At 40.8% G+C, this 72,089-nt stretch overlaps 2 protein-coding genes across 2 annotated transcripts; one reads left to right on the top strand and one right to left on the bottom strand.

The window, feature by feature from the left end:
- Window positions 1-31,768: 31,768 nt before the first annotated feature.
- LOC147437526 (uncharacterized) lies at window positions 31,769-33,204 on the bottom strand. The gene has a single exon (XM_086485959.1). The coding sequence runs from the start codon at window positions 32,660-32,662 to the stop codon at window positions 32,336-32,338; it is 327 nt and encodes a 108-aa protein (XP_086342085.1). The 5' UTR covers window positions 32,663-33,204; the 3' UTR covers window positions 31,769-32,335.
- A 4,300-nt stretch (window positions 33,205-37,504) lies between these two features.
- Window positions 37,505-44,113, top strand: ZDS (zeta-carotene desaturase). The gene is made up of 13 exons (XM_086487046.1): window positions 37,505-37,838; window positions 38,196-38,320; window positions 38,978-39,112; window positions 39,200-39,272; window positions 39,344-39,417; window positions 39,494-39,598; window positions 41,868-42,112; window positions 42,184-42,271; window positions 42,598-42,640; window positions 42,731-43,016; window positions 43,107-43,179; window positions 43,272-43,436; window positions 43,626-44,113. The coding sequence occupies exons 1-13, from the start codon at window positions 37,637-37,639 to the stop codon at window positions 43,785-43,787; spliced, it is 1,776 nt and encodes a 591-aa protein (XP_086343172.1). The 5' UTR covers window positions 37,505-37,636; the 3' UTR covers window positions 43,788-44,113.
- The last annotated feature ends 27,976 nt before the right edge of the window (window positions 44,114-72,089 follow it).

Here is a 72,089-nt window from a genome sequence, read left to right as displayed (position 1 = left end):
AACCTTTAGTAAAAGTCTTATTGTTTAGATTTAAGGATGAGAAATGGATGAGGACATACTAATTGAGGTGGATAAGATTAAGAAGAATAAATTGAAGGTCCAAAAATTAGTGGAGGAGCTTAAGTGGGAAAATGTTCACACCACCAAGTGACAACAGCATGAGTGTATCATTCTTGAATGATACCTTTATAAAGGGGTTCCAAAAGGAAAAAATCACTAACCCAACAAAGACTCTTAAAGAGTTAGTGAAGATAGCGATCAGATTAGAGGCAAAGCTCAAAATCTCAAATTACTCTCATACAGGTGAGTCTAAGGTAAAAGCTAAAAGCAAAGGAAAGATAAGGGACGTGTTAAACATCTCAGTAGCTGCTGATATGAAGGAGGAGCTAAAGAAGCTCATGTCACTATTACAAGTACTATTGGGGATAAGAGATGGTGCAGTAGGTAACAACAAATGGTATGTACATTGCGGACGACTGCCATAACGAAGTGCAAGAAAAGTGATTACTGTGAGTAGAGGATGTATCTATGGGAGAACTATCCCATGAGACCTATTCTATAAGGAAAATGCCCAGAATCCAAGTGGCAACATATGAAGCTGGAAATTCATGCCAAGCTATTAGCTATAGCAATAAGGAGCAAGGGTACATACTAGGTTTTAGGTGGGAGAACTCTTATACTTGCAGCAAGCAATGCCATTTTTCACGGGCCCTAAAGGTGCACATCCGCCACGACAAGCCTAGCCAGCTTTGCATCCAATCGTGCCCCCCGGAACCACCAATTTTCCAAATTGTGAGCGCAACAATAGCTTTGATTACTAGGTCTCAAGCCAAAGTTCAAGCTTAGAGCACAAGTTCGAGCTCAAACGTAGCCACTATCATTCAAAAAGCTTGAGCTTTGAGTCCGGCAATGTATGGAATAAGCAGAGTAAATTGGCCTAGAAAATAGCTAGATATGAAGCCCAGATCAAGAGGAAATTAAGCTTTGGGCTTTCACCAATGGGTGCAAGCCTTGGCATGAGATGTGTAAAGAGGTAGCCTAGGGAACCAAGGAATTGGCTGAGAAACAAGAGTTAGCAATAGCTAGAGGTAAAGAGCTAGAGAAACTCTAGGAGAAACTTCATTAGATTGAGTTAGACAAGCCTTGGATAGCCTACAGAAAGGTTAGATCGACCAGACAATGCCCAAATAGCTAGTAGGAGCAAGCCTTGGCATGACACGTGTAAAGAAATTTCCCAAGGAACCAAGGAGTTGGCTAAGCAGTAGGAGTTAGTGACGGCTAGAGATAAAGAGCTAGAGCAGCTCTAGGAGAAAATTCATCAAATGGAATTAGACAAGGCATAGAATGAGGCAGACATTCAGTCGAACATGAGAGTCAAGAAAGTTCAAAATTGAGCTGCTAATCAAGAGTGAGAGAATATACCTCAAGAGAACGTCAAGAAGCAATAGGTGGTCAATCCAAAGATGACGGTCTCTGAGAGTGCACAAATGAGGGAGAAATCATGTGAATTAATATGGAGCTACCAAAGGAGCACCAAAGGCTAAACATGAACGAACAATAACTAGACTTCATGGGATGACTTCCTTATAGTCATATCTAGGTTGGCTAAGGAAAAGGGTAAGAAAGTGATGGGCAAGGAATTGAAGGAAGATTGAAATCCCAAGCTACAAATCAATACAAAGAGAGTGCTAATGAATTTGGAGGAGGAGACTAGCTCATCAAAGCCTCCAATTGAGGTACCGTTTACTAAGATTGCTAGGAGAGTCAATAAATGAAGTGTAGAATGAAGAAAAATGGCTCAAGCATTACCTCATGTAAAGAATGTGTTGGCCAAGAAAGGCTGCCAACCACTATGTTTGAAATAAATCATATGCGAATTAGGGATGACCATGCTCCCATCCTTTATGTAGAATGCAAGGACACAAAGCATTAGAAAATTATTGATGTTATTGTAGATGCAGGGGCCAAAGTCAATCTCATGTTAGAAGCAACTAGAGTGAAGCTAGGTCTAAGCATGGTAGCTGCACCATTCACTCTGAGAATGGTTGATCACACCGTGGCCCAACCTAGAAGGATGGTGGATCCAATACCTATGAAGGTTGGCATGGAGATTTTGGCCTCTTTCCTAGTGTTGGATGTGGGCAATGCGTCTAGCATATTACTAGGGCAAACCATGGCTCATAGCAGTGAAATCCTTACATGACTATTAGATAAATGACCTTACACATCAAATGAGAAAGAAGGGTGTAGTGGTGTTTTTTTAACACAAATAATGCAATCTATGCATTAATCTTGTTGGATACTATATCAAAAATTTGCAAAAATACACATCGTTGAAATAGTTTAGTGGCTTGAAGAGTAGATACATGATCAAGTGCAAATATATGATCTCTCTCTCTCTCTCTCTCTCTCTCTCTCTCTCTCTCTCTCTCTCTCTCTCTCTCTCTCTCTCTCTCTCTCTCTCTCTCTCTCTCTCACACACACACACACACACACACAGTACTGGTACTGGTAGTGGTACTGATACTGGTAGTACTCGTACTGGTACTACTACTACTACTACTGATGCTGATACTGCTATACTAATATACTAGACTGGTAGTACTACTGTTGTACTAGTACTTTATATACTGGTACGGGTACTGGTACTTACTGATACCAATAGACTATAATGCGACTGATACTGGTGTTGTACCGGTACTGATACTGGTACTTAGACACACACACACACACACACACAGGGTACTGGTACTAGTACTACTACTGATATTGATACTGCTATACTAGACTGGTAGTAATGGTGTTGTACTGGAACTGGATATACTGGTATTGGTACTACTAGACTATATTGGTACTGATGCTAACACTATACACTACTAGTACTGATACTGCTATACTACTATATTGCTATACTAGTACTCGTAATATTGGAGTTGTACTGGTACTGGTACTGGTACTGATACTTACTGGTAATGGTACTGGTATGTGTTACCATCTACATGTGGTAGTGATGTGTCTGAACACACTAGGACCGCCGGGGCATTTTTTCCCTCTTTAGGAGGTTTTTTCCCCCGTGCACGCCCATCACTCTAGGGCTATCTATCTTTCCATTGCACACTAAGTAACACACTCTCTATTGTGTGCCTTGAGCTTCCTTCGTCTTCTCCAAGCTGTGTGCGTTTCTCTGCAACCCTAATTCCAACAATTGGTATCAGAGCAGGTCACGTCCTCCCGGGCTTAGTCGCCAGCTGCTCCAGCACACGCCTGCTCACTTTCTCCGATTTCAGTGAGCTTTGGCAAGCGTTCACAGGTAGAGCTTGGTCTGCTCAGATTTTGGATTTGGGCTCATTTCGGCCTTTGTTTCCACTACATGCAGTGCTGCACAAGCTATTTTGTCATTTTGTGCAGAGTTTCTGTCAGTGCCGTTATCTGCATAACAGGTGCCTTATAGTCTTCTACGGTTTGTGCTATATAGCACAGGTTGTTCCCGCTCCATTTCTCCTATTTTCGGGCAGTTTTCACATCAGGTGCAGCATTTACCATGGCTGACAACAACAACACACATGTGTTCAAGATGTTTGCTACTGAGGACAAGTTGGATGGAGACAACTACCCTATGTGGTCTTATATGATGCAACATGTTCTTGTGTCAAAGGGTGTCTCGAACATTGTGCAGGGCATTGATGTACGTCCTGGTTCTGAGGATGTAGGCGATGTTGAGGATGTTGCAGGTCTTGTTGTAAGGATTGCAGCTGTTAGAGTTGTTTTGCCTACGACAGAACAAGCTCGTTGGGATGTTAAGGATGTGCAGGCTCATGCATTGATTGCGTTGTCTGTGAAGTGCACCATTGTTCCTCACATCTGTTCAGCAAAATCTGCAAAACAGGCTTGGGATATTCTAGCAGGTCTTTATACAAGCCGCAATGAGGCTAAAATTGCTTTGCTGCGTAAAGAGCTGGAGTCGAAGATTATGCATGAGGAAGATGATATGGACACTTTTCTTGTTGGTGTCAAGGATATCAATGAACAACTTATTTCTGCAGGTGAAGTCATTTCAGACAATTCCCTTGTGCAGACTGTTCCAGATTCTTACCAGAGTTTTGCTAGTACTTGGAGACTAATGACCCAAGGAAATCCTGAAGTTGTCAAGTTTGATGCATTATGCACATTGCTGTTGGAAGAGTCACTTTCTAGAAAAAACAGGACTAGGCAGCGTGCAGTTGAACAGCCTTTTATTGCTTCTCAAAGAAAGGGTGGTAACAGTAATGCAGCCACTTCTTATGGTTCTGCTGTGAGTGGCAAAATTTTTGTTCCTAATGCTTCTGCTGGCAACAATTCGTCTGGAAATTCTGGTGATAAGGGCAAAAAGAAGATGCGTTGCCATTATTGTAAAGCCAATGATCACTTGATCAAGTCGTGTCCTAAGTTGAAGGCCAAAGAGGATAAGAAGAAAGAGGGTGGTTCCACTGCAAATGTTGGTTCCACTACAAATGCAACCATTGTTGAGTCTTCTGTGAAAGGAGACTGTGTTGCTGATGTTGATGCAGAATGGGCTTTTAGCGCAGAGTGCACTTACAATCCTGCTGTCCATGATGCATGCTTGTCAGTTGCTGCAGATTCACATGTGTGGTATTTTGACAGTGGTGCTACAAAGCACATTACCTCACATCGTGAATTGTTTACCTCTCTCAAGTCTGTCCCTCATGGGAATTCAGTCACTTGTGCCAACAACGCCTCTTATCCAGTTCAGGGAGTTGGAAAGATTGTGCTCACTACTGCTAATGGCAGTTCCTTCACACTTTCTGATGCACTTTATGTACCTAGGATCAAGAAGAATCTCTTGTCTGTATCCGCACTTGCTAGATTTGGACTTGTAGTCAAATTTGTGGATAACAGATGTACAATTCATGATCTCGGTTTTGGTGATGAAATTGTTGCATCTGGGCTTTTGTGTCGTGGGCTGTATAAGCTCGCTTTGTATGATAAGTGTGGACAAAATTTTGCAAATGTTGTTGCAGATTCAAGGGCTATTTCAGATGCAAAACTTTGGCATGCATGTTTTGGTCATCTGAATTTTGCCAGTTTGCTGCGTTTGCAGAAATCTGATATGGTTGCTTCTTTGCCGCCTCTATGTGCATTTGCAGCTCATTTTGGTTGGGATGTACATCAATCAGACATTGTTACTGCTTTCTTAAATGGTGACATATTTGAGGAAGTTTATGTAACGCAGCCTTGCGGTTTTGTCATAAAAGGACAAGAGGACAAAGTGTGCAAATGTAACAAGGCTTTGTATGGGTTGAAGCAATCTCCTCGTGCTTGGTATGAGAAAGCTGACACTCATTTGGTTAAACGAGGCTTTCGTAACATTCCAACAAAAAGCACATTGTATGTAAAGCGTGAGGGTGATGTACTTCTCATCGTGGTTCTTTGTGTTGATGATTTGCTGATCACTGGACCAAATGAGAGACATATTGCTGGATTTAAGGCTGATTTGAATGCTACTTTCAAGATGAAAGATTTGGGGCTGTTGCATCATTACTTGGGTATACAGTTTAAGCAGTGTGATGGTGGTATTGCCTTGTGTCAGAAAAGTTACATAGAGACATTGCTATGTAAGTTTGGACTTGAGGAATGCAAACCTATTGCCACTCCCATGGAAATAGGTTTGAAGTTGAGTCTACATGATGCTGGCGATCATGCTGATGTCACTCTTTACCAAACTGTTGTTGGCTGCCTCATTTATGTATGCAACACAAGGCCAAATATTCAGTTTGCAGTCTCACAGGTCAGCAAATTCATGCATAGCCCAGGGTCTAAGCATTGGCAGGTTGTCAAGAGGATTTTCCGCTATCTTAGTGGCACTTTACATCTTGGCTTGTTCTATCCCAAGGGGGGATCATTGCCACCAGACTTACATGCTTTTTCAGACTCATAGTGGGCTGGTTGTTTTGACACGCGAGTGTCCACAAGTGGTTTTTGTTTCATGCTTGGCAATTCATGTATATCATGGTTGAGCAAGAAGCAACCTACTGTGGCCACTTCGAGTTGTGAGGCTGAGTACAGAGTAGTCTTCACAACTACGGTTGAGTGTGTATGGCTCAGACGCCTTATGGCTGATTTGGGTGTTGGACAGAACACTGCCAACACTATCTACACTGATAGTCAGAGCGCATTGGCAGTTGCGAGGAACCCAGTTTTTCATGCTCGCACAAAGCACATTGAGGTGCATTACCACTATGTCAGGGAGAGGCTCTCAGCAGGAGATCAGCTTGGCCTATGTGCCAACACAGGACAACCTTGCAGATCTTTTCACAAAGGCGTTGTCTCGTGAGAAGCTTGAAGCTTTCCGCAAAGCTTTGGGCTTACTCCCCTTTATGGACTGATCCTGTCCTCAGGGCATGGCACTTCCCTTTACTCATGTGCCAACTCTCCTTCACCGCATCACTCCAGGGGGGATTTGTTACCATATACATGTGGTAGTGATGTGTGTGAACACACTAGGACCGCCGGGGCATTTTTTCCCTCTTTAGGAGGTTTTTTCCCCCGTGCATTATATATATGACCATCACTCTAGGGCTATCTATCTTTACATTGCACACTAAGTAACACACTCTCTATTGTGTGCCTTGAGCTTCCTTCATCTTCTCCAAGCTATGTGCGTTTCTCTGCAACCCTAATTCCAACAGTATGCACACACACACATGGTTGTTTATAGCGTGTTGCGATTTCACTAGCATATTTCTACTGGGAGTGTTGGCCTGGGGTACCTTAGTGAATAACTCGCTTGAATTCACTATGTAATTTTTCTAAGGTAGTACCTTATTGGTACCTAACCCTTAGATACTAAATGGGCTATGGACGGGTTACCCAGCTCTAAAAATGATGTCGCCTTCTGCTTAATAGTGAGGTGGCTCCCTCCTGACAGGTCTACGATATTGTGCTCCTAAGTTATCTCTCTCTCTCTCTCTCTCTCTCTCTCTCTCTCTCTCTCTCTCTCTCCCCACACCCCCCTCTTTTTCTCTCTCTGTACATGGTGGCGCTGTTACACCATCCCCCTCTTGAAGCTGGACCCACCATATGGCTAAGAAGGAAGGTGGCCACTTGCTCCAAACCCTATAAAAAGGTGAGCTTTACATGCTCACTTAGCATTGGTGGTGTGTGTATTTGGGAGAAGTGTCTGCACATTAGGACTGTGAGGACTTTACCTTCAAAGGGGTAGTGTTAAGTTTCGGATCTATGGCAAACGACAAGGAGAAGCAGGAAATTGTGAAGTTGACTGCTCCAACTCAATCTCAGGTGACTTTTGGCATTGAAATGGACTATTGTCCAAACTGTTTGATGGTTGTGAGTATTCCTCATACATATGCCGGTGGAGGCACCTGAATAGCTTCTTCTGTTGAACTTTATCTCATGAGAGCTTGTAAAGCACAAGGGGCTTCATATGTTTTTTATCCCTTGTAAATGATTTCCTCTTTAAATATATGATTAATTTGACCTTTTTTATTATTTATCATTGAAAGCATTCTAGTTGGGTGACATCTATAACATGTGGGATACCCATGCATCACCTGCATACAATACCAATGCTAGCTAAATGTTGTGTTGTCTCCATGGGTGCAGGTGAGGGTTACCTTCTCAACTATGGTTTTCAAAGTACCTTGGCTTGAAGATGCGGACTATTATATCTTATGGTTCTTGATTTCAGCACTGGTGTATAAAAATTGTTCTGTACTATGAATGGGAATTATACCTCCTTTTCATTTGACATAGTTTCTAGTGTCTGTTGTGATCAAAAAGGATTTTTTGGTGTATATGTTATATTGTTATTGAAACACACACACACCTAACACCAAGAATAGTAGTGATACTATTCAAAGACCTAGTTACTATATTTTAATCCCTCAATGTATGTCCTAGATAATTTTACATTAGATTGATCCTTGAGCGATAGGGCTCTCTTCACACGACCCTTATAGGTTCGCTTGGTCGGTTGAAGACTGAAGAGTTTACCAGTTCTTACCTCTGGTAATATATTTCTCTAAATAAATTTTTATGGACTTTGCAGAACTTAGCACTATCTCAAGGGATAGAGCTTTCTACAGTGCCTCTTTCTAAAGCATCACTTCAGGTACTTAGATGCATTCATGACCCTATGGCATTTGAACTGATAGTAGGGGCTTCAGATGATCTAGCCAACTCTTTGGTTCAAACCATGTCGTTTGATAAATGTGTCCATACCTTTGCCCACCTTGTCAACAACTCTAAGAAAGGGGTGGCAGAGTTATCTGAAGTCATTGAAAACATTCCCGCCCTGACACTTGCTCACAAAGGGGAGTTTGCCAAGTCTCTTCTGATGATTTCAGAATAGGTTACTTTTAAACAAACTACACATATGAGGATTCCTCTAGGATCAGGAGCAAACACATAAAATATATCGTTGTTAGACTATGAATGACAACCATACTTTTTTCAAATTGGCTGCCAAAGCCTTAAAACTCCTACAGGAGTAATGTCTTCCTTGAAGACAATATCAGATACTGTGTTGATAAGACGGATTTAACCCTCTTCAAGGACATTTTGACTTGGCACAACTATGCGAATGCTTCATACTCGACTTTTGTTACTCTCATCTGCTTCACAAGGCAGTAGGCCCATACACAATGGGCCTACTGCCAACCCATTGTTCATGGCGTCTAGGATAGGGCGGGTACACACACACACACATACAAGCACTCAAAGTACCGGTACTGGTACTGGTACTACTACTACTACTACTACTACTACTACTACTACTACTACTACTACTACTACTACTACTACTACTACTACTACTACTACTACTACTACTACTACTAGTACTGATACTACTATACTAATATACTAGACTGGTACTACTGGTGTTGTACTGATACTATATATATTGGTATGGGTACTGGTACTTATTGATAGCAATAGACTATACTAGGACTAATATTGGTGTTGTATTCATACTGATACTGATACTAGTACTAGTACTGAGACACACACACACACAGGGTACTGGTACTGGTACTGGTACTACTACTACTATTGATATTGATATTGCTATACTGTTATACTAGACTGGTAGTACTGGTGTTGTACTGGTACTGGATATACTGGTATTGGTACTTACTGGTACTCCTAGACTATACTGGTATTGATACTACTATACTACTCTACTGCTATACTAGTACTGGTAATACTAGAGTTGTACTGGTACTGTATATACTGGTATTGGTACTGGTACACGCGAACACACACACATGGTTGTTTATAGCGTGTTGCTATTTCCCTAGTATATTTCTATTGGGACTATTGCCTGGGTACCTTAGTGAATAACTCACTTAAATTCACTATGTAATTTTTTTGTAAGGTAGTACATTAATGGTACCTAACTCTTAAATACTAAATGGGTTATGGGCGGGTTGCCCAACTCTGTAAATGATGTTGCCTTCTGCTTAATAGCGAGGTGGCTCCCTCCTGGCAGGTCTGTGATACTGCGCTCTTAAGTTCTCTCTCTCTCTCTCTCTCTCTCTCTCTCTCTCTCTCTCTCTCTCTCTCTCTCTCTCTCTCTCTCTCTCTCTCTCTTCCTTCCTCTTTTTCTCTTTCTGCACATGGAGACGTTGTTACACCATCCCCCTCTTGAAGCCGGACCCGCCATATGGCTAAGAAGGAAGGTGGCCACTTGCTCCAAACCCTATAAAAAGGTGAGCTTTACATGCTCACTTAGCATTGTTGGTGTGTGTATTTGGGAGAAGTGTATGTACATTAGGACTGTGAGGACTTTACCTTCAAAGGGGTAGTGTTAAGTGTCGGATCTATGGCAAATGGCAAGGATAAGCAGGTTATTGTGGAGTTGACTGCTCCAACTCAATCTCATGTGACTTTTGGCATTGAAATGGATTGTTGTCCAAACTGTTTGATGGTTGTGAGTCTTCCTCATACATATGCTGGTGGAGGCACCTAAATAGCTTCTTTCGTTGAACTTTATCTCATGAGAGCTTGTAAAGCACAAGGGGCTTCATATGTTTTTTCCCCTTGTAAATGATTTCATCTCTAAATATATGATACGTTTGACCTTTTGTATTATTTATCTTTGGAAGCATTCTAGTTGGGTGACATCTATAACATGTGGGATACCCATCGATCACCTGCATACGGTACCAATGCTAACTAAATGTTGTGTTGTTTCCATGGGTGCAGGTGAGGGTTACCTTCTCAACTATGGTTTTCAAAGTTCCTTGGCTTGAAGATGCAGATTATTATATCTTTTGGCTCTTGACTTTAGCGCTGGTGTATAAAGACTATTCTGTACTATGAATGGGAATTATACCTCCTTTTCATTTGACATAGTTTCTAGTGTCTTTTGTGGTTTGAAAGGATTCTTTGGTGTATATTTTATAGTGTTATTGAAACACACACACGCACGCACGCACACGCACACGCACACACACACAATTGAAAACACACACACACACACACACACACACACACACACACACACACACACACACACACACACACACACACACACAATTGATCTCATGTTGAAGCATGGAAGCATTGATGCTTGGCCAATGGTGGTACGCTAGTTACTTGCGAGCCTACAAAGTAGGAAAAGAGAGGTTTCATCTAGCTTTGTGGCTTAGGTTTAGATGCATGTACAGATTTTTGAAAGATGTATGTTCACTTGTAAAGACATATTCTCTTTGATGTATGAGGATTCCTCTTTGTGGGTTACTTATGAGTTTGCACATTGTTTCTTCAAACATGAACACTTTGCATCTGACTAAGTCTAGTGGACCATGCAAGATGATGATGCATCATATTTTGCATACTTGGGTATCGGTGTGTAGAAACTTTTACATTGGCAAGCTAAGATAGGAGGTTTTGCCATACACAGCTAGCAAGTTGTGATTGTGGCAAAGGTTGAGTGCAAAGAAGCGACCATTTCACTCAAGTGTTGACATACATTAGCAAGTTCCCATCTTCTTCTTTCTTTTGGAAATGCATTTTGACCAATTGCTTCATGAAGATCATTGGTCCCAACTTCAAGCAGCCTCACTTGCCTTTAGGGGTGGATGCATCTATGTTGGATGTGCAAGAAGATGAGGTTGATAATTTACACAATGATTATGTCTTCCTTGACACAAGAGATTTTAATACGCTTCTTAGTTGCACTTAATATATGGAAACCAATTTAATTTGCTCAATACAACTTTGAGTAAAATTATTGATTTTGCCAATAAGTTTCATATTGGAGTTAGGTGCAGATTGGGAAAATCTTACAGCAACTATTGGTAATGTAGGTTCCTCTATCATCCAAGCCTCCTCCAATTCAGGTTAGTACAGTAAATGATAATCAAAAGAGTTCATCATGGATGAAAGATCTTAAAGCCACCGGTTTACAAAGGTGAACAATGAGAATGTAATAAGGATGTCATCAATATTTTTCTTCATAAGTGGATGGGCGTACATCATCTTTGAACTAGATTAGAATCTTTTTGGTGTACAAAGACTAGTCTAGCCCTAGAAAGCGAGGCCTAAAAGTGGTGGATGTTTCTTCTATGGACACAAAAACCCAAGATGTGGGCACAACTTAAGATTGCATTCCAGAAGAAAATTTTACCTTAGTAATGAGGTGGAGAAGAATTGGAAGGCTTGGGACAATATTGTTACCACAGCTTTGAACAAGCTAAGAGAGAGAATTTGTGTTTTTGTGGCTTATCAAATTCACTCATAGAGCAAGATTGCATGTTGCTCACGGCCGTAGAGAGATCACAACAGGAGCACATTTCATCTACCTAAGTCTTCATAGTTATATGATGCTTGCCATGTTTTGGAAATATTTTGACTCACTTAGCCTAATTGTTACCAAACACAAATTAAATAGATGCTATTTATTTATGCTTTTTGTACTGAAGTTACTTCAATAATGTATTGGTTAAGATTGAAGTTTTACACTACAAGTCTCCAATTTGGGTTCGCTCGATCATACAATCACATTTTTCTTTCAAAAATACAAAGTATTGTACAACAGTTGGGCATTGATTCTTTTAGTGTAAATATGTTGGTCCATTAGATGGTGTAGTTAGAATTTTACGAATCTCATCACATTCAGTTCAATATAGTCACCCCACACAAGGCTCTTTTTCTTTTCAAGAGAATAACACTAGTTTAGGGGGTTACTCCTCATGTGGAGAGTAAATGTGAGCATGACTTAGATAGAGGGCCCCAAACTTTTTATGCATCACAAGAAAGTCCAACGATCGATCATTTGCTTGATTGATTTGCACTAGTATGTAAGAGTGCTCCCCCATCCACTGGGTAGAGGGCATGCTCAAAGAGAAGGTGCCCCCCATAGAGCCATGGGTAATCATAAACTATGGCACGTCAACTCGTGCACCAAACTGGTTGTCACCCATCAAAAGGCATTATTTCAATCTAGGGGGGGTGATTGAAGAACCCCCTGGGGTGGTTGAAGCACCCCCCTGTCAAAGTTGCCACAGGAATTACCAAAAGAGGTAGATGCAACTCGCAATAGGCTATGGGGCTCTTTCAATCACTTTTGAGGACCCTCTATAAGCACCTCTAGTAGGCCTAAGGGGGAGCCCTCTAAGCAGTCCATGGTTTCTGATCCAAATGTTTCAGAAGTAGAAGCAATAAGTTTTGTTCCATTAGGCACCTTGATTGAGGTAGTCTCTACTGTTAGTTGAGATGAGGCTGAGATCCCTTTTGCCCAAAGGGAGAGTCTCTTTAGAGTTTTTAGTTAACAATCTGATTGTGATCCAAACAATTTTACAATGTTCAATCTTTCTTATGTGCAGATAGCTAGACCACATGCTAGTTTCATAGAAAGTCATTGGTGCTTTTAGGATAAGATTTTTCACTCATGTTTTCACCCAAAAAAAAACTCTTTTTCAAGGGGGGAGTAATTTCAAGACAAGAGTCCTATGGAACAAGATCCTAGGCTAGAGATAAGGCCAAAGCTAAAATGATGTTAGAGTTAAGGGTAGAGATAGAGGCCAAGTGCTTCTATGAAGGGAGATCATTGGGTGGGTAGTAGCCTTCTGTCTCATCATGCTAGCACCAAGACCGTTCACCACTATTAAGGCTAAGGTCTACCACAAACTCCCCTTGGTTGACATCTTTGTAATAACCAAGGGAATTCGTTTTTGTTGATGTGCTTCTCTGACCAAGGTGACCTATTTACCACCTTCACTTTTCTCAATATCCCAAACCAAGCAAGTGCCTGATTGAACAACTCTCAAATTCCCTCTTAGGTTTCAAACAATAGACACAAAAACTTTTTTGGTCAGTAATTACTCAAATGTCAATGACTCTTCTTTGTAAACTTATAGCTGCAAGTAGACGCTTTCGTGGAAACACATTAAAAATGCCATTTTTCAGCTTTGGGCCATCCTATTTTTATTCCTCAAGGTTTTTCACACAACTTTTGCATCTTGGCCTCATTGATAAAGCTTTCACAAAGCTATGGAGGAATCTTCTACAACTCTAATTGCACATGGAGATTGAGTTCCTTCCTAGATTGAATCTTTTGATCACTAAGTTCACATCAAAGGAGGTCCGGCTCATTTTCAAATGGTGGAATCATGTTTTGGATTTAAAGAAAAGGTATTGAGCTAAAGAAATTCTATAAAAAATTATTAACCTATATGTTCACAATTTTGAATAACTTACACTTTTGAGGACACAATCTTCATCAAACACGAGGTCATGTACTGATGATGGCCTACATGAAGATGCTCCAAACATCTAAAGATTTTTCATATAAGGAAGAAAATTAAAATTCTAAACCTCGTGGGATTTACAAATAAACATGGAGCTAGAATCCTCAACATCAATAACATATTTAAATTTATAAAGGCATATAATAATCCATCTCATTTTTGTAAAAGGCTTATGCATTAACTCTATGATGAGTTAAGCCCCCCTTCACTACACAACATAATCACTTATCAATAGATTTTTGATCCACTTCTATAGCGTAATCTCTCAATATCTAGTAAAGTCTTCATAGAAGGATAATCCAAGAATATAGAGACATCGCTTTAACTAGGGACAATTCTTAGTTTCCACATTTTGAATAATCTACAACTTAGCCACAATTCGTGGAAGCCAAGTGGATATGAGACCGCTAAAGCAAGAGTGGATAACACTTGATAACGGAGATGGGGATTGTTGGATAGATCAAGTGCATCCACTAGCTATGGGACTTAGCCCTCAAGGCATGCTAAATAAAGGCCACTAAAATAATAGAAGGTAGCCTACAAAGTAGGCCATGCAAGCACGAGTAGGTAAAGAAGTGTTTATTGAATCCAGATAGATTTATTTCAAAATGTTGACCCATTCTTCTCTCTCACTCTTCTAGGTTATCAACAAGCTTGTGAGCTAGCCTGTACCTTGCTTCAGTTTCTAATGTTCTACATTTGTCTATATCTATCGTAGCATTGTTTTGTGCTAAGTTGTATAGATCCTATGTAGAGTTCCCCAATTATTTGGATTCTGGAATCATCTTTGAGGTGCAGGTCCCTGATACCTCCTGTTAGGACCCTGAGGATCTATGAGACCCCTTGACATGCATGAGTAATTTAGGGCCTTGATCTCCTTTATCCTACCATAGGCCCGAGTAATACTTGTGCCAACTCATTTAAAATACTCAAGCGAGTTATAAACTATAAATTGAGTCCACACACTATTTTATTTGACTTCTTTTGGATATAACCCATTTACAAAAATGCTTGCAAAGGGACAACAATGTAGACAATCAAGATGTTCCTGTTGGTTTCTTTGAACCTCCTATTGCACGATATGAAGGTGCACGTATTCTTGACAACAATGTAGACAATCAAGATGTTTTTGTTGGCTTCATTGAATTTCCTATTGAACCGTATGAACCTGCACATATTCTTCACTATCATGTATCGATCAAGTAGACAGCTGAACTCGAGGGAGGTGCCACTGTGGAAAACATTAGTGTTATTCAAGAAAAAATTTCCACTTTTGTTACACTTATCCAAGGGGGGAGTTATGTTAGGCCTATGGTAGGATCATGGAGGGCAAGACCCTAAAGTACTCATGCATGTTAAGGGTCTCCTGTAGGAGGGCCAAGGGCCTATAAAATAAGTACGGTTGGGTGGAGATGAGCATGCATTAGGACCCTAGACCTTTCACTAAGAGTTTTTCAAGTAATAGAGATCATCTCCTTCTTGTTCACACACACACACACACACACACACACACACACACACTTTTTCACTTGCCTTTATGTTTTTCAACATAGTAGGAATGTTATACTAAGCCCTAAAAAGTTGTCTTTGTCGATATATTTATCCACTGTAGCCCTACACTACTCCTAAGTTGATGTCCACCGTGTGTTAGAACCCCTATAAGGGTTATAATGGTTGCAAGGGCAACAAAAAAACACGGCAAAAATGTTTTGGGCATTACTTACCCTACCCTGAGGCGTAATGATTAGCTCTATTCTACTGTGGCGGGCTGCATCAAGGACGGCTACTCAGTTTCGGTTACAGAGAGGGAGCGTGCTCTACTGAGTGCGATTTGCATGCTACATGCTTTGAGTGGTGGTCCTCCTTCTTCTATTTAAAGAGGTGAGGGTGCATTCTGCCCCTCACTTAGGTGGTGTGTTTTACTTGCACTAAGTAATAGGATTATGTGTTTGTTTGCTCTTTGCTACACCAAACATGGAACTTGCTACTCAACCAACAGAGGTTGGCCACTAAGATTGTTATTAAGGTTTTCTTGTTTGTCTTTAACTGGCTAGGGTAATCACTGTCGTTTAATGCCTGGTAAGGCCCATTGATTGGGTTGGCAATACATCAGATGGTTTAAATTACACATGTATGGTCTCACTACTAGGTTTCAATTCAGATTGACCCGGCATATTACAGCTCTGTGAATTTTTGGCTTTTCTGCATTTTACTGTTCATATAGTATTGGGGTATGTTGTTATCGCATGGCCTGGCATTATAGGGCCCTGTTGTTGATAGCATGACGTGTTGTTGATGCAGATAAATCTGTGGGATAGGCAGATTATCCTATGTATTTACTGGTTTTTTTTACTGTTAGATGTTGCAGGTCGCGCAATATTACAATTTGATTAATGGGGTTTTGCCCTAAATGCGTACTGTTATTGGGGTTTTTAGCAATGGTTGGGGATTTTTTGTGGATACCCCTACTGCTTAAACACCATAATCATTCAAAGGAACCTCTATTGAGGGTGGGTATACACCGTGTGTCTTCTCTTTTTAGACTCGGTACTGATTACAGTGCGCGCACTATTCTAGCTTATGGTAAATTGGGGGGCTTGGCCTTGCTGCATACAGATATTGGATTGTTTTTTAGTTATTTGGTTTCGGGGTTTTGGCCCAAATGCTTACAGATACTAGGCTTATTTTGTTGCTGGTTGTCTTGTTAAGGTATTACAGTACTTTTGCATTCACAAGGACAGGTAAAGTTGGAAACTAAAACCATAATGGCACTTACTCCTTTAACTTCATGGTTTGACTTGAGGTCTAGCTTGATACCGCAAGGGCTCCTTGCCACTTGGTATGCTAGGAGATGTATAAGGTAAGTGATATACAAACTGGGGGAAGATTTGGATTTTATGTACCATGATGGGCATAAACTGTATCTGACCTAAACAAACATAAACAAGATTGATACTTTTTGAACTATAAATGGAATTTTCTAAAGCTTCTTTTATAGCTTCATATGGTGGAGTTGCATTAATCTAGAAAGATAACTTTAAAAAATTGATAAAGATGTTGATGGGTTTCTATGACACTTGGATTAGAAGGGGTGATGGCCTTCTAATTAGAATAAATATTTTTTTGCTAGAAACTTTGAGGGTTTTTTTATAAAATAATTAAGAACATTTTTTTACACATAAATATTTTGGACTAAGCTTGTAAGTCTAAAAAAAAATTTGTAAGATGGACATGGATAACAACTGGTATAGTCCATTGATACCTGTAAAACACATAACATATCTATTGTCTTGTTTGTATGGATGCAGGTAAGGACTCTATCTTATCTTGGAAAGTTTTTTTGGCTTATAGCGGTTGTCCACACTTGATTACACATACACCTACTGCAGGGGAAGTACTTCTGATATATGTATACTAGAATGAGGCTTCATTCTTATGAACATTGTGATAATTCTCAGACTGAGTTGTTTTTGTACTTATCTTTTCCCTTTCTCTGGAGCCAGCTGTCTTTTGAATGTAAAAGTTCAAGTATGTCTTATTATTTATGTTAAAACAGCTACACACGCATCCTAAACATAAGGTTTTTTCCATTCTTATGCGGAAATCGGGACATTGGCTCTAGAAACTAGTTGTGAAATTTAGTTCTAAGTTGGACCCACAATCTGTAATCCATTGACTGGTTGGATGGTGTTACGTGGTCCTTCATAGACTATTTTTCTGGTCTCCTGCTCACGGCTATCATAGTCTCTGACTTTGCCGGTTACAGGATTGCAGGCCCAATCCACAAGACTAATCATATTTATGTTTACATATTTCCTTTCAGGATCACAAACACTTTAGAATGATAGCCTGCATGAAAGTAAAACACAACCCGAAGAATCATACATAGATTCTGGAGCAAATTAAGTTTTACCTAAAAGACCATACTCAAAAAAATGCCCTAGCAGTGAGAACCCGACCTTTCCTGGAAAGAAAGGCCAAATATTGTGTTTCTTACTACGATAAGTATTCTTAGCCTTACTGAATTTTTTGTATATTGCAGACCCTTGCTCTCTCGCAAGGCTTGGAATTATCCTATGAGCCCCTCTATGTGGCAACATCTCTTGTCCTCATATGTATTAGGAGCTTGGATGCTTCTCAACTAGTCTATGACTCGACTCTTACCTCCGACAAGAAGATGTCTATCTCGTCCATGTTGTCTTTTAATGATTGGGTGAAGATTTTTGGCTACCTTGGACACTGGGATTCTAAAGATGGTGTTAATTTGATTTCCCAGTACATAACCTAGCTTCCTATACTCTCTTTATAATATCAGCATCATGAGATTGCCCTATTCTCATCTTCTGGGGCTGATCTGTCTAACTTTCTGAAAAAACTTTGCGGCTTCAATCCTTATTTTATCAGTACCTCGGCTACTCCTACTATCCCTCAAATAGGTGGTATCTTTTGTAGAGATAGTGCGACTTTGGAATCCGTCAAAATATTTCAGAGTAATCTTTGCTCCCTAAATGACTCTAACCTCTTAGAAATGGTACCAAAAATCTGCAAAGTCTTTCCTTTCCTACCTGTTAGGCAGATTGAGATTGAATCTTTTGGGGTGGACCATCAGCTCTGGGTCTTACCTAACAAAGCCTTTCTAGCACCAATTCTTAGTGAAACCTGGGTTTACCTTACTAATCTCCCTACCTCTATTGTTGAAGACTGCATACTCAAAATTTTGAAAGGTGGACAGTTCTATGACAAAGGGAAACTCATAAAAGCCCTTTTTAATCTCAACCTCATTGATCATTATAAATGCCCTTCCAACACAGGCCTCTACATTCGTACAAAGGGGAACATGGAGTTTGCCAAAAGTAACCCAGATTTCTACATAGAATCCATTTCGAATGTTTTTTGACCTTATGTCAAATGCGCTGCAAATTTTTTGAACCTAAAGCTTCATGCAAATCCAACATCATGTGGTTTGATCATTCCATTTGGTTTATTCTCAACCATCTAGACCTAATCTTCCCTAAAAAACCGGTGGACTTTCATCTCTCCCTTATTTGTTCTTGGTTAGGTGGCCAAGCTAAACAGATAGTAATTTTCCAAATTGCTTTTAACATCTTTCGTGGGCTTATGTTGGATATCTTAAAGGAACTAAAGTTTGATGAACTTGGGATTTATCTCACCACTTATGCTAATTACAAAGGAGTTAAGATCATCACTAACCTCCACAAGCCTTGTATTGATGAAGATGACTCCCCTTCATTGAAAAGACCCAATTCTCTTACTACTCTCAACTCTTTTACTTGTTTTCTAGCACATAGCTCTTCCTCTAATCGAAGGAAATCTTGTAGCTATGCTAGAGGAAGAGACACAAAACACCCCACTCAGGAACTTTCTTGAGTTATGATCATTGATGAACTTGTAGGTTGCTGTGAGCCCGTGTGGATGAAGGTTTGTCAACAAAAAAGCTCCAGGCCAAGACTTTATTTACATACATTGTCTCTTTTAGAATGAGATTGGGTACACCCCAAAACACTTTTTTGTGAGTGCTTTGACCTACTTTTTGGGAACCACAACTACTTGACAATGTACTTATTGTCTAGAGATATCAACGACCTATTAAAAATTTGGTCTACAGTAATGATTTTCTTTGACATAACTCAATTTTAGAATGTATCTGTAATCAGTTTATCACATTTTGCAAAGACTTTGATTCATATAGTATGCATGTTTGTACTTGTGATCTTAGCATCATTGAAAATAGCAAAATCCGGAAAATCCTGGCTAATGGGCTTACTATCACATTCCTAACTTTCCCAAAAACCCGTATCTCCGTTTATCAGCTTTACCTAGCTGCTTAACTGACCTTGTCAGTTCTCTCCGACTGGAGAACACAATCTACTGGACTTAACCAAAGTGGTAGAAGAATGGTTTTTCCAAAAAAATCTCTCGAATACCTAGAAAATGGTTATCTACAGATAACTCTTCGTGGCTAACACCACAACTTGCTCATGAATTTCAAAGTCTATCAAAAAATTGGTTCATAGTTGGTCTGGATAAAATCTCTAATTATCCTACTCTTATTTGTAAAAACTTAGCTTGGAAAGCAGCACATTCTCGGGTATCTGGGAAGGAATTCACAAAATTAAACACATCCCTACAGACTACTACCAATAACATCTTGAGACACTTAGAGGATCTGGGTTAGTCTCTTTAGGACACAAAACTACAAGTACTTTTTCCCACCTATAAGATTCATAAACATAAATTCAGATGGATATTTGATGCCTTGAATGGCAATATCTTTTCGGATGTCACCACAGATATCACTCTTTGTCTTGACATTATATAGCAGTTTGAACTTGTTTGTGCCTCTAAACAAAAAATCTGCCATAACTTTCTACAAGTGCAATACAACCCCTTCTGGATAACAAAAAACTTTACAGAGGTTTCTCTCAACCTCCTTGAATAGATTTTTCATCTTTTTACAGCAGATATCACTCAGTGTTATGAGAATGTTCCTATAGAAGGTGCTCTTGGGCTTAAAGATGTACTATCATAGGTTATCAAACTTGCTTTTCTTAATGCTAAGAAGAATGGTTTCTTCTACATTTCCCTTTCTAGAAAACCTAGATGGATTAAAAAGACGCACTCATCCCACCCCTTACACTTCAATGAAGAAAAGCTTTGTCTATTCATAACTTGGTTACTTGATAACTGCACCATTGTCTCTAGAGGACACTGTTTTAACCAAAGCCTAGGCATCCCCATGGGCTTCTCCTGCTCCCTGATTATGTGTAATATATACCTCGCCTTCTTCAAGTACAAATGGTTTCGCAGAGCCATGGGAGATAAAAGTGATAAGCTTTCACTATTTAGACACACTTACAGATATATGGATGACTTACTAAGCATCAACAATACGTATTCTTCAGAAGAGATCTGTCATATATATCCTAACTGTTTAAAATTTGAACCTGCTTCTTTACAAGGTTTCAATACTCCCATTGGTTTTTTCTGCACTTCATTACAATTCCTTAACCCTTCTATTTCTCTTCATATACCTTGTGTTGGAAAACATGACCAATAATTTGTATGGAAAAGAGATCTCCTAAACCTTCCACCTTTTGAGTTCATAAAAAGGAATAGTAATAGACCCCATAAATCGGCTCTTAGCTCTTGTATTAGCGTGCTTTACATAATTATCTACTCCTCCTCCAACTACCCCCTTGCTTGGGAAGACATTAAGTTACTTATAAAAAAGTATTGCCTTAATAGCTTCAGTAGATGTGACATAGTAGATAAAATTCTACTATCACTTACTCAGCATGATTGGCATGGGTTACACTTCAACCACCATATTCTCATCTCTCTAATAAGGTAGTAGGCCCATTGACAAAGGGCCTACTATCGACCCATTGTGTTTGGTGCCTGGGACATGACGGGTACACTCACTCACTCACACACACACACACACACTGTTATACTCTTATAGTTATATAAAACAAACCACCCCCAGACACCTCTAGACCTACCAAAAACCCTAACCCCTCCCCCCCCCCCCACCCCACCACTTAGATCTAGCCCGTATCTTATTGGGTCACTTAAGTGATATAACTCAAAATAGGACATTATCTTGTTAAAATCATGGGGCCTAGCCCTTGAATAATAAAATATAATGTAAAAACCCCCCTGGATAGCCGAGCGTGAGTAATGGCTTCTTTCCTCATTACGCTATTAAGGCGGCCTCTCCTCTCTGGCTTAGGATCTCCCCATTCATGGGTATCTGTGTGATGTTCTGTGCTACCACACACTCATAAGGGAGTGCGGCCCGAATCACTCATCACTCCAACTCACAGGACGTGCAGATCATCCTCCTTCTGCTATTTAAATAGGTGAGGGCGCATCTCTGCCCCTCACTTAGCCAATGTTGTTCTGTTGTGTTTTTTTTAGAAGTCTTACTGCCTGCTTCACAAAAAGGAGCTATGGAGCTCACCACTCAGGTGTCTCGGGTTTTTTCCTACCCTAGCTTACCTCGTACTGGTTTTATTGGAATTTTGTACAGTATGCTTTCTTCTGCTATTTGTTGACAATGTAAGGTAAAACATTATATGTTGTGATATGATGGCAGGTGTTTTCACCTTAGACATTTTTTGCCTGCGTTTATGATAGAACTTACAGCTGTCGGGGTCTATCGGTTTTCATACTGTGTACGAATGGTGTTTTTATTGCTCTGGAAGGATAGGTTTTATCAATTTTACTCAAGCATGGAAATTATAGGTAAGGATTGGTAGGGATAATTTGGCATACATTGGAAAAGGAAAAAATGGGGTTTTTTCTTTGCTTGCTTAAAACTGGAATTCACTTACTGTTTTTTGGGGGGGGGAAAGGGTTTTTCTTTCCTTGGGTGCTAACCAGTACTGTTTTAAAAAAAGGGGGGGGATATGCTTTGGGATTGGATTGATAAGCATGGGTAAAGGTTCAGTGGTTATTTGGTGGTATTCCAAGCTTATAAAACTCATCGTTTTGGTTTTTTAAGGAGTACTGTAACAGGGTTTTTTTCGGGTGCTAAACAGTACTATATGAGTTCTCTTGCTTTAATGAGGTAATTGCTTAGAGAAGTTATGGTTAGGGATTGGATTGATAAGCATGGATAACAGTTCACTGGTCATTTGGTAATGATACAAGCTGGTAAAACTCATCGTATTGGCTTTATACTCACTGTGTGCAGGGTTGATTGGGTAGGCTGCATACATTTGCTATATAAAATCTGGAATTAGGTTGTCTATTACCTCTGTCGCATTTGCTGGACAGTTATACAATTTTGTATATAAGTACTCCTTAACCTGTCGCACCCGATGCTTTGTAACATACCCCGTTTTATCTTACGTAAGAACCTTGACCTAGTTAAGGTAAGTATACACTATGGGATTATTTTTTCTACATATCATGTACCCCTTGGTTTGGCATGAGGAGGATATGGTACCGGATATCTTCTTGTGTAATAACTGATGCCTGCTCTATGGTTTTCAGAGACTTGGCCTGCTGGCTGCATATGGATTTTGAATTACTTGGTTACTTCAAGGGCTCCTTGCCACTTAAATGAGCTGAGAGATGTATCTGATAAAATTCATACACGCCATAGGATGTTTTAAATTCCATGTACCATGATGAACATTTAACTTAATTGATCTAAAAACAAAACATAAACTAGCGTATTATTTTTTGGACTATAATAGAAGTCTTTTTTGAGCTTCGGATAAAATTCATTAAAACTTGAAGGAATTATTGATAGGGGACTATGACACTTGGATTAGAAGGGGTGGTGGCCTTGTAATTAGAATGATGTTTTTTTTAGCTAATAACTTGGAGAAAAAAAAAGAACATTTTTATGTCACTAAGCTTGTTAAAATGAAAAAAGTTTATAAGATGGACATGGATAACAAATCGTATGGTCCATTGATACTTGTAAAACACATCCAAGGATAACTGAATTGTTGTCTTGTTTGGATGGATGCAGGTAAGGACTCTATCTTATCTTGGAAGTTTTTTTACTTTGGCAAGCTATCTTACTCCGGATGGAACACTCACTGATGACTTGGGAGGTTCATTTACTTTCTGCTTACTGAAAGGGGATCTCTTTCTTACAAACATTGTAATTAAATGATTCTAATACTGAGTTGTTTCTGTACTTATCTAGTCCTTGTTCCATTGCCAACTGTCTTTTGAATGTAAAAATTCAATCATGTCTTATTATCTAAGATTTAACAGCTACACACACATCCTATACATAAGGTTTTTCTTTCAAGAGAAACAGGGATGCTGGCTTTGGAAATTTTCTTCAAAATTGAGTTCTAAGTTGGACCCACAATCTATAATCCCTTGATTGGTTGACTGGTGTTAGGTGGTCCCTTTTAGACTCTTTTTCTGGTCCCCTGCACACGGCTACTATAGTCTTTGACTTTGCCGGTTTAAGGTTTGCAGGCCCAAAAACTCACATTTACTGTTTCTACTGTTATTTATGTTTACACTGTTCCCTTTTTCAGGACTACTTACCCTATAGAAAGACAGCTCACATGAGCACTAATCACAACCCTGAGAATCATGCAAAGATTCTCAAACAGATTAAGCTTTACCTTAAGGGCCGTAAACCAAAGAATGCCTTGGCTGTTAGAACTAGACCCTTCCTCTCTAGGAAGGCCAAAGATTGTATTACCTACTATGAGAAAATAAAGTAAACCTCTCCTCATTTTTTTGCAGACTCTTGCTCTCTCACAAGGATTGGAACTAGCCTCGGAACCCCTCTCAGTAGCCACCTCTCTTATTCTCAGATGTATTAACAGCTTGGATGCCTCTCAGCTAATTTATGATTCGGCTCTGACCTCTGACAAGAAACTATCTGTCTTCCATGATTTGGTCAAGATTTTAGCTACTTTGGATAAAGACTCCTTGGAAGGCGTAAATTTAATCTCCCAATACATTGCCCAACTTCCTCTTTTATCCTCGTAGTATCAGCAAGAGCTTGCTCTTTTTTCCTCCTCTGGTGCTAATTTATCTAACTTTGTTAGGAAATTATGTGGGCTTAATCCCTCTTTTGTCTGTACACCTGTCGCTCCATCTATTCCTCAAACTGGTGGAATTTTCTGTCGTGATAGTGCAGCCCTTGAAGCAGTTAATGAATTTCAGAGTAATCTTTGCTCCCTCAATGACTCTAACCTCCTGGAGATGGTGCCTAAAATTTCTAAAGTTTTTCCAGTTTTGCCTGTGAGACAAATTGAAATTGAATCCCTCGGGGTTGACCATCAGCTTTGGATCCTGCCTAACAAAGCTTTCTTAGCACCTATTTTGAGTGAAACCTGGGTCTACCTTGCCAACCTCCTTGCCTCTACGATGGAAGATTGTAGACTCAAGATTCTTAAAGGAGGACAGTTTTTGGACAATTGTGAGCTCATCAAGGCACCCTTCAATCTCAATCTCATTGGCCACTCCAAGTGCCCCAATACAGGCTTGTACATCCGTACCAAAGGAAACATGGAATTTGCCAAGAGTAACCCTAATTTTTACACTAAATCCATCTGGAATGTCTTTCGTCCTTATGTAAAATGCGCTTGCAGGTTTCTTGACCCTAAAGCCTCTTGTGAATCCAGCATCATGTGGTTCGATTATGCCATTTGGTTTATTCTTAACCATCTGGACCTACTTTTTCCGGAAAAATCGGTGGATTTTCATCTCTCCCTCATTTGCTCTTGGCTTGATGGCCACGCTAAGAAAATTGTAATTGCACAGATTGCTTTCAACATTTTCCGAGGACTAATTCTCGATATCTTGAAGGAGCTGAAATCTAATGAACCTCGCATTTACTTAACTACTTATGCTAGCTATAAAGGTGTTAAACTCATCACTTGTCTTCTTAAACCTTGTATTGATGAGGATGACTCCCCTGCTCTCAAAAGAGATAACTCTTTAATCACCCCCAACTCCTTCACTTCCTTCCTAACACCTAGTTCTTCCTCTAACAGAGGAAGAGTTCACAGCTTTACAAGAGGGAGAGGCAGGTCTCCTCCCATCAGGAACTTCTCGGAATTTTAAACTATTGCTTATATTGCAAGTTGCTACAAGCCCTTGTGGAAGAAGAACTCTAAGCAAATTGGATCCGGATAGTGGTTTAATCTACATACACTGTTTCTTTCACAATGTACTCCTCGATTGGATTCAACCAAAAAATCTTTTTTGTGAGTGCTTTGATCTATTTTTTGGTAATCACAAATTACTCGACAACATACTCATAGGATGGAAATATCATCATCCCATAAAGAGGTTGATCTATAATAACTTAGACAGGATGTTGTTCCTCATTGTACATGTTTTCGATTTAACACCTTTTGCAGAGATTTTGAGGCTTTTGGTAAGCATGTTTGCACTTGTGATCTTAGCATTATTCAAAATACTAAAATACGTAGAATTTTGGCCAAAGGGCTCTATCATATACCTAACTCTCCCAAAAACCCAAACCATGCTCTATCAGCAATACTAAGTTGTCTCACTGACCTTGTCAAATCTCTCCGACTGGAGATGACAGTCCTACCGGACTTAAGTGAAGTTGTGAAGGAATGCTTCCTTCATAAAATTTCACAACTTCCTAGTAAATGGTTATCATCTGATGATTCTTGGCTTACTTCTTAGCTAGCTCTTGATTTTCAAAAGATCTTTGAGAAATGGTTTGTTGTCGGGCTTGACAAAAGCTCTAACTGTCCCAGTATTGTTTGCAAAACCTGGCTTGGAAGGCCTCTCGTGATCGAGTATCTGGTAAGGAATACTGTCATATTGAATCTACACTTCAAACTGTTACCAGTAAAATTGCTAAACACTTAGGGCTTCAAGGCTACTCTGTGATGAACACTAAGTTACCGGTACTATTTCCACCTATAAAATTCAGAAGCATAAGTTCAGGTGGATATCCGATGCCTCCAATTGTATATTTTCTGATATCGCGAAGGATATTACTTGTTGCCTTGACCTTATACTATTTGAATTAGAGCTTATCTGTGCCACTAAACAGAAAATCTGCTAGGACTTCTTGCATGTTCAATATAATCCCTTTTGGCTTATTAAAAACTCGACAAAGGTCTCGCTTAACCTTCCTCGGTAGATCTTCCACATTTTTACTGTTGACATTACACAATGTTACCAAAACATTCCACTTAATGGGGATCTTGGCCTTAAGGCTGTTCTTGCCAAGGTAATTAAATTGGCTTTCTCCAGTGCTAGAAAGAAGAAGCTTTTTTACATCTCTCTTTCAAAAAACCCCAGATGGATTCACTTATCTCACTCCGAACACTCTTTACACGTTAATGAAACTAAGCTTTACTCCTATATCTCCTGGCTGCTGAGTAACTGCACTATAGTTTCAGGTGGTCTTTGCTTTAACCAATTCCTTGGCATCCCCATGGGATTCTCTTGCTCTCCACTTATGTGTAACATTTACCTTGCTTTCTTTGAATACAAGTGGTGTCTCAAGAACATGGAAACTTACAAGAATAAGCTTTCACAGTTTGGACATACTTAAAGATACATGGATGATTTACTTAGCATCAACAATAGTGACTTCCCCAATGAAATCTATCTGATGTACCCTAGCTGCCTTAAAATTGAACCTACTTCTCTCCATGAGACATTCACACCCAATGGGTCTTTTTGCACATCTGTCCAGTTTCTTAACCTCTCTATCTCCCTTCATGTCCCGTCTGTTGGAGGGTATGATCTTAAGTTTGTACAGAAGAGGGATCTCCTGAAACTACCACTTATTGCTATTAGCTCTTGTATCAACCTGCTACACTTAATTTGCTATTCTTCATCTAACCCTTTTCTTGCTTGGGAGGAGGTTTGGTTACTTATCAAAAAGTATTGCCTTAATGGGTTTGATAGAAATCAGATATGAACACTATTATACATGCTCTCACCCAACATAACTGGCCTGGGTTACACTTTAAACAAGAGAATCTCATTTCTCTAATTAGGTAGTAGGCCCATACACAATGGGCCTACTACCAACCCATTGTGTATGGCGCCTGGGATAGGGCGGGTACACACACACACACTGTTATACTCTTATGGTTATATAAAACAAACCACCCCCACACACCTCCAGACCTACCTAAAACCCTAACCCCCCCCCCCCCCCCCCCACTTGGATCTAGCTCGGATCTTATTGGGTCACTTAAGTGATATAACTCAAAATAGGACATTATCCTATTAAAATCATGGGGCCTAGCCCTTTAATAATAATAAAATATAATGTAAAAACCCCCCTCGGTAGTCGAGCGTGAGTAATGGCTTCTTTCCTCATTACGCCGTGAAGGCGGTCTCTCCTCCCTGGCTTAGGATCTCCCCATTCATGGGTATCTGCGTGACGTTCTATGCTACCACACACTCATAAGGGAGTGCGGCCTGAATCACTCATCACTCCAACTCAGAGGACATGCAGATCATCCTCCTCCTACTATTTAAACAGGTGAGGGTGCATCTCTGCCCTTCACTTAGCCAGTGTTGTTTTGTTGTGTTTTTCTGAGAAGTTTTACTGTCTGCTTCACAAAAGGAGCTATGGAGCTCACCACTCAGGTGTCTCAGGTTTTTTCCTACCCTAGCTTACCTCGTTACTGGTTTTACTGGAATTTTGTACAGTATGCTTTCTTCTACAATTTGTTGACAATGTAAGGTAAAACATTATATGTTGTGATATGATGGCAGGTGTTTTCACCTTAGACATTTTCTACCTGCATTTATGATAGGACTTTACCTTAGACATTTTCTACCTGCATTTATGATAGGACTTACAATTGTCGGGGTCTGTCGGTTTTCATACTGTGTACAGCTGGTGTTTTTATTGCTTTGGAAGGATAGGTACTCAAGCATGGAAATTATGGGTAAGGATTGGTAGGGATAATTTGGCATACATTGGAAAAGGAAAAAATGGGGTTTTTTCTTGGCTTGCTTAAAACTGGAATTCACTTACTCTTTTTTGGGGCAAAAAAAGGGGTTTTCTTTCCTCTGGTGCTAACCAGTACTGTTTTAAAAAAAGGGGGGGGATATAGTTTAGGATTGGATTGATAAGCATGGGTAAAGGTTCACTGGTTATTTGGTGGTATTACAAGCTTATAAAACTCATCGTTTTGGTATTTTAAGGAGTACTGTATAACAGGGTTTTTTTCGGGTGCTAAACAGTACTATATGAGTTCTCTTGCTTTATTGAGGTAACTGCTTAGAGAAGGTATGGTTAGGGATTGGATTGATAAGCATGGATAACAGTTCACTGGTCATTTGGTAATGATACAAGCTGGTAAAACTCATCGTTTGGATCTTTATATAAGGAGTACATGATTGGCTTTATACGCACTATGTGCAGGGTTGATTGGGTAGGCTGCATACGTTTGCTGTATAAAATCTGGAATTAGGTTGTCTATTACCTCTGTCGCATTCGCTGGACAGTTATACAATTTTGTATATAAGTACTCCTTAACCTGTCGCACCCGATGCTTTGCAACATACCCAGTTTTATCTTACTTAAGAGCCTTGACCTAGTTAAGGTAAGTATACACTATGGGATTATTTTTTCTGCATATCATGTACCCCTTGGTTTAGCATGAGGAGGATATGGTACCGGATATCTTCTTGTGTAATAACTGATGCGAGCTCTATGGTTTTCGGAGACTTGGCCTGTTGGCTGCATATGGATTTTGAATTACTTGGTTACTTCAAGGGCTCCTTGCCACTTAAATGAGCTGAGAGATGTATCTGATAAAAGTCATACACGCCATAGGATGTTTTAAGTTCCATATAAATTGATTTAAAAAAAAAACATAAACTAGCGTATTATTTTTTGGACTATAATAGAAGTCTTTTTTGAGCTTCGGATAAAATTCATTAAAACTTGAAGGAATTATTGATAGGGGACTATGACACTTGGATTAGAAGGGGTGGTGGACTTCTAATCAGAATGATGTTTTTTTTAAGCTAATAACTTGGAAAAAAAAAACATTTTTATGTCACTCAACTTGTTAAAATGAAAAAAGTTTATAAGATGGACATGGATAACAACTGGTATGGTCCATTGATACCTGTAAAACACATCCAAAGCTAAGTGAATTGTTGTCTTGTTTGGATGGATGCAAGTAAGGACTCTATCTTATCTTGGAAGTTTTTTTACTTTGGCAAGCTATCTTACTCCGGATGGAACACTCACTGATGACTTGGGAAGTTCATTTACTTTTTGCTTACTGAAAGGGGATCTCTTTCCTACAAACATTGTACTTAAATGATTCTAATACTAAGTTGTTTTTGTACTTATCTAGTCCTTGTTCCATTGCCAGCTGTCTTTTGAATGTAAAAATTAAATTATGTCTTATTATCTAAGATTTAACAACTCTACACACACACACACACACTTTGTCACTTGCCTTTATGTTTTTCAACATAATAGGAATGCTATACTAAACCCTAAAAAGTTTTCTTTCTCGATATATTTATCCAATGTAACCCTACACTACTCCTAAGTTGGTGTCCACCGTGTGTTAGAACCCTTATAAGGGTTGCAAGGGCAACAAAAAAATTTGGTAAAAATGTTTTGGGCATTACTTACCTTGCTGTGAGGCACAACGATTAGCTTTGTTGTACTATGGCGGGTTGCATCAAGGGCGACTACTCAGTTCGGTTCCCCAGAGGGAGCGTGCTCTACTAAGTGCGATCTGCGTGCTACATGCTTTGAGTGGTGGTGGTCCTACTTCTTCTATTTAAAGAGGTGAGGGCGCATTTTGCCTCTCACTTAGCCTAGTGTGTTTTACTTGCAATAAGTAATAGGACTGTGCGTTTGTTTACTCTTTGCTACACCAAACATGGAACTTGCTACCCAACCAACAGAGGTTGGCCACTAAGCTTGTTATTAAGGTTTTCCTTTTTGTCTTTAACTGGCTAGTGTAACCATTGTTGTTTAATGCCTGGTAAGGTCCATTGATTGGGTTGGCAATACATCGAATGGTTTAAATTACACATGTATGGTCTCACTGGGTTTCTATTCAGATTGACCCTGTGTATTATATAGCTCTGTGATTTTTTGGCTTTTCTGCGTTTTACTGCTCATATAGTATTGGGGTATGTTGTTACCGTATGGCCTCGCATTATAGGGCCCTGTTGTTGAAAGCATGGTGTACTATTGATGCAGCCAAATCTGCGGGACGGGCATATTATCCTTCCTATTTATTGGTTTTTTTTATTGTTAGATATTGCATGTTGCACAATATTGCAATTTGATTAATGGGGTTTTGCCCTAAATGCGTACTGTTATTGGGTTTTTTAACAATAGTTGGGGTGTTTTATGTGGATACCCCTACTGCTTAAACACCATAATCATTCAAAGGAACCTCTATTGAGGGTGGGTATATACCGGGTGTCTTCTGGTTTTAGACCCAGTACTGGTTACAATGCGTGCACTGTTCTGGCTTATGGTAAATTGGGGGGCTTGGCCCGGCTACATACGGATATTGGATTGTTTTTTAGTTATTTGGTTTCGGGGTTTTGGCCCAATGCTTATAGATACTGGGCTTATTTTGTTATTGGTTGTCTTGTTAAGGTATTACAGTACTTTTGCATTCACAAGGACAGGTAAAGTTGGAAACTAAAACCATAATGGCACTTATTCCTTTAACTTCATGGCTTGACTTGAGGTCTGGCTTGATACCGCAAGGGCTCCTTGCCACTTGGTATGCTAAGAGATGTATAAGGTAAGTGATATACAAACTGAGGGAAGATTTGGATTCCATGTACCATGATGGGCATAAAATGTATCTGACCTAAACAAACAGAAACAAGCTTGATACTTTTTGAACTATAAATGGAATCTTCTAAAGCTTCTTTTATAGCTTCATATGGTGGAGTTTCATTAATTTAGAAAGATAACTTAAAAAAACTGATAAAGATGTTGATGGGGGATTATGACACTTGGATAAGAAGGGGTGATAGCCTTTTAACTAAAATAAATATTTTTTTGCTAGAAACTTTGAGGCTTTTTTTAATAAAATAAAAACATTTTTTACAAATAAATACTAAGCTTGTAAGTCGAAAAAAAAGTTTGTAAGATGGACATGGATAACAACTAGTATAGTCCATTGATACTTGTAAAACACATCCAAAGCTAACATATCTTTTGTTTTGTTTGGATGGATATAAGTAAGGACTCTATCTTATTTTGGAATTTTTTTTTGGCTTATAACGGTTGTCCACACTTGACTACACATACACCTAATGCAGGGGAAGTACTTTTGATATCTGTATATTGGAATGAGGCTTCATTCTTATAAACATTGTACAAAGATAATTCTAAAACTGAATTGTTTTTGTACTTATCTTTTCCCTTTCTCTGTAGCCAGTTGTCTTTTGAATGTTAAAGTTCAATTATGATTATTATTTATGTTAAAACAGCTACACACACACACACAAGAGAGAGGGGGGAGAGGGGATTAGTAGAGATAGATAGATAGATTGCATTATCGTCCAACAGAGGTCAAATATGACCTATGGGACCAGAAACAAAACCATACAACGGGTCTACTAAGTGGAACATATATACATCTCAGCTAAGGACCGAGGGTCCAACAAAAAAGACAACCTAAGAAGGGACAGATGAGAGGGAAGCCGGTTTGGGAGTTCAAAACTCTTGGATGATGGCTTTACCTTCTCGATAAACCGCCCATTTTCTTTTTGCTCGTACGTCACGCATGTTTTGAAGTTATGTCTTCTTTTGTTTGAGTTGAGTGGGTGTAAGATCTTCTACAAGCCAAAGCTTAGTGTCTCTGAGAAGCCTCGATTGTTGTAGGAGTTTGATTCGATGCTCTCTAGTCTTGAGAGTGAGGATGGCATGGTTGGTTCGATGCTCGTGTGTAATAGTGGTGATTGCCTCTTCATCCCATTGTACCATGGGAACTGCCGCTTGAATTTGAGGAAGGGCCTTCTTGAATTTGATGTTTCCGTCCCCTTTCCAATCAATTGGGAGACCGAACATTGAGAGCAATGTCCTCTTATCGTCGTTAGCGTAACGTGAATGTTACACAATCATTGATCTTGTGAGAAATAGCTTCTTGCACTTGAGCCTTGACCTCCTTTGTGAGAGTGATTTCCACCTCCGCTTTGGTTTTAGTGAGCATGGCTTCTATATTATCTGTTTTTTCATCTTTGCGTTTCTCCACTGTGACGAGACGGACCTCGATTGCTGCGAGCTTTTGTTTCAGGTCTTGATTCTCCTTGCAGAGTCTCTCAACCTCATGCTGAAGACGGGTGTGGTTGTCGAGCATCGGGGGTGTTGCCACAACCCCTGTGAAAGTAAGCTTGCCTCGAGAGGAGGCTTGAGTAGTCATGGCTCGCAAGAACAGCCTCTGACTGTCCTTTGTAGACTTGAGAAGCCGAACAAGCAGCCTTGATCGAGGGGCTTATGACCACCTTAACTTCCACAGGTGGTGCTTATGAACTACCCCTAACTTCCAATAACCCTAACTTCCACTGGTGGAGACTCGTCAAATGCTCAGTGGGTTCGAGACAGCGCAAGCAGTAGATCACGGGTAGACTTCTCAGTTGCGATTGTGGTCGCAGAGCAGGTCGCAGGCAGCAGGGTGCGGGTAGACTTCGCAGAACAGTTCCCAGTTGTTGGTGTGTTTGCAGAGCAGGTCGCAGGCAGCAGGGGGTTAGCTCGCGACGACAGGGCTGGCATGGGGGAGGACGGGGCTGAGGCTAACCGCCCAGCCAGGCGCCGCCCTGCACCTGGCGCGGCGTTGATGTCCTCTAGGGTTAGGGTTTCTTGGCAAGTAAGCTGGTTCGACGCGCGAGAGAGAGAGAGAGAGAGAGAGAGAGAGGAGGAGGAGGACAGGGTGAGCAGTACTCAAGATAGGAGAGATGAGAGACAACCAAACAATCCAAGGAAAGCATTTAAGATAAATCTTTTGGAATTTGCTCGTCAAATTCCAAAATACACTCATTAGAAAATGCTCGTCAAAACAATTCCCTTTGCTTAGTTGCATAAACATCTTTCTACTCTATTGTGGAGAAGAATATTTAGGCGAGTCAACATGGCAGTTGTGCAAGAAATTGAGACACGAGGACTGCCCAAAGCTCGGTCTGGAGCTTGGAGAGAGATGGTGCACAGTTTGGATGGGAAGGGGAACAAGCACGGAGTGGAGGGAAGGCAAACAGGCAAGAACGTAGGGTCTAAGCGGTAGCCAAACAGGTAAGAGAGAGAGAGAGAGAGAGAGCTCAGCTTGCCCGAGCAGCCCGAGAAGTTACCAAGATGATGACAAAAATGTTGCTAGATAGTACCTCCCCCCCGTGTGCGTGTGTGTGTGTTGTGGATGACAAACCTAAACTTCTCTCTCTCTCTCTCTCTCTCTCTCTCTCTCTCTCTCTATGTGTGTGTGTGTTCTTGGTAGGTGGCAATATAGCGACAACATGCCGATGACAAACCTAGACTTGTCTCTCAAAGCTATACTGATGCTGATCGAGGATGATGGCATCTCTCTCTCTCTCTCTCTCTCTCTCTCTCTCTCTCTCTCTCTCTCTCTCTCAGGTGGTGTGGGCAACTAGTCCCCAACCCGTTTGCAACATGTCGGTGAAAAACATGCACCTAGTCTTTCAAGGCGCTTAAACTGGCTCTCACAAAGCTATGGTGTGCTACCATCGCAACATGATATGCTAGCAACGATGAGGATGATGCTCTCTCTCTCTCTCTCTCTCTCTCTCTCTCTCTCTCTCTCACACACACACACACACACACACACACACACACACAACATGGTGCCCATGAATAGCTGAAAGCCAAGGCATTGAGCTAGACAAACAAGTGCTCTCATTGTGCCACACCATCAGGGAGGCCTTTCATTAATCTAGGTGCAATTATGCAAATTGCGATGCTACAACTCGCATGAAGTCAAAGACGTGGTCACAACAAGGAACAGAGTGCAATCGGGCCCAACTTATGCAACATCAAATGCTCGCCGAGTTCCTTGGGTGCATAAGCAGTGAACAATAGCCTTGTAAGTGGCGGTCATGACACTTTTTGCAACCGGTTGCCAAGATGTTCAGCTTTTTCCATGAGACGATGACCAACAGCGGCAAGTTGAGAGCGTAGGCCAAAGTAGCACTGCTAATAAACCTCGAGGAGGTCACCTAGTAAAAATGTAACCTATCACGTGAGTTCAACAGAAGGGTATTTAAAGTTCTTGAAACTTACAAAAATATATATACAGAAGGACATGATTTTTTCAAATTTGAAAAAAACTTACAGATTTTTAAAGAAAAGGGTACATTATATTCCTAATAAAATTCACAGATAAGGGGTTTTACAAACATGTCTTGAATGCACGTGATATGGTAGTTTTACACATAGTGAACCCCCCGAGTAATAAACATTGCTATGAGAGTTTTAAAGTTGAGTGTGAGATAGGTCTTTGCATGGGAATGCTACAAAAACGGGGGTTGACCCCACCCATGCAAAACCTGTGTGTGTGTTTGCTCCCCCCCCCCCCCCCCCCCCTCTTCCCTTACATTATGTTTGCTTTGATGTTCCCAATTAAGAAATTGTAGGACCAAGGACCAATTATCAGCCAATAGACTCAATAGCTGAGTATTGGATGATGGCAACGCGAGAACACAAATTGTGTGAATGAGTAGCGGCTAGATGCTACCATCTTCTGAGGGAAAAGGTGATGCAATGAGGTACATAGCTCCAAACATGAATCATAAAGTAGAAACGAAAATTTGGAGTATTGACTATTAATGCGACAAGTAGAAGCTAATGGGGTACATAAACATCGCTCAATGTTTCTACGTTTTTTTCCATAGCTCTGTCCGCTAGGTGCATTGGAATCAATAACATCAAGTTTTATGAGAAGGTCTCCACTTCAACTCTCGTTTCCATCAAGGCACACCTGAAAACTTTAATTATAGAGGGAGATCAAATGAGTTTAATTTGGCACTCACCTATCTATAGCATATATTATGGAGAATGAAATTTAGGCATGCCACTTGGCTCTACAAGAGAATTCCAAGATCTCCTTCTCTCTCTAGCTTTTGAACCAAACGAAGCTGAAGCGGCTTTGATATGTGCTAGACGAGGCAGAGAGAGAGAGAGAGAGAGAGAGAGAGAGAGAGAGAGAGAGAGAGAGAGAGAGAGAGAGAGAGAGTGTGTGTGTGTGTGTGAGAGAGAGAGAGAGAGAGGCAAGCCTTGATTCAAGCAGGCCCACGTGGAGTGGTCGAGGATGGTGAGCCAAGAAGTTGATGTGGGACGTGAGCCAGGAGGCCAAACGTGCACGGCTATGGAAGGCAAAGGGACAGTTGCACAGGTGGTCGAGGGAGATGAAGAGTTAAGAAAGAGAACGTCGACGAGTAGTACTATGGTGGAGAGAGAGAGAGAGAGAGAGAGAGAGAGAGAGAGAGAGAGAGAGAGAGAGAGAGCGCTACTCCTTGACATGGCCACCTGAGGAAGGGCCATCCTGCAACATCAATGAGAAGAAGGGTGCTTTTAAAAAATGAACATGTATATAATACATCATAGTGTAGATGTATATGTTTAAATATCTTAGGATGTGTGTATGCACACGCCTCTCCCTCTATTTCTTTAATCATAAACTGGCAATGGAAGGCAGCGAGGTGCGATGGATCTTATTAGTTGAGCTCATTGCAAACAAGGTATTGTATCAAAAATGCCAAAAGCAAGCATTGCTTTGTCATCAAAGGCTATCTTGATCAATAATCAAATCAATGGTTGAAAGATAGAGCTAGACAACATCATTGATAACCTCTCTCTCTCTCTCTCTCAATTAAAAAGCAATTGGATTTTGGCTTACATGTGAAACTTTCATTGTGGCTTTTGGCAACAAATAGAGAGAACTTATTCCAAGTTTTCTATTTTTGTGACATAAAGAGAGAAAGAGATAGAAGTCTCTTCAATGTGAAAGAAAGAGATGCCAACTAGCAAGATTTTGTAGAGTAGATAATGTTGTGAACTAAAATTTAAATTCAACTCCCTAAAACTTTGTAGAGTAGATAATGTTGTGAAAGAAAATTTACACTCAAGTCCCTATGGTTTATCAATCAAAGTGAGACAAATGTGTGGTTGTGAGAGGGATTAAGAAGGAGAAATTTAACGTCATAAAAAGCAATCCCTATAGAACTTCAAGGTCTATCTGATGTGTGTGTGTGTGTGTGTGTGTGTGTGTGTGTGTGTGTGTGTGTGTGTGTGAGAGAGAGAGAGAGAGAGAGAGAGAGAGAGAGAGATATTATGAGTATCTCAAGGCTACTCTTATTAAACTTTCTTTCTTTTTGTTTGTATCAAGCATTGTCTTCTCCCAACCCACATGACCAACATAGGAAATGTCTAAAAGTATTACAAATGAAGGATGAATACATACACACTTAGGTGCGTACACTGATAGATACATACTTACATGCATACATAGATAGATAGAGACATTCAAAAGCGAAAATAGGGACATGAGAGAGATATAGTGTGAGTGTTTCTAAGTGTGCTCATGAAAAAGCTTGAGAAGATGTATAAGATTGGCCCGTTGGTAAGAGCGAGAGAAACCTGTCTCATAGGCGGGTCATGCGAGCTCATCCAATATAAGAAGCACCAAAATATTTTCTAAAATTTTAAAATCCAAAATATCTTCAGAGAAATTTCATGTACATAGCGGTGAGAAATGTTTCAATCTATTAAAGGACTAAGAGTACGAATTTGACTAGAACATTGGAAACTTAAATTTGATTTTAAAAAGTGTTTGTGTTTGAAAACTTGCTCAATATTTGACTTTTACTTTGAAAGCAAAAGCAACTTCTTGCACATGTTAAGAGGGATTATTATGGGTTGTCTTAGACAAGTGGCTTGGTAAAAAAGCTTCTAAGGGCTTGAGCCTCAGCTAGTGCTAAGTGGTGCTCCATACATGTAGCACATGGCTTATGAGCTTGAAACATCACCCTAATGAGCAAAGATCCCACTTTGCGCATTTTAGCTACCAACTGTTGAAAAGTGTAGTTTGTCATGGCCTATGAGTGGGTGCACATTCTTATGAGTTGGTATATTAGGTGAGTGTGCGAGTTCTAACACTCCAAGCCGCTTGAGGGGCACCTATGAGAGTTCGAACCCAAACACTCCCAAAGTGGCAGGGGGTGTGTTCGAACCCTGCTAGGGGCAATTAGTCAGTGTGAAGACAAAGCATCTTACATTGTGCATAGTGCCAAACAATGAACTCGCGCACTCTTGTTCATAAAAATTCCTGTTTATTTTCGTGTCCATTGTCTGCTAGCCTCGAGAGCCCATCCATTTTGAGCACAACCGGTCCACAATGTCTGCTACGTCCCTTCTGCAGTCGACTCCTTGCCAGAAGCACAGCAGCAGCCTGCTATCGGGTACTTTCTGGGGCGAAAGCTCACAATTGAAGCTTTCGCCTCCAGCTTCCGCTTTCAACTCCAATAATGGGTCCAAGAAGCAGCCATTGCAGTGGCAAAGCTCATTGAAAACCAAAGTTTCTGACATGAGCAAGAAAGGTATGTGCTGCGCTCACTAAGTTATCGTGTTTTTGTATAACATCCACATTTCTTGTGCCACAGCTTTGGCATAGATTCTGTGCAGGTTTCTGCATAGTTGCAATTTATAATGGATTGAGCAGTTATCACTTAGCCTGTAGGCTTGGGAATTTACCTTCTCTCGTGATGTTTCACTTTGATGTGTTTCATATTGTGGTGGGAAATGCGTATGCTTGTGCAATATACATGTGTACATGCACGCTATGCATTGAGGGTGCTCGTGGCAGACTTCTGCTAGTCTGTTACTGATCTTAAAACCTCACCCTCCCCTTTGACCACTGATCATCTCATGCAATCTTAACTCATGCTTGGTTGCAGCTCCAAAAGGTCTTTTCCCTCCAGAGCCAGAGAAATACGCAGGCCCCAAGTTGAAAGTAGCTATAATAGGAGCTGGTCTTGCGGGCATGTCTACTGCTGTGGAACTCTTGGATCAAGGCCATGAGGTGCATAATTGCCTCAGAAATCCTTCATTTTCTGTGGAATCTCTTTGCTCTAGAAAGCAAGGTGGAATGAAATTTCAGTTCTTTTTTTGTGCTGCACAGTCTGACTACATTAGAACCGATTGTTTTAGGATGATGCAATTCCACTCATGTTTTCTTAATGGATGACACAACTAACTTTTACCACGAGTTCCACTAAGACAAGTGATGACTTTCTTCTTGTGACCAAAAGGATGAACACAGTTTGGAAAATGGGGTCTTTCCACACGTGACTAGGAAGGTGCCTTTGAATCTTAATCAATCGTTTTTCAGTTCCTTATATACATTGAATGTTAGGCAGCCACAGTTTAACTGAAATTGTAGACGATGGCTAGTTTGAACTTGTTTTGGTGACAGCTAAATGCTAGAACTTTGAAGTGTTACCTTGTATTAGAGGAATGCTTCTTTTTACTTGTTTTCGCTAACATGGGAGCATCGAAATTTGTTGGCAAGGCTCAAGTCAAATATGATTAAGCGATGCTTTTTCTGTTATGTGAGTCACTTCCTCAACAGCATGTTTAATGTCAGCGTCTTTGTTCTATACTTTGGGGAGAATGGTAAAGAGAGACCAAAGTGCCATCAGGCAATTTTCATGCTTTATCTTTTGCTTTGATGGTGCAGGTTGATATCTATGATTCAAGGTCTTTCATTGGGGGTAAGGTTGGCTCTTTTCTTGACAAAGAAGGCAATCATATCGAGATGGGTCTTCATGTTTTTTTTGGTTGCTATAACAATTTGTTCCGGCTCATGGCAAAGGTTGGCTGAGTTGAAGTTTTTATGGTCTGCATCAAAATTTTGAAGTTTTTCTGTGAGCATTCAATTTGACTCTTTGTCCTTTGGCAGGTTGGGGCTGACAATAATCTCCTAGTCAAAGAGCATATACACACTTTTGTGAATAAGGGAGGAAATATTGGCGGTATGGAGTTGCCTTGTCATGTGCAAAATTAACTTGTTTGGAGAGTTCATGCAAACTTTTTTTTTCTGCAGAACTGGACTTCCGTTTTTTTACCGGAGCACCTCTTCATGGAATCAAAGCATTCTTGACTACAAATCAGCTTTCGGTAAGTATCTTTTAAATTTTTCTTTAAAGCAGATGATATAAATCCAATGGCTTACCTTGTTGTGGTTGACTTTTAGACAGTGGATAAGGCTTTCAATGCTGTTGCGTTGGCCACAAGTCCTGTTGTACGTGCATTAGTTGATCCGGATGGTGCCATGGGTGATGTTCGCGACTTGGATAAGGTATTGATCTAAAACACTTCATGGCAAACCTGCTTGACAGGCAGAAATTCATACATACATGGCCAGCTATGAGAGACCCTGCGCCTGTAGGCTGATGAATTTGTGTATGGTAGTACGCTGCCCATTTATTCCCTCTTCAGTCTTAGCTAGTTATGTTTGCTTGTTCTTTAATGATTGCCATTCATTGGGGCCACATCCATCTTGAGCAATTGGAGGCCAACAGTTTCTTTTGGAGGCTCCCTTGTCAATTGCTGGTTATCTTCATGGTACCAGTTGGTCATAGCCATAGTGGAATGCACAGAAAAGGAGCTTGGAACGGAGGGATGCTGGTCCTATACTAGGAACGGAACGTGTTCCCCACGTTCCTGTTTGGGGAGTGTACCGTTTATGAGTGACATGGTTCCAAAGCGCCACCATCTCTAGAGTCTATAGTGGCAAGTGTCCATCCTCTCTCTCTCTCTCTCTCAATGTTGATTAAGGATTTTCATTTGCATATGAAGAGAAGGACGAGTTTTGGACACGAGCATAGGAGCACCCCACCAAGTGGCTGACAGTTCCTCTTTGAGAAAGAACCTCAATACAATCACCAATCTTGCGTTGTAGATCTTTTGAAGTAACCATAGAAGGTGCCGTAACACTTGAGAGAGAGCCAATGAAGATACTCAAGGTTTAATCAGCCGAAACCTTGACCCTACCCGACCTCACCCCTTGAACCTGTGATGCGGTAAGTGTGTGTACAGAGGTGATTGGAAGTGCGCGCGAGCGTGTTTGTGTGTGCTTGTGAGTGTAAGAGCGAAAGAGCATCAGACAGTGTATGAGTGTGTGGCTACACTCAGAGAGGATTGTGGTTACGGGCAGGCTGAACGAGTGCCTTAGATGTCATGAGATGGGGTATGTGGTGAGGGATTGCCTTAGAGGGCGACAACAGAGCTAGATTGGTCACAGGAGAGGACAACCCTCACAGCCAGAGCAAACCCAACATAGTTCTGCATAGCAACAGGCCCCTGCTCAGAGCTAGCAACAACTGAGTGCTCAATAGCAGCACAGAAGATACAGAGACAGAGACAGAGATAGGCAGTGAGACAGGTATAGGCACAACCTATCCTTGTTTTTAGACGAGACAGAGGTTGGCAGAGGTAGAGCAACTCCCAGACAGGCCTCCGTAGGAGAGGTTACCGGATCAGGATCGAGAGGAGTAACAGCAATCGATGGCAATCTGGAAGCAGTGTAAGTTGCTCTAGGATAGACCAGTCCAACAGACCTTGGATCTCTTGGAGATTCAGTCGTAGGTGCCTCTCATAGTAGGCACTGTTCAGGGGGAGCAAGAGAGTGAGTCTTCGAAGTTTGCAAAAGATTTTGACTATTCAGCACGCTTTGTATTTCCAATAGATGTCCTGGTTTTTGAGATCTTGCCTGCTCAGTTCTTTGCAGTTGGTCCATGGAGATCTCCATATGTTACTATGAGGAGTGGGCCACAATGTGTCTACATGTTTTTTTTTTGCAGTTGTCAGGAGCACGTCACATTTTCCTCAGTCCAGAGAGAGCTCCCAAGAGTGTAGGTTTTACATGATGACTCCTTTTGGACGAGGGAGGCTGTCTGTGATACCTTATAGGAGCAGACAATGGTTTAGGTCGATTACTTTATGGATATTAAACAGTTTGCAGATTTGTTCAAGAGTCGGTTTAGAGAGGCCTTAGGGAAGTTGGCTTGGTCAGAGAGATGTGCATCTTGGTACCTTCCCTTGGCTTTTGAGGTGGACAGCGAATGGGTCCCTCCTGCCTCTCTTACAGTTTGGTTGTGCTGTAGATCCACATCCTTTTTTGGGGTTCATCATCAAGAAATGTTGTAGTGGATGCGGATGATTTTGGAGGCACGGCCTAGGGGTTTCACAGTCCCTTGGCTTTTGTGAGCTGCTACAGGAGGTTTATACAGTGGATGCTTAAAATCAGTCAGATACCCAGCATTGAATTTTGTGGTTTTCGCTACATCGCATGACGTGGATAGAGCAGATTTGTGTAGTTTTCGCTACATTGCATGAGGTGGATAGAGCTTTGGGCAGATTTGTGTGGACTTAATCACAATCCAGATTGCTATACTTCACCACCTCTAGATGTTTCCTATGGTTTGATTTGGGATATCCCCCCATGATGTTCTTGTATACCTTTTTTCTTGTATATGGCCCTTTGGTCGATTTTATGTAATGCAGAAGGGTCAAAGCCCCACTTAGAGAGAGAGAGAGAGAGAGAGAGGTGTTTTTTGTTGAAACAGGTTAGCTTCTCAAAGTGGTTTATGTCTCATGGAGGGACAAGAATGAGCATTAAGCGGTTGTGGGATCCAGTTGCCTATGCCCTCGGTTTCATTGACTGTGATAATATAAGTGCTAGATGTATGCTCACCATATTTACTCTATTTGCAATCAAGACGGACGCTTCTTTGCTTCGTATGCTGAATGGATCGCCAGATCTTAGATTGAATGGTCCTATTAGCAAGTATATCACTGATAGAGGAGGCAGGTGAGCTTCAATTCCAACTTCAGTTGAGGTGCTTTTGCAGGTTCCACTTTTGATATATGATGGCCTTGCAGGTTCCATTTGAAAACAGGCTGTCGGGAAATTCTTTTTAAGTACACGTCGGATGGTGAACCTTATGTTTCGGGTCTTATGATGTCCAAGGTGAGATTACTCTGTCAGGCAGGTGTTTGTTGTCTTAGGAAGCTGGGACATAGATATAATGCGATGAGACTGGTAATACTATATGAACCTGGGCTCATCACCCATTCATTCTCTTTCACTCTAGATATTTAGTGTTTTCCTGTTTTTAGCAAAAGAAACTTGCACTTCTTTTGTGACCGTGGGGCTGTGTTTTAACCGGCCCACGTGCTTGATAACTAGAAAAAATCTGTCTTTTTCCCCAGCTTGTGAAGCCCTTTGTCTTTACAAAGAATTACTTTTCAAGGCGGGCATGTAGATTGGTGTAATCAAACTTCCTCTTTATGCAGGCAACTGAAAAGGAGGTTGTGAAGGCTGATGTGTATGTGGCAGGTATGAACTTCTGTACTAGTTTCACCTATGCAACCTTCAGTTTGAGAGGAGTAAGAGTGCATATATAAAATTTACTGTGGCTTTCAACAGCTTGTGATGTTCCTGGAATAAAGCGACTACTGCCAGAGCAATGGAGACAGTGGGCAATATTTGACAATATTTTTAAGTTGGTTGGAGTTCCAGTAATTACTGTACAGCTTAGATACAATGGGTGGGTTACGGAGATGCAGGACATTGAGAAGTCGAGGCAACTGAGTAAGGCAACAGGAATGGACAACCTGTTGTACACAGCCGATGCCGACTTTTCATGCTTTGCAGACCTTGCTCTTACTTCCCCTGAGGACTACTACAAACCAGGGGAAGGCTCACTCTTGCAGTATGTTAATCCCCCATTCTCCCACTATTCTGTACCACGCAATCATTGTGTTTTGCAGCAAGATCTCACTTTGAAGATGATATATTGTAGGGTGGTTTTAACTCCGGGTGATCCTTATATGCCTCTACCAAATGAGGAGATAGTCAGTAAAGTGAAAAAGCAGGTGCTTGTCCAAGGGAGTCTTACCGTCTAGCTATACATGATCTTATTCGGTCCTCTTTTGGTTGGTTACTGTATAACTTTTGTTTGATGCAGGTGGTTGCCCTCTTTCCTTCTGCTGAGGGGCTGGAAGTAACGTGGTCCTCTGTAGTGAAGCTAGGGCAATCGTTGTATCGTGAGGCACCTGGTTTGGATCCTTTCCGTCCTAATCAAAAGACCCCCATTTCTAACTTCTTTTTGGCAGGATCTTATACCAAGCAGGTACCACACACTTAATTTTCTGCAACCTGCCATTAACCCCATACTACACCCCCCCCCCCCCCCCCCCCCAAAAAAAAAACAAAAACGAAAAAAATGAGTAAAAACCCAAAATGAAGAACTTGTCTTGTATAATGGTTCCCCCTTGCCAGTTTTGAACTAAGGAATTCACTATCTGTTTTTCACTGGCAGGATTACATTGACAGCATGGAGGGGGCTACCCTTTCTGGGCGTCAAGCCGCAGCTTATATTTGTGAAGCTGGAAAGCCTCTTGGGGAGCTCCGAAGCAAATTGCAAGCGCTTGAAGCTCGGGACCAAGTAGAGTCTGAACAAGAGAATCTGGCCGTCGTCTGAGCAGATCACGAAGCTCTTATTGTGTAGTCTATGAGAAAAAGCTGCTAACACAAGACGGCCGTCTTGTCTGTATACCAACTTCTTATTCCTGTAAACTTCCATAAGCAACTCCAATTCCTGTATGTGTATGAGTTAAGTTCTGCACATCCTTGGTTGAAGGCAGAAAGTCCAAAGATTGATAGCTTGCCTCTATTGAGGCTGTAATTTCCAGTGGAAAGGGAATTTTTACAAGATCCCTGCACTGAATGGTCTTTCTGAACATGACTTCCAAATTATTTTTTGTACACTAATAGCTCTCACAATCGGAGAATTTGTTCTATGTATCATACCATGGGATCTTGCTTATCTTGTTCAAATTCTCTCAAGTTTTTTATAGGCATACTCAGGCCTCTGTCAGACGCACTGGGACAGACGAGTCTCACTCTGGCTTCGACCAATCAGAAGCTGTGCTGATTGGTGCACTCAAACAAACTTAAAGCTCCTCCGTATGCGACTGAGATGGACATCCCTTTTGGGTGCCTGTCCAAGGAAGTCACGTCACACATGGCCACCAGGCATGTGTGGCAAGGGCCGCGAACACATCTCACTCGCAGTGGTGTAAGAATCTTTGCCCGTACTAGTGCAAGATCTTCATTGAACTTATCTATATGCTACATGGCCTACTTATGGATGTGGTAGGAGGGAGAGATACATAGGGAGGGACCCACTTAGATTGATGCATTATACCTCCCAGGTAGATTGATGGGCAAGGATTCCACAGCCATTTGGTTAAAGCCACAGATCATGACCTTGGCAATGTGATGCCTGCTGAAACAAAAGAGGATTGCCTTGAGATTCACCTGAGGAGCAGTAAGTATGTAGTCATGAAAGAGTGTACCCATAGGTGTCCCTTCTTTCAAAGGGCTAATAGCCAGAGTCCAATAGCCCTAGAAGCCGTGTTTACTGACACTTGGTTCAGGTCTTACCAGCTACTCTCTGCTGACACTTCATATTGCTTGCTTTGTTTATAGGCTAAGATAGTGAGATTGATGGGGTAAACTTCTTATGACTTCTTGGAAGGCAAAAAATGCAAGGAATGTTTGCAGGATATGTTTGTCTATGCCATATTTTAGGTATGTGCGAATGTGGGCATAGCTTGGAAGAGAAACTCGAGAAATAACACGATAATGTCACTGTATGCAATGTACATAGGTACGACCATAAATGTCACAAGCTAGCTAAAATTCTTAGGTGCCAACCCTTAAGATTGTGTTCAATGTAGATTGTATTCAATCTGCACAGAATAGTAAGCCCATGCTTGTAAAAAGTTTCAAACTTTCAGGGAGGCAAACTTGTGAAGAGCTCGGTAATGTGGTCTTTGTGGCACCTATGCCAAGCCGATCCCTCCTCTAGTGAGTCTCTCCTTGACATGATAGTGAGCCACCTCATTGTAATCAGCACGAGCAAGAAACTTTGGTCTCTCTTGATTTCCAACACGATTTTATTGTGACTAGTAAAGATAATTGTGTAGCAAAGATGATGGTGGAAGATTGGTGTCCAATGCCATGATCAAACACAAGGCATCTGAGCCACATAATTGGCGCAAGCTCCCTTGTGCTCATGTCAACCGTGATATATATGAATTCCAAAACATAAGCAAGAACCATGTGTGAATATATGAGCGACATTGCAACTAGCCAAATCAAAGCTTGAAAAATCATATGCAGTTTGGGAATGATACTCCATTGAGATAAAACAACAAAAGGTGCCTGCCACCATTGAGGTAGTGAAAGATGCGTTTAATTGCTTGCCAATGGTTAGACTGTGGACAATGATGAAGCTTGCTCATATGCAGCCTCATTTGTTAACATGAAGCAACTAATAACTTGGTGATAGAGAGCATCATATAACTAGTCTTTCAACTCAAGAAAAAGCTTTAAACATGTGACCATTGGAGTAGCAATATTCTTGCAATCCTCAAGGGGGCAAAGTCTCTGCAAAGATAACATACTTTGGTCCTTGAGGATTGCAAGAGCATTGCTACCTGATCTATCCTCACGGGGCAGCCCTTAAAATCATCCATTTGCACCTGCTCTGGGAGCAACTCGTCATCCACATACAAAACAATCATTACAAGCCATCATCATATGTTTAATATGCAAGGCACATTGAATTGGGATTGCTATTACATCCACGATCTGTATGTCGTCACAAGGTACTTGCTTAAAACCATACAATGCTTTCATCTTCCTTTTTGTACAAAAACAAAGGCTATCTTTTACACTTTCTCACACAAATCCCCACTTAGAACTATGATTTTTATTTCTAATTGATGTACATTTGAGCCATTACAAGGCACAAATGCTACAAATAGGTGCCATAAAAGAGAGAGAGAGAGAGAGAGAGAGAGAGAGAGAGAGAGAGAGAGAGCAAAATTCCTATCAATATCAATGCCTTCCCCTTGAGCATAGCATTTTATCCCACAACTAGTAAGTCAGCTCAAGAACCATTTGCACCACGTCTTGTGGGAGGCAAATCACACAATACTTTATATCATATTTTGACAAAAGCGTCGTAAGTTGCATAGCGACAATTTAGCCTTTATGATATGTCTCACTGAATAAAACTAGCTGCTCTTCTTTACATAAGCTCAAAATATGCTTTGTACAATGTGTGAAGGAGTACGATAAGAAAATCTCCATCCAATTTTTGAAAAGACAATGTATGCAGAAATAGTTTAAGCTTTGTTTAGGCTCCTCAAATGCTATTTACTCCTCAGAAAATGTGTCACAGACTTATGTAGGGCACAATAAGCTGTATAGACGAAATTCTTCCGTAATTTTGCTAGAGCTAAATGTAACTTTTTGTCACTAAAGAGATGCAACAAGAACCATACATGTGTTGGGTAACTCTAACTATGGGTACCACTTCAATCATCCTCTCTCATGACATGAACCTATAGGAAAACCCCCTATAATCTACTAGATGCCCATGTATGGCATAAACCCATGTAACTATTTATATGATTCCATGTGCCGCTTTACACCTAGGATGGATGACCTACATGATGCTGTAATCAATGCGTACCTATTCCATGACATAAACACCCAATAAGCTCATAAATTCAACCTTGTATTTGCTCATTCTAAGCTTAGAGAATTTCAAGTCTACATTGTGCTACTCACTTTACTTCAACACACACACACACACACACCATGAATGCTTCACTAATCTATCCACCCTAATCTCTTCATGTGGTATCAAAGCTTGCATGGTGATTAATATTTCTTACTCACTTCTCTGCAATCTTTGTGTTGGGGTATAAAGCCCAATGTGGTCGCCCAGGTAAGTGGGCGGGCCGCCAGGTATGTACACATATTCTTTTGTAAAAACCTAATAAGAACTCACTATGCTCTACACATTACAGTAGAGCGAGTTCACCATATCGTCGTGCTCTTCTTCTCGCACTCTCTCTCGTGTCGCACTTCCGCTCGTACTCCTTCAACTGGTATCAGAGCTCAGATCGAGGCTCGGGGCAGCACTGCAGGAGGCTAGAGTCACCAACTTAGATTGGAGTGAAATTCGACAGGCGAAGACACGGCCCCAAATCTGGTGGGTAAGCCCAAAGGGCTTGGTGTTGTCAGAATTTCATTCTGAGGTCATCTTGGCCACCGTTCGGCTTCGACAAAGGTTTGCGCTGGCCATTTTCGACTACGTGGTCTCAGCGGGTGCAGATCCGACTCTGCAAATTTGGGGTTTTTCGGCCTACGACTGCAGGTGCTGAGGATATCGACACTCCCAGAGTGTTGATTTGTGGCTGTCTACACATCGAAGGACGGCTCACAGTTCTTGGAGGCGTGCCACATACGACACGGGCGCATCTACACACAAACTGTAGGCGACATCCACTAGTTCATCAGGTAGCTTGTGTTTGCTGCTTGATATTCCAGATTTCATCCTGACATTGCAAGTACTTCCACATGGGATGTATTGTCAGAGATGATGTATGTCTGTTGAGGGTTTGCTGGCTGTGAGTCACGCAGCAAACAACCGCCGCAGCGGTTACAGCATACAGTGGAAAATTTGTGGATGTATGACTTTGTGGGAAGTCTATGTACTGTCAGATTTATTGCAGCCTTTGTTGAGGGTCGAGTGAGGTTTTATTGAGCTGGGGGATTCTCGAATATTGAGATCCTTTCGGTGATACAGGTCTTGGAGCAATCCCTCGAGCACCCTTAGATAGGCAGCTAGGATGTATTGACTGTGAGTTAGACAGTTGGGATTGCATCTTTGCTTTACTGCCGTTGAGGCATTGTCGCAGTCTATGCTTACAAGACAGTGACAGTGACAGGACAGAGACAGTACAGGTGTAGGGCAGGTTTACCCACAGCTTACAGTCTCAGAGAGACAGTGTTTTTGGTCTGTTTTTGAGTACACCAGAGCCATTTTACAAAGGAGACTCTGCCGAAATTTATGCAGAATCTGAAGCTTTCTTGGTTCATTTGACAGGTTGATATTGGTTCAGAGGTCAGTTTACAGGGGAAACTCTGCCGAATTTTTCCCAGGAAAGTAAACTACTGTGAAGCGTAGCTATGGCTGGATCACAGGACACTGCTCTTTACAATATCAAGAAGCTGGATGGAACCAATTTCCCATTGTGGAAGAAGCAGATTTGGCACGTGTTGGTACAAAAGAAGCAAATAAAACCTATAAAGCTCAAGGGGATAAAACCAGAAGATATGGACGAAGATGAATGGAGTGAAATGGATGAATTGGCACTTTCTACCATTATGTTGACTTTGGCAGAAAGCGTTTACTACAATGTAGCAGACGAGATGTCGGCTTTTCAAGCATGGTTAAAGCTGAGTGATCTTTATAAGAAGCAGAGTGCAGCTTCACAGGTATACTGGCTTAAGAAGCTTGTTGACTTGAAGATGAAAGAAGGGACACCTATGTCCAATCATCTGAATGAATTCAACACAATCTACAGTCAGTTGTCAGCTCAAGGTGTCAAGTTTGATGAACCTGTTAGAGCTATGTTCCTGTTGATCACATTGCCGGAAAGTTGGGACACTTTTCGCACAGCTTTAAGTAATTCTGCACCTCCAGATGGTTTGAACATAGCAGGTGTAGAAGGAAGTCTGCTTACTGAAGAAACCAATAGAAAGACAATGGACAAAGGCAAAGGAACAGCCTTAGTTGTCAGGGGAAGGACCAAAGAAAAGTACAAAGGTGGAAAGAGGAATCAGTCTCGTAGCAAGTCCCGCAGTGCTAAAGGCAAGAGTGACATAGAATGCTACCATTGTGGCAAGAAGGGTCACATGAAAAGAGACTGCAGAGAATGGAAAGCAGAAAAAGGCACAAAGAAAGCTGAAGACCATGGTGAGAAGAACAAGTCCTTAGTGAAGATTCAAGAAATAAATGTGACAAACATTGTTGCAGAGGATGACAGTCTAGTGTCAGGAGACATCTACTTCTTGAAGAATACAATGGACTCAGCTCTTCTTACAGCATCTGATGGAAATGCACTGAGTGACTGGATTATAGACTCAGGGGCATCACTTCATGTGTCTCCAAACAACGAGTGGTTTACCTCTTATGTGACCACTAAAGATCATGTTCGGCTAGGCAATGGGCAGACATGTGAGATCTTAGGTGTTGGAGATGTTCAATTGAAGTTTCAGAATGGCTCTTCTTTCACGCTGAAGAATGTGAGACATGTTCCCGCAATTACAAAGAGCTTGATCAGCACAGGTTTACTTGATGATGCTGGCTACGTCACCACTTTTGGACAGAACATGTGGAAGATATCCAAGGGTTCTATGACAGTAGCACATGGAGTAAAGTCTGGAGGACTTTACATGATTTATGTATCAAATGTCTCTAAAAATGTAATCAATGTAACCGAGCAGCCGAACGTTTATTTGTGGCATAGCCGGTTAGGACATATGTCCAAGAAGGGAATGGAAATCTTGTCTCGTTCTAGTTATTTGCCTGGCTTTTCATTTAATGATTTTGAATTCTGTGAACATTGTCTGTATGGTAAGCAAACACAACAGCCACATAAGCATAGAAGCAGTAGAAGAGATACAGAGTTGGCATTTGTTCATAGTGATTTGTGTGGACCTATGCCTAACCTATCTCTAGGGGGAGCTTCTTACTTTATGACATTTATAGATGATTACTCGAGGAAAGTATGGGTTTACTTTCTCAAGCACAAGGATTCAGTGCCAAAGATGGTATGGTCAGGCAAAATGCCCTCATACAAGCATCTCAGAGTCTTTGGCTGTGAGGCATATACTCACGTTCCAAAGGAATTTAGGAACAAACTTGAGCCAAAGAGTAGAAAGTGCATCTTTCTAGGCTATGGTAATTCTGGTGAGATGGGGTACAGACTTTGGGATCCCGAATCCAGAAAGGTTATCCGCAGCAATGATGTTCACTTTAATGAAGCCAAATATCATTCTAAACCAGAGAAAGTTGAGGAGATTAGAAGAGTTGTCTTCCAAGAAGATGGACCTGCATGTGCAAGACAAAATGTCAGGGCTCAAGAGGAGCAAGGACAGGATAGATTGGAACCACAGGTTGTGGATGAGCCTGAGCCACCTATTGTGCGTAGATCTGGACGTGTCACGCGACCTCCTGATAGGTTTGTTCCATCTATGAACTATGTCATGTTGACTGATTGCAATGAGCCTTCATGTTACAAGGAAGCAGTGCAAATGAAGGACTCCGGGAATTGGCAATTGACCATGCAGTCAGAGATGACAGCTCTGCATAAAAACCAGACATGGACGCTAGTTAAATTACCACGGGGCAAAAAGGCTCTACCCTGTAAATGGGTTTGCAGGTATAAGATCACCTCTCATGATAGTCAGCCAAAGTACAAAGCAAGGCTTGTTGCCAAGGGCTTTAAACAAGAACAAGGCATTGACTTTGATGAAGTCTTCTCTCCGGTGGTCAAGATGACTACATTGAGATGCTTTCTTGCATTGGTTGCCATATTAGATTTGGTGTTGCACCAAATGGATGTCAAGACAGCGTTCTTGCATGGTGATTTAGATGTGGAAATTTACATGCAGCAGCCAGAAGGGTTTGTTGAGAAAGGCAAGGAAGATTGGGTATGCCAGCTGTTAAAGAGTCTTTATGGCTTAAAACAATCACCGAGGGCATGGTACCATAAATTCCACAAGTTTATGCTTTCTCAAGGCTACAAACGTAGTGAGTTCGATCACTGTCTATATACAAAGAAGGCTAAGGATGGTAGTTGGTTGATCCTTATTTTGTATGTGGATGACATGTTGATTGCTGGCAAGCACTTGGAAGAAATTTCAGCTTTGAAGTCAAAGATGGCAAAATCGTTTGACATGAAAGACATGGGTGAGGCCAATCATATACTTGGTATGCGCATTGAGAGAGACAAATCAAAGAAGTTGATTTGGTTATCTCAAACAGAGTATATTGACAAGGTTTTGCAACGTTTCAATATGGAGAAGGGAAAGGCATTGAGTGTTCCATTGCCACCATATGTGAAACTTAGCAAACAAGATTGTCCTGTGTCTGAGGAAGAACAGGCTGAAATGGATAAGATTCCATATGCGTCTGCAGTGGGTAGTTTGATGTATGCAATGATTGCTACTCACCCAGACATTGCATTTGCAGTGGGAGTAGTAAGTCGATACATGTCAAACCCAGGCAAGAAACATTGGGAGGCTGTGAAATGAATATTGAGATACCTGAAAGCTACAAAGAGTATGCGTATATGCTATGGGAGTCAGGAACTAAGTGTAAATGGTTTTACAGACTCAGATTATGCAGGTGACTTAGATAACCGAAGGTCTACGTCAGGGTATGTCTTTACATTGGCTGGTGGAGCAGTATCATGGCGTTCTAGATTACAAGATTGTGTTACTCAGTCTACTACAGAGGCTGAATATGTTGCAGCATCAGAGGCATGCAAAGAATCAATTTGGCTTAATCGACTAGTAACAGATTTGGGAATCAAAGAAGAGATGCCTGTGTTATATTGTGATAGTCAAAGTGCTATACAATTGGCTCGCAATCCAGTTTATCACTCAAAGACAAAGCATGTGGATGTGAAGTATCATTTCATCAGGGAAATGCTTGAGGATAAGCAACTTCAGCTTGTCAAAGTTCACACCACAGAAAATCCTGCTGATCTACTTACAAAAGGACTTCCCTCAGAGAGCTTTGCGCATTTTCGCAAGCAGTTACGTGTAGGGTAGTACACCACTTCTCTACATCTCTTGTATATTAGCTTGTATAGTAGCTTCTCTCACACTTAAAGTACCACATTGGACTTTAAGTGGGAGGTTGTTGGGGTATAAAGCCCAATGTGGTCGCCCAGGTAAGTGGGCGGGCCGCCAGGTATGTACACATATTCTTTAGTAAAAACCTAATAAGAACTCACTATGCTCTACACATTACAGTAGAGCGAGTTCACCATATCGTCGTGCTCTTCTTCTCGCACTCTCTCTCGCGTCGCACTTCCGCTCGTACTCCTTCACTTTGTCTCTTACCCCTAATCAATTTCAATTAGCAATGCTTGGACATGTTCTCGGATTCACCCTAATCTCTACATGTGGTCTCAGAGCTTGCATGGTAATTAATATTTCTTAATCACTTCTCTACGATCCTTATCTCTTACCCCTAATCAATTTCGATCAGCAATGTTGGGCATGTTCTCGGATTCGCTACTTGAGCCACCACCCTTGATGTTAATTGAGGTTAATTGGCATGTGCGTGTACGTTGCATTGCATTTAGGTCACATTATGTTGGTGCTACTTCATTGGAAGCCTTAGACACATGCTTATGTGTGTGTAGAGGTCCCTTTCACGAGCTTCGTAATGCATTAATCCACACTTGATTTGGATTAATATTGAGAGATTAATGCTTTGATTGAAATAGTTGATTTTGATAAGAATTTTGCTTTTTTTTGCTTGTTGAAGCTTGAAACACCACCAAATTAGGTGTGTGGTTGAATCACCACCAAAATAAGGTGTGTTGTTGAATCACCACCAAAATAAGGTGTGTGTGAGGAACTATCCGTGTGAAAGGAGTCATATTAATAGACTCTTGACCTTTTTTGGCATCTCCCCCCTTTGTTGGCAAGCAGGCACTGATATAGGCATGGTGCCTATCAAATCTTGTACACATTTTTTATGCTTTTTTAAAAGCTTTTTAAACCTATTTTTTAAGGCTTTGTAATAAAAATAGCGCTTGTGTAAACAAAGCGTTTCCAATAACAGCTGTGCGAGGAGTGCAAGCTCTCTCTCTCTCTCTCTCTCTCTCTCTCTCTCTCTCTCTCTCTCTCTGCTCTGCCGTTCACACTCAAGATCTCGCTCTATCTCTCTCTCTCTCTCAGTGATGACCCTTGTTGGCACTGCATGCATGCTTGCTTGCAGGTAGTGATATAGGGGTGGTGCCTATCAAAATTGTGTACACATTATTTAGGCATTCTTTTAGGCTTTTTAGTATATTTTTTAGGCTAACTAATAAAAAAGCGTATCTTTCTCTCTCTCTCTCTCTCAAAGCAATCAAAAGCAACGTTCTGAAACCTTTCCCAATCCTCGACGTCGGCCCAACCTCCCTCTGCAGAGCATAGGCCACCAACACCTCTTTGAGCTCCCTCTCTGCTCTTTGAAGCCGTGCCCAACCAGCTTGCCCTCCCTTTGCGCTGCTCAAGTTGCCCCTCTCTATTTCTATCTATAGTTCTTACAGGTTGGCCACCCCTTCTCCAGGTGCAAGCTACAGCCCCTCTCTCCCTCTCTCTCTCTCTCAACAGGCAGTGCCGCCCTCTGCGTGTTAGTGTCGGCCTTGTTTATAAAAGGCATCTGGCCAAGTGGATTTGGCCAAAGCCTTTTTCGGAGTCTTCCCCTGCGTTTGTGAATAGGTAGTGCAAGCACACGTGGGAGATCTTTACTCGTCAGGTCAACCTTGCGGCACTAAGCACCTCCTCGTTCAACACGTCCTTTAGGCAAGGAGCCCTGCCATGGAGTACTCCTCTTGTACACGCCAACATGCTCCACCGTGTCGAAATGCTTCATTGGCGGGTTTCAATAGCTCCCGTTATCCCCACAGTTCAGCCTGCAATTTGAAGTGAACGGGTGTCCATGAAGGGTGATCGCACAGGTTGGCAAGCCATGCGGCAAAACAAGGGCCAGAGCAACAACATGCTGGAAGATCAGTCGCTATCCTTTATGATCACCTACCTCTTTGGCATTGGTTCCCGTGGCTACACGAATCCATCGCCTGGGGCCGGGCCTAGAGTTCTTTCAAATTGTGCAAAGGAAGAAAGCCTTGCTTTCCCTTCAAGTACAAAGCATTGTATCACAAGAAGATTTAGAATCAATGTTTTTCCTACAATGCATAACATCATGAGCTTCTGCTATGGAGGCACCGCATACCTAGCTAGGTACGATTGGGGGTAGGGGACCACCGGCCCCCCCCCACCGGACCGGCGATCCTCTGTCCCTAATCGTACTTAGCTAGGTATGTCGTGCCTCCCTCACAGAAGCTCATGATGTTGAGTTAAGTCATAATGTGGGAATTATTGTGAGAATCTGTCCAAAACTTCTTGTGTATGTATCATCCAATCTACAGAGTGTCAAAATCCAAGTAGCACCAAAACATTTAAACTTCAAGGGGGAAGCTTATAGGGAGAAAAATATGGTTGAGATTAATTCTCCAAAGTACAATGATATGTATGCAAAATTTAATCCCAAGATTATCAAAATCCCTAGTGGCAATAAGCCATGCATTCAAACACAAGTTTTTCCGCACTTGTACAAATTCAAAGCAGCCATGACCAAGGCATGAAACTTTTGGCTAAAAAATGACCACAAATGTACGAGGATTTAAAAAAATATCAAATATTGGTTGACTGTCCCATTTGATTTGCATGATACGAGTCCTAAGGTGAACAGAGATCAAACTACATATGAAGAAGCAATGAGAAACATGTAAGAAAATGAAGCAACGACACATGAAGATGAAGACGGCAATGACGACTACAACTACAAACGGCAAGCATACTTCCAATGAATGAAGAAATGATATACTACTTTAAAATGGAACCTATGCAAGATGTAAATGGCCACCTTGTGAACCATGAGCTGATGAATCCAATAGAGAACTAGCCATGATGTATCAGTGGACCATAGGAAGCCTAGATGGATCACTAGAGATTAGTTTTAAGGGGGAGATGGTTAGGTAACCTTTACCATGGGTTCCACTCATGACATCAACCTATGAGAAACTACTAAATTCCCATGTGGCATAAACCCTTGTGACTAACTATCCATGTGATTTTTGCGCTACTTTACACCTACATGATGATGTTATCAATGCTTACCTATCCTATGAGACAACCACCCAATAAGCCACTAAATTCAGCCTTGTATACTCATTCTAAGCTTAATTATCAAGAGTATTTCAAGTCTACATTGTGCTACTCTATCTACTTCATTACGCGCACACACACACACACACACCCCATTAATGCTTCACTAATCTATCCACCCTAATCTGTACAACAAGTTTCTTAAGCATAGATTTTTCTATTGGTAGCATGAAAGAAAAGACTACACAACATCTTACAAGATTATAACATCTCAAGTAATTGCGTAGTTTGCAAATTATGCAACCTTTGACGGTGATGCTTGATTTTCGGTGAAAAAAAACAAAGTGTTTTCATCAAATTTCCTACAATGTTGCTTCAATATATGAGTATAACTTAAGCATATAGACTCAAATAGATGACCAAAACAAGGCTTCTTGTTGTACCAAGCATCACACTTAGTGATGGGTTTTGTACATCTTCATGCCAAAAAAAGTGCGGTAAAACTTCTTTGTGGCCCAATGAAGTAGCCACAAAGTTGCTTCGTTATAAAGCATTGAGTCAAACATCTTATTCTTAGATCCATGGATTGTTGAAGCTCTTTTGTCATAAAATCTAATATCTACCTATTCCAAAAAGACTTTCTCATATTGAACTGATCATTTAATATGGGGAGATGAATGGGAACAAGAGGTAGAATATAGACATGTGCATGTAATTGAGCTTAGGAGACCTTAGAATTAGCTTCATTAAAGACCTCTAAAGGTTAGTGTTAAAAGTCCTTAGACCTAGGACCTTAAGCAAGCTGGGGTTGAGCTTGAGGTGGGAACCCTACTCAAGCTTGAGGTGTTTGTCGTGCTTGCTGACTAAGGTGCTTAAGGTGTTTGTGAGAACCTTTCCCAAGCTTGAGGTGCTTGTCATGTTTAAATGACTAAAGTGCTTGAAGTGTTCAATTCAATGATCTCTTAAGAGCATAAAAGACACGTCAAGATCCTCCCCTTTGCGCTCATGATGTGCTTGAATCCTATTGGATAGGCTTTAAAGGGGTCCAATGAGAATTTAGATGCATTTAAATAAAAAATGAAGCTCTTTCTCTCAAAGAATCCAAATGATATAATTAAATAATACGCAAGAGAGAGAGAGAGAGAGAGAGAGAGGTGGGCTGATTTGGGATACTTGTTCTCATTCTCTCTCTCTCTCTCTCTCTCTCTCTCACACACACACACACACACACACACACACTTTGATGGTGTGAATCAAAAAACTCCATCTCCTTCTCCAAGCTTGAGAATTTTTGAGTCTACACCAACAACTCTTGGCTATGGAATGCAAATCCAACCAAGAGCCAAGCTTCAATGGCATGCTCATCTTCTCTACCATCTATATTACTATGCTAAGCTAAGTTACAAGAGTAATCTATGGTGAGGAAGGTACTTCTTTCTTGTATGTTACTTCTACTTCCTCTTTCCTACCCTCATTCCGTGCTAGCTCTCTCCACTTTTGAAGGTGTTTGAGGTCTTGGGACTGAGGCCGGGGACAATTTAATGCTTTCATTAAGTTGATTAAGGGCATAATTTTGATGCATGAAGCTTTCCGTCTTCATTGCATCGATTAGATCTTAAGGAACACAAAGCTTGTATTGTACCAAGTCTCTCATTATGGGAGAATCTATAATACAAAAGCCTTTTGGAGGACGGACCAACTCCAAGTAAATCTGATCCTCAACTGTTGTCAACTTCTCTAATTCTCTCTCTTGCAAAGTATTGTTCATCCCAAGCTAATTAGGTATAATGAATATGTTTCTATCCATCATCAAGTCTTCTCTTTATGCTCTTGAAGAATTATTTAAAAAATGATCACTATAATTATCTTAATTCCGCTACTTTCCAGGTTACAAGTCCAATTCCATTACATTGGTATCAGAGCTATCGGTTTCTCTTTTCTTGCTTAAGAAGAGAGGTCCTTAAGTTGTCCATGAAAGGTTGGAATTGTTAATTGCAAGAGGGTAAGTGAGACAAGGATCTATTTTCTCGGTGGGAAGAACTTAGTTCGAGGTACACCGTTGAGAACTATAGACTTAATAATGGAGTCTTTTGGGACTTGCTTTTGGCTTGACCATTATTGAGCTAATAGAAAACTCTGCAGGAACCATAATCCATCAGGCATTGTTAGACCCTCTCCACTAGTCTTTGCAATCAACAATCTCTAAACCACGGGTTTGGTTGCTTGAGATCCAATTTTCAAGAGTCGAGAAGGGGTAGCAGCTACCGTTTTAAGGGTACCAAAGCACAAAGTACTACTTACATAAGTTTAATTAGGATGGCTGACAATAATAAAGAGAGTAGAATGAATGTTGATAGCTTTGATTTTTCACATGAAGGTGCTACTGAAAATACCCCCATGCTTGTGAACTACCTTGTCACTAGGCTGCAACAAACTATGGGAAATCCTGCCCTACAAATCGAAGTTACCCAACAACTTTGCACCTATGGCCTCCTTCAAACTCCCAAAGACAAGAGAGAGCTTAGGAAGCCTCTTAATGAGACTTCCAAAATAAGAATCTCTCCGATGCGGGAAGAAAAAGAGGAAACCACTAAAAGAGAAAGACGTGATTTGGAAGATGTGGCTCCAAGAAGCCGGCGGTCTCAACGATTACCAACTCCTCCTAAGAGGAAATGACCGCCGCATAGTCCTTCTCCTTGTCATTCTGACAAGGAAGGGAGGAACCAAAGAAAGAAAAACACGAGAAAGAGGTAACCTTATTCTCCATATTCATCATCTTCCTCCTCTCTCGATGAAAGCAACAGTTATTCTCCCAAAGAATACAAGAGGAGAGGACATCACAAGTCCCATGATGCTTGGAAAATGTCTTACAAGCTAAAGAAGTTCAAGGAGGGAGGAAAGAGCGTCTCTTTTCTCACCTATGATGGCACCTTTGGTGCTACAGAGAAAGATTTGGCCTTCATCCAACAGTTCAATGCGGCCTTTGGAGACAAGGGCTTCATAGAGTCCTCCAAGCTCCGCCATGTAGCTATGTACTTCCAAAAGTCTGCCTGTCAATGATAGCCGTCTCCGTATGAATGGCGAAGCCCCACAAACATGGAAAACTCTACGAGTTTCCATAATGAAGCAATTCCTTGCAAGCGATTCCAAGGACAAAGTGCTCACCAAATGGTGAAGTTTGAAGCTACTCTTCAACAAGTCTATCCACAAATATGTATACAAGTTTTGGAATTTACATCTCAAAGTTATAGTCCTTCAAAGGATAGACTTTGTCAAACAAAAACAACATTTTTTTACGAGATTACCTGAAGAAATGACCAAGTATGTCAACTCACAACGGCCTAGCACTACCGTCAAAGTCATCCACCACACTATGGTTGCTTCAATGATCAACTTCCAACAAGGGGCAAGAAGAAATTTCAAGCCCATGGAAAACAAGGATCGAATTGAAGCTAAAGGGAAGAGCAATGCTCAAAACTCTTCCCAAGGCAACACCAGCACCAACAACAACAAAGCCAAGGAAAGGAGCTTACAAAGGTAGAAATAAGCTCGTTCTTGAATAATTAGAGGCCTTTCATAAAGACCATAAATGCTTTAAGTGTGGGGAGCAAGGACATGGTTATCGTTCTTGCCCCAAAAGAAATGTATGCAATGACACTCCTAGAGCTTCCATGGTTGAAGCTCCAAGAGAGAATCCTCATTGCAAAGGCTCATCCCTTTCCTATGCTTGGGGAAATGTGAGAGAGCATGATGCTCTTATTCTCTTTGACCCTGGCTCTACTCACAACTTTAAATCAAAGGAGTTGGCCACCAAGTTGGGCATACAAGCTTTTGAGATGGGAGTACGGTCGTTGCTGATGGAGATTTCAAGGGACACCAATCCTCCATCACACCCTTACTTGGGAAGTTGAGGCTTCATGTCCAAAGGTATGCCGACAAAAAAGATTTCTTCATCCCCACTCTTCAACATGAGGATGTTATCCTAGGGGTACCATGATTCAACCGCATGGCTGCCAACATAAAGTTCCCTAAAAGGAGAATCTACTTCACTTACAGGGAAAAGAGCATGTATATAGATTCTAATAAGTATGGTCATAGTATACCACTTGTTAATTCACCTGCTTTTGATAAGTCAATGAAAAGCTCGATTTTTGCGTACATGATTTTTGTCAAAGAATCCACTAATGACCCTTGTGTTTTAGGTAAAGATGATAGGATCAAGAGGAATTAGAGTTGTCTGATTTCTTAAATGGAATCCAAGATGTTTTTATCAAAGACATCCTTGGAGAGCTACCTCCAAAACGAAGGGATGATGACCTAATAAGCCTCCTTATAGAGTTTCTCAAGCTCAACAAGAAGAGATTATGAGGCAAGTGCATGAATTGGTAGATAAAGGGATGGTGAGGCCTAGTTACTCTTCCTTTTGTTCACCAGTCCTTCTAGTGCAAAAGAAAGATGGCACATACCGCATGTGTGTGGACTATCAAGCACTAAACCGTATCATTATTACAAACAGATTTCATGTACCACGGGTAGAAGATCTGTTCGATAAGCTACAAGGCTTGGCCTACTCCAATCGGATTGACCTATAAAGTGGGTTTTGGCTTGACAAATGCCCTTGCCACGTTCAACCGCCTGATGGAGAAATCAAAATTGTACCACGGGTAGAAGATCTGTTCGATAAGCTACAAGGCTCGGCCTACTTCAATCGGATTGACCTATAAAGTGGCTTTTGGCTTGACAAATGCTCTTGCCACGTTCAACCACCTGATGGAGAAATCTAACAATCCTACCATATGTTTTTACTAGAGTGTTCTTTGATGATATCATCATCTACTCCAAATCCATTGACCAACATAACCAACACCGCCATGTAATTTTTTAAGCTTTGAGGGAGAATACACTTTTCATTAATCCAAAGAAGAGTGAATTTTTCCATCAAGAGATTCAATACTTAGGTCACATTATCTCTCAAGATGGTATCAGTATGGATCCAACAAAATTAGAGGTAATAAATGGATGGCCTAACCCAAGGAATCTACATGATCTATGAAGCTTTATTAGTATGTGTGCATATTATAGATGCTTCATAGCTAAGTTCTCCCAAATAGCGGGACCATTACATGGCTTGACAAAGAAGAATGTTAAGTACGTATGGTCTGCCAAGGAGAAAAATGCTTTTGATAAGCTTAAACAAAAGCTTACCTCTCAACATGTGCTTACACTTTCGGACCTCTGAAAACCATTTGAGGTCCAATGTGTTGCTTGTGGAGATTGCCTTGGAGCAGTCTTGCTTCAAGAAGGGCATGCCATAGCATATGAAAGTCGAAGACACAATTCTGATGAGTGTGTCTTGGGCATCTACGAAAAGGAACTACTAGCTGTCCTACATGCTCTTAATACATGGAAACACTACCTTTGGGGACTCAATTCATCCTACAAATGGATCACCAAAGTCTTAAGTACTTCATGACGCAAACCAAGCTCTCTGACAAACAAATGAGGTGGGCAATTTTTTTTCGCAAATCAATTTTAATATTGCTCACATTGCTGGCAAGCACAATCAAGTACCTGATGCACTATCACGACGGCCAAGGGCCAATGTGGTGTCCATAGCAACTCACAAGATCTATCTTCCATGATAGATGAGTATGCTACTGACCTCGATTTTAAAGATGTAATTTTAGTCCTTGCCTTAGGGAAGAAAGAAGAACCATTCACTTTGCAGGATGGTTATCTTCTCCATGGCAACAGGCTATGTGTTACTCATTTTCTTTGCGATAAGTAAATTATGAGTCCCATGCTCCTCCTTATGCGGGGCATAAAGGGATTCAACCTACTCTTTGAGGAGTAAATACGTATTTCTATTGGCCTACCATGAAAGTGGACATACAATTGGCCTACCATGAAAGTGGAAACATACAAGAGTATGTTTCCAAATGTGTGGTATGCCAAAAGACCAAGGATGATAGGGGGAAGCATCCTGGATTACTACAGCCATTGCCAATTCCTAATTCACCATGGGAGAGCATATCCATGGATTTTATCTTTGGATTTCCCATGTATATCCATGGGAATACGGGAATATGGACAATAGTTGACAGGTTTAGTAAACAAGCACATTTCATACCTGTCAAAAAGACTATTAAGGCACACCAAATGGAAACCCTCTTCATATCCCAAATTTTCAAACACAATGGCTTGCCAACATCAATAGTGTCCGATAGAGATTCTTGAATGACCAGTAATTTTTGGAAGGGTCTCATCACCAATCAATGAGATGGCCTATCAACTCAAGTTTCCCAACCAGTGGCTTATTCACCCGCCAGAGATCGAAGATCAAGAAGAGGTGTTGTAGCTTGAATGCGACACGAAGACAAGGTACTAAGACATGGTAAGATTATCCGACGATATCTTATTAATTTCAAAACTATCCTTTTGAAGATGCTAGATGGATGCAAGGAACACAGCTTAAGGATAGTATGAACCTTGTCAATGCTTACAATGCTACACTAGAGTAAGCAAATATAAATGCTTTCTAAATGAACAATGTTTTTATCTTATAAGACTAATCCTCTTTTGTGCACAAATTCAAATAGTATACATGCTCAGAATCATTTTTTTGATGACGACGTCACTCAAACACCAAGTAGAATTTGTCTTGCTACTTTGGGAGTATGATATGGATTAAAAAGCAGACATGCTTGCAGCAGCTAAGTTTGCCAAGCACCAAATGGACTACTCATCCATTCTAAAATGATGTCGTAGGGTAAAAAGGGATCCTCTACCTGCTAAGAAACATAGACAAATGACTAAGACTTTATCTCTTCTACCTCATAGTCGAGGACACCTATGGTTTCAAAAGAGAGGTAATTTCATAAAATTTAATATCTACATGTTCCAAAAAGACTTTCTCATATTGAACTGATCATTTAATATGGGGAGATGAATGGGAACAAGAGGTAGAATATAGACATCTGCATATAATGGATCTTCAAAGACCTTAGGGTTAGCTTCATTAAAGACCCCCAAAGGTTAGTGTTAAAAGTGCTTAGACCTAGGACCTTAAGCAAGTTGGGGCTAACCTTGAGGTGGGAACCCTACCCAAGCTTGAGGTGCTTGTCGTGCTTGCTGACTAAGGTACTTAAGGTGTTTGTGGGAACCTTTCCCAAGCTTGAGGCGCTTGTCATGCTTAAATGACTAAGGTGCTTGAAGTTTTCAATTCAAACATAATCTCTCAAGAGGCATAAAAGATTGTCATGCTTAAATGACTAAGGTGTTTGAAGTGTTCAATTCAAACATGATCTCTTAAGAAGCATAAAAGACACATGTCAAGATCCTCCCCTTTGTGCTCATGATGTGTTTGAATCCTATTGGATAGGCTTTAAAGGGGTCCAATGAGAATTAGATGCATTTGAATAAATAATAAAGTTCTTTCTTTTAAAAAGGAAAAAGAGGACACTTGTCCAAATGATAAAATTAAATAATACGAGCGAGAGAGAGAGAGAGAGAGAGAGAGAGAGAGAGAGAGAGAGAGACCAAGCATGGGAGGGGAGCATCCTTATACTCTCCCACATAAACACACACACACACACACACACACACTCATTGTGTGAAGTGCAAAGTGCAAGAGCTCCATCTCCTTCTCCAATCTTGTTGAGAGCCTACACCAACACTCTTGGCTATGGAATGCAAATCCAACCAAGAGAGCCATGCTTCAATGCTTAAGCTTGCCATCTTCTTCATCTTCATTACTATGCTATTATGCTATGCTAAGCAAGAAGAGTGATGATAAGTGAGAAACTATTTATTTCTCCTATTGAATGCTTCTTCTTCCTCTTCCCTACCCTCATTCCCCGCTAGCTCTCTCCACCTTTGAAGATGTTTGAGGCCTTGGGAATGAGACCGCGGATGGTTAATGCTTTTACAAAGTTTATGTTATGCTTGTGATGCATGAAGATTTCCATCTTTATTGCATCACCTAGGTCACAAGGAACACAAAGATTGTATTGTACCAAGTCTCTCTTGATGGAAGAATCTATAATGCAAAAGCCTATTGGAGGGGCCGACTCCACATAAATCCGGTCCTCAACTGTTGTCAAGTTCTCTAAACTTTCTCTCTTGCAAAATTATTGTTCATGCCAAGTTAATCAAGTATTATGGTTATGTTGCTATCTCTAATTAAGTTCACCCTCTATGTTCTCCAAGTAGTTTCACAAAAATGCTCACTCTAATTCTCTTAATTCTACTATTCTCAAATTTCATAGGCCATTTCCATTACATTGGTATTAGAGCTATTGGTTTCTCTTATCTTGCTTAAGAAGAGAGGTACTTAATTTGTCCATGAAAGGTTGGACATGTTCATTGCAATAGGGTAAGTGGGATAGGGATCTATTCTCTTGGTTGAGAAGGACTTAGTTCGAGGTACACCATTGGAAACTATAGTCTTAATAATGGAGTCTCTTGGGGCTTGCCTTTGGCTTAACCATTCTTGAGCTACGAGCAAGCTCAACAGGAACCATAATCAATCGAGCAATGTTAGACCCTCTCCACTAGTCTTTGTAATAGACAGAGTCTAAACCACGGGTGTGGTTTCTTGAGAACTAATTTTCCAAGGTAAAGATGAGGAGAAACTAAGGTTTTTGAGGATACCAAAGCACAAAGTAATTCTATACATAAGTTTAATTGCATGGCTGAAAATAACCAAGAGAGTAGAATGAACTTTGATAACTTTGATTTTACACATGAAGGTGCTAATGATAATGCCCCCATGTTTGTTAATTATCTTGTTACTAGGTTGTATCAAGCTATGGGCAACCCTGCTTTGCAAGCTGAAGTTACCCAACAACTTCGTGCTTATGGGATTTCCTCTTCCTCTCCAAGAAGAGAGAGAGCTTAGGAGGCCTCTCGATGAGACTCCTAAAATAAGACTCTCCTCCATAAGAGAGGAGGAATCCAAAGAACAAGAAATAAGCGAGTCCCTAAGTTCCTTTGAAGATGTGGCTCCATGAAGACGGTGGTTTAGACGGTCACCAACTCCTCCCAAGAGGAAATAGTCAACCCATAGTCCTTCTCTTTGTCACTCCGGAAGGGAAGAGAGGGAACAAAGGAAGAAAAAGGCAAGAGAGAGGTTATCCTGTTCTCCTTCGTCTTCACCTTCCTCCTCTTCCAACAAAACCAAGAGTTATTCTCCTAGAGATATAAGAGGAGAGCACATCACAAATCTTACCCTGCATGGCAAAGGTCCCAAAAGCTCAAGAAGTTCAAAGAGGGAGGAAAGAGTATCTCTTTTCTCACCTATGATGGCACCTTTGGTGCTACTCGCCTTCATCGAACAATTTGATGCGGCCTTTGGAGACGAGGGCTTCATAGAGTCCTCTGAGCTACATTATGTAGCTATGCACTTCTAGAAGTCTTCTCGTCAATGGTGGGCTAGCCTTTGTGGCAACTGTGAGTCCTTAAAGACATGGAAAACTCTACGAGTTTCCATCATGAAGCTATTCCTTGCAAGAAATGCAAGGACAAAGTGCTTACTGAATGGTGGAGCTTGAAGATGCTCTCTAACGAGTCTATCCACAAATATGTGGACAAGTTTTGGGATTTACATCTGAAGGCTATTGTCTTTGAAAAGATATACTCCACCGAGCAAAAGCAACAATTTTGTGCAGGATTACTTGAAGAGATGGCCGAGTACGTGTGGGACGCATGTCTAACCTCACCATCCTATCTTATTGCACTATTAGCAAGAACCACGATTAAATTGTTGATCCATGGGGCGAAGCTAACTCTACTAGTGCATAGAGGCTACAAGAGGTTGTCAATCTCTCGGAAAACAACTAACAACTCGCATCTAACTCAAGCTACACTCAAGTGACTGAAATCACCAAAAGCTAATCACTCATCGGCAAACAAATCACATCCGTTACAGCATCAAATGACATCCAAACGTAATGAAACTTCTAGGACATGTTTATAAGATCTAAGCACACATGCTTATGGTCTTAAACCCCACTTTAGGTCAAGTTCCAAAATCGCGATAATTAACAGCAGTGGATTTTTGACCTAGTCGTTTTCGACCGAGAATGCATCTAATTGCTTAGCAATGATTCCCCAATACCCCGCATATGCTTAATTTTTTATTTGAAAGTGTAAATTCCTAGTTATGATGAAATTAGGCCTCGGGTCGGCGATGCAACAAACTATGAAATACTGTGATGTGTTTACGTCAATGAGTAGAGATCTTACCTGCAGTTGTAATGCAAAAAACACGACTGCAATGTGACAACCAGGGAGGGAGTAGGAAGCACGAGAAGGAGAGGAGTGAACGTTGTTAGCTCACGCTGTGTATTTCATTATCCAAAACTTGATTAAAACTTTACAAAGTTGACTTTTATACTTTAGCCAATGTCTAAAATGTGTAATATCCGGCACCCAAGACCTTTGAAGCTCCACACTTATTGTATCTGCAACCCAGGTACACTAAGTGACTTATGCTCTATATCTTGGAACTCTTATTGAGCCCGTAACATGTTACAATTATCACAATGGCTAAATAAATCGGGAAATTACAATACATGACCATTTTGGAAAAATGTGAAAAGTGTGTAACTCCAATCTTCAATGCTTCTTCATATTCATCTTCGATGTGCATTCATAAGGCTTTGATCTTTAGCAGCTCCTGTTAACTGACATCAGCTCAGTTAACAGTATGTCAACTCCCAACGCTTTGGTTTAATCAATTTCCAACAAGGGTCTAAAAAGAATGTCAAGCCCATGGAAAGCAAAGACAAAAGTGATGCAAAGGGAAAAAACATTGCCCAAAATTCTTCAGGAGAGATTTTGGGCACCAAGAGAAATGTCTGCAATGAGACTCCTAAAGCTTCCATGATTGAAGCTCCAAAAGAGGATACTCATTGCAAAGGATCACCTCTCTCCTATGCTTGGAAAAAAGTAAGGGAGCATGATGTCTTCATCTTGTTTGACCCTGGCTCTACTCACAACTTCATATCAACGGAGTTGGCTACTAAGTTGGGCATTCAAGCTTTTGAGATGGGAGATACTGTAACTGTCAATGGAGCTTTCAAGGGACAACAAGCCTCCATTACTCTCTTGATTGGGAAGTTGAGGCTTCATGTCCAAAGCTACGTCAACAAAGAAGACTTTTTCATCTCTCTTCTCCAACATGAGGATGTTATCCTAGGGGCACCATGGTTCAACCGCATGGCTGTCAACATGAAGTTCCCTGAAAGGAGAATCTACTTCACCTACAGGGAAAAGAGCATGCATATAGATGCTAGCGATTCCGGTTGTACTATACCACTTGTAAATTCACCTGCTTTTGATATCTCAATGAAAATCTCAGTTTCTACGTACATGATTTTTGTCAAAGAGTCTCCAAATGATTCTAATGTTTTGACAAAGCAAAATGCTAGGAATCAAGAAGAATTAGACTTGTCTAATTTTCTAAATGGACTCCAAGATTTGTTTATCAATGATATCCCTATGGACTTACCTCCAAAACAAGGGGATGATGACCATCAAATTGAGCTCCTACCAGGAAGCTCACCCCCTAACATGCCTCTTTATCGACTTTCCCATGCTCAACAAGAGGAGATCATGAGGCAAGTACAAGAACTGGTAGACAAAGGGATGGTGAGGCCTAGATTCTCTCCCTTTTGTTCTCTAGTCCTTTTAGTGCAAAAGAAATATGGTACATACCGCATGTGTGTGGACTATCGAGCGCTAAACCATATCACTATCAAATTTTTTTCCCCCGTACCACGGGTAGAAGATCTGTTTGATAAGCTACAAGGTTTGAACTAATTCAATAGGATTGATCTTAAAAGTAGGTATCATCAAATAAGGATAGTGAATGAAGATATCGTAAAGATCGCGTTTCTTATAACGTTTGGACTTTATAAATATCTAGTCATGCCTTTTGGCTTGACTAAAGCACTGGCCACATTCAATTGTTTGTTGGAGAAAATATTTAGACCCTACCGCAAGTTCATTATAGTGTTCTTTGATGATATCATCATCTACTCCAAGTCCTTGGAGGAGCACAAGCAACATCTCCAAGTAAATTTTCGTGCTTTGAGAGAGAACAAGCTTTTTTATCAATCAAAAGAAGATCAAATTTTTCCTTCAAGAGATTCATTACTTAGGTCACATTATCTCTCAAGATGGTATCCATATGGAACTATCAAAGTTGGAGGTAATAAAAGCATGGCCTAATCCAAGTAATCTACAAGAGCTAAGAAGGTTTATTGGTATGTGTGCATACTATAGACGCTTCATAGCAAAATTCTATCAAATAGCAAGACCATTGCATGACTTAACAAAGAAGAAGCATGTTAAGTACTGATGGACTGCTAAAGAACAAAATGATTTTGACAATCTCAAAGAGAATCTTACTAGTCCTTATGCTTCCGGATCTCTCAAAGCCATTTGAGGTCCATCGTGATGCTTTGGTGATTGCCTTGGAGTAATTTTGCTTCAAGAGGGATATGCCATAGCATATGAGAGCCAAAGGCTCAATGCCGATGTGTGGGTCTTGGGCATATACGAAAAATATCTTTTAGCTTCTCTACATGTCCTAGACACATGGTAGCACTATCTTTTGCCAGGACTCCATTTATTTTGTGAACGGACCACCAAAGTCTCAAGTACTTCATGACGCAAACCAAGCTTTTTGACAAAAAAATGAGGTGGGTAAATTTTCTTTCGCAATTTTATTTTCATATTGCTCAAATTGTTGGTAAGCACAATCAAGTGGACGATGCACTTTCACGACGACCAAGAGTTAATGAGGTGTCTATAGAAACTCACAATGACCTATCTTCTATGGTAGAGATGAGTATGCTACTGACCCTGACTTTAAAGATGTAATGTTAGCCCTTGCATTGGGAAAGAAAGAAGAACCATTCACCTTGCAAGATGGTTATCTTCTCCATGGAAATAGGCTATGTGTTACCCACTCTCTTCGTGAGAAAGTCATGTATGAATCCCATGCTCCTCCCTATTTGGGGCATAGAGGCATTCAACCTACTCTTTGAGAAGTAAAGACGTACTTCTATTGGCCTCCCATGAAAGTTTACAAACAAGAGTATCTTTCAAAATGTGTGGTATACCAAAAGGCTAAGTATGGTAGAGGGAAGCAACCTGGATTATTCCAGCCATTACCAATCCCTAATTGACCATGGGAGAGTATATCCATGGATTTTATCTTTGGATTACCCAAGTCTATCCATGGGAATACAGAAATATGGACAACAGTCGACACGTTTAGCAAGCAAGCACATTGTATTCCTATCAAAAAGACTATTAAGGCACACCAAATGGCAACTCTCTTCATATCTCAGATTTTTAAACACCATGGATTGCCAACATCCATTGTGTTAGATAGAGATCCTAGAATGACCACTAATTTTTGGAAAGGTATAAGTTTGAATTTCTCTTCAGCCTATCACCCACAAACGGATGGTCAAAGTGAGATAGCCAATCTTACGATACTCGATCTACTAAAGACTTATGTTACATAAGTAGATACAACACTTACAATGGGAGCATTACTTACCCCTTGTAGAGTATGCATACAATAATATTGTCCATACTACTATGGGAAAAGCACCTTTTGAGATCATAGAGGGAAGACCTAAAAGTTCCTTGCTACTTAAAGTACATGGGAAGATCTTCGCCTGCTGATGAGTATAGTCGTGACCTACAAGAATCTTTTCAAAAGATTAAGGAGGCTATATCCATCTCTCAACAAAGGCAAAGATCTGTTGTTGACAAGCACAAAAGGACCTTAATGTTCAAAGAAAATGATTGGGTCTTACTCAAGTTTCCCAAGGCTCGATTGAGGCAAGCGACATGCAAAAATCCTACGGGCAATCAAAAGTATTATGGTAAACTAGCAAAAAGATACTATGGTCATTTTCAAATCTTGAAGCCAATCATGACATGGCTTATCAAGTTGCCCAATCATTGGCTCATACACAATGCTTTTAATGTGAGCCTACTTAAGCCCTACAAAGGAGAGCCACCAAGAGAACCAATTATTGACAACCCTCTAGAAATCAAAGACCAAGAAGAGTGCTACAACTTGAAGCTATCCTTTGGCATGAAGACAAGGTACTACGACATGGTAAGATTATCTAACGATATCTTATTAAGTTAAAAAATTATCCTTTTCATCAATGTTGAAGCACTGTGTGAGGTATTTTTTATTGTTGTGGATAGCTCGCTTGCTAAATTTCTCATTGCTTGATGTTGTAGGCCATTCTTTGACTTGCCATTGTTGGATGGAGCTTTGTTGTCACCCTTGAAGATAAAAGATGCTCTTGATAAGCATATGGAGACTTGCTGTTTTTGTTCCAAGTTGTTGTTTATGGATTGGGTAGCCCTTTCCTTATTGTTGATGTAGAAGGAATATATACAAGAAGTTGATGATGAGGTCTGGATTAGGGTCTTAAAACTTGGATGACTAAAGGGAAAAACACAGTGGGGAAAAAGTACCTTTGGTATACGCTCTTATTGGAGTTGAGCATTTGGACTGGAAGTACCTGTCATGCAAGGTGAGTGCTTGGGATAAACAAAGGAAGAGTGCCTAATGTAAGTGCCAATTATGGGACACTCTATATGCTTATGAGAAGTTTTCAAGCAAAAGCATGTAGTGTAAAAGATGGAGTTGATGGTGCTTCAAGGAACAAATGTAGCACATGTGACATCAAAGGACGTCTCAATAGCTTGCACGTTTCCAAGAAGGATTTTCGATGTAGAATATTCTCCACTCATTCCTCACTATGCATATTGTGTGAGTGTCTTTTGGACTCTCTTCTTCACTATACCAAACTTAAAATACATAGACTTGGACTTTTATGCTCACCTATACCAGCATGAGCGACACAACATAAATATGTTCAAATCCTCCACCTTGAGCAGTACCTAGAATAGCTAAGACTTTTAGACCACAGAGAATATTACTTGAAGCTTTGGGACTAATGCCTTGCTCATTTAGTGGCTCAGCTGCCCGACTCTTGACTTTTATGCCATGTATTTTTAATGGCGACTTGGACTTACCTGTTCATGGCCTGAAACCCAATGCCATAAGTTCTTGAGATTAAGGCCTCTATCATTGTGTTGGTCTTCGGATGCCACCATTTTGTCGAGTAGGTTGGCATATTTTGGCTCCTCTTGACTTGCTTGTTGTATGTTGATACTTCTTTGTAAAACAAGTCCTTCAGCTTTGATAGGGCTTAATGTAGCCTTTGCATTAAATTCCATGAGAAGCGACTGTCGAGATATGTGGGTTCTCTGTGATTGAGTTTCCACTAGCAATTTTGGAACCCATCTTGTTTTTGGTCCTTGTGTGACCGTCTTTGACATTTTATCTTCTTCTATGATTTGATGGACACTAGGCTTTGGTATCCAAACCTGATGATTTCCGTTGTAAAAGCCTTGCTTCTGTAATTGATGACAAGGTATCCATCTGTAGATTGCAGCAGCCTTGGTTGTAATTGGCTTCTATTGGCTTTTGGTTGTCATTGCTTGCTTTGGGGAAGAAGCTTGTGCTGCTTGATTTCTCTTCGTTGTTCCCGATTGAGCTACAATTGTTGGTAACCATATTTGGGTGTTACCTTCATAAAATCCTTGTGCTTCAAGTAGCTTCACTGGAATCATCCGCTGATTCACATGTTTGTGTTGGGTATCTTTGTTGAAGTCTGATTTCGATACCCAAACCTCTTGCGTTGCCCGCTTAGAAGGTCCTTTTGTTTGCCTTTTGTTGGTGTTCTTTCGCTTCCCTGAGTATTTTGTATTCCTTTGATAGAATGTCTTGTTCCTTGTAGAACTCGTTGGTTGAGGTGGGTAGGTCCAGGCTGTTATTTTAGGATTTTTGGCCCAAAAATTAGTGTTTCCTTGGAAGTAGCCTTGAGCAGTGATTGACTCGTTTGATGCTATCCACCCTGTCACCTTTTGTTGTTGTGGTTGAACCCGTGTTTCATGTATCCAAACTGGGTCTTTGACTTGGATGTGCTCTTTGGATATTAACACCTGCTCGACATTCTTCGGCTTCTTCTGGATGCTTTTTTGTGATGGAAACTTTGGTTGATAGACTTCTTGCTTTGGTTTCCATTGCATTGTTGATGGTGTGGCTCTTGATGTAGAGGCTTCGTGGAAAATTTGATGGAATCTCGTTGAAGGTAAAGTCGTCTGGCGAGGTTGATATACTTCAATGTTTACCTTTGCTTTACCTTTTTCTGCGATGGTTGGCGTTTTCTTCTCTGCATGGATTTGAGAAGCTTCATGGAGTCTCACCGTTGTTGTTGTTGAAGCTTTTGATTGTTGTCGAAAGAAGATGTTCCTCCAGCTTTCTCTCAGGACCAGACTCTCTTTGATATGATGGGAGTTGATTATGTGGAAAGTATCTTTATACTCCCAGGTACTCAATTTAAGTACAACTTCTGCCATTCCAAAGCTAGGAATCGGCATTTTTGAACTTGTGTAAACTGTTTCTTCTAGCTCATTGATTGGTGGCTTTCCCATCATGATCCATGTTCCATAAGTCATTAGATTCTTAGTAGCATAAGGATCAATTGCGGCCGAACATGTAACCTTGAGCCCTGTTTGTCCGCATAAATTGAATTTGATCATCGTTGGAGATAGTCCATCTTCTTCCTTGTCCCTGTTCTTCTTTTGATCTTGCGTTTGTTGAAGATTTTCCGTTGAACTTGGAAGCTTTTCTCCTTCATTTACTTTCATTTGCACTTTTTCTGGAGTCAGCTTCTTTGAAATAGCTTTTGTCGATTCTTCAGGTATGTCAATGATGACATATTCTCGTTTTTGCTTTGCTTTCTTCATGTGCACTTTGGCATCATGCTCCATGACGTAGCTATTTGTTTCACCTTTTTTTCCTTCACACTAACAAATCTCGTTAGCTTCCTTCAACACTTTCAACATA

This window comes from Adiantum capillus-veneris, chromosome 17 (assembly GCF_014529385.1).
Source record: "Adiantum capillus-veneris isolate H3 chromosome 17, ASM1452938v2, whole genome shotgun sequence".
Lineage (NCBI taxonomy): Eukaryota > Viridiplantae > Streptophyta > Polypodiopsida > Polypodiales > Pteridaceae > Adiantum > Adiantum capillus-veneris.
This window is presented reverse-complemented; position numbering and strand designations above follow the sequence as displayed.

Coding starts and splice junctions, on each gene's coding strand:
- ZDS (XM_086487046.1), top strand. CDS start 37,637: ATGTCTGCTACGTCCCTTCTGCAGTCGACTCCTTGCCAGAAGCACAGC. Junction 39,113..39,199: donor TGTTCCGGCTCATGGCAAAG/GTTGGCTGAGTT, acceptor GTCCTTTGGCAG/GTTGGGGCTGACAATAATCT. Junction 39,418..39,493: donor TGACTACAAATCAGCTTTCG/GTAAGTATCTTT, acceptor GTTGACTTTTAG/ACAGTGGATAAGGCTTTCAA.
- LOC147437526 (XM_086485959.1), bottom strand. CDS start 32,662: ATGACTACTCAAGCCTCCTCTCGAGGCAAGCTTACTTTCACAGGGGTT.